Source organism: Carassius auratus, chromosome 3 (assembly GCF_003368295.1).
Source record: "Carassius auratus strain Wakin chromosome 3, ASM336829v1, whole genome shotgun sequence".
NCBI classification, from domain to species: Eukaryota; Metazoa; Chordata; class Actinopteri; order Cypriniformes; family Cyprinidae; genus Carassius; species Carassius auratus.
Genome location: NC_039245.1, coordinates 11,113,390 through 11,185,478, shown reverse-complemented (window position 1 = coordinate 11,185,478; position 72,089 = coordinate 11,113,390). Strand labels below are relative to the sequence as shown.

General features: G+C 36.9%; 3 protein-coding genes across 8 annotated transcripts; 2 read left to right on the top strand and 1 right to left on the bottom strand.

The window, feature by feature from the left end:
• Positions 1 to 15,103: 15,103 nt before the first annotated feature.
• Positions 15,104 to 57,548, top strand: pvalb6 (parvalbumin 6). Of its 3 annotated transcripts, none has more exons than XM_026209361.1 (5): positions 15,104 to 15,320; positions 55,151 to 55,219; positions 56,251 to 56,383; positions 56,514 to 56,623; positions 57,099 to 57,548. In XM_026209361.1, exons 1-5 carry the CDS (start codon positions 15,248 to 15,250, stop codon positions 57,122 to 57,124), a joined length of 411 nt encoding a protein of 136 aa, XP_026065146.1. In that variant the 5' UTR covers positions 15,104 to 15,247; the 3' UTR covers positions 57,125 to 57,548. The 3 variants fall into 3 exon arrangements, with proteins under 3 accessions (XP_026065146.1, XP_026065156.1, XP_026065163.1); XM_026209371.1 differs by having other exon boundaries at positions 15,105 to 15,320; positions 55,157 to 55,219; XM_026209378.1 differs by lacking the exon at positions 15,104 to 15,320 and adding an exon at positions 49,328 to 49,427.
• Positions 57,549 to 58,953: 1,405 nt separating this feature from the next.
• On the bottom strand, positions 58,954 to 66,486 carry LOC113047933 (brain-specific angiogenesis inhibitor 1-associated protein 2-like protein 2). Its single transcript, XM_026209344.1, has 14 exons — positions 66,072 to 66,486; positions 65,382 to 65,457; positions 64,040 to 64,126; positions 63,354 to 63,415; positions 63,169 to 63,240; positions 62,855 to 62,935; positions 62,235 to 62,366; positions 61,820 to 61,921; positions 61,386 to 61,446; positions 61,098 to 61,290; positions 60,211 to 60,276; positions 59,976 to 60,138; positions 59,604 to 59,644; positions 58,954 to 59,485 (listed from the first exon to the last, which is right to left on the bottom strand). The coding sequence occupies exons 1-14, from the start codon at positions 66,123 to 66,125 to the stop codon at positions 59,413 to 59,415; spliced, it is 1,263 nt and encodes a 420-aa protein (XP_026065129.1). The 5' UTR covers positions 66,126 to 66,486; the 3' UTR covers positions 58,954 to 59,412.
• Positions 66,487 to 66,655: 169 nt separating this feature from the next.
• LOC113047918 (chromobox protein homolog 6-like) lies at positions 66,656 to 71,796 on the top strand. Of its 4 annotated transcripts, none has more exons than XM_026209303.1 (5): positions 66,656 to 66,948; positions 68,064 to 68,107; positions 68,193 to 68,258; positions 69,078 to 69,144; positions 70,097 to 71,796. In XM_026209303.1, exons 1-5 carry the CDS (start codon positions 66,880 to 66,882, stop codon positions 71,321 to 71,323), a joined length of 1,473 nt encoding a protein of 490 aa, XP_026065088.1. In that variant the 5' UTR covers positions 66,656 to 66,879; the 3' UTR covers positions 71,324 to 71,796. The 4 variants fall into 4 exon arrangements, with proteins under 4 accessions (XP_026065088.1, XP_026065096.1, XP_026065105.1 ...); XM_026209311.1 differs by having other exon boundaries at positions 66,656 to 67,513; XM_026209320.1 differs by lacking the exon at positions 68,064 to 68,107 and having other exon boundaries at positions 66,657 to 66,948; positions 68,199 to 68,258.
• The last annotated feature ends 293 nt before the right edge of the window (positions 71,797 to 72,089 follow it).

The window sequence follows — 72,089 nt, the reverse complement described above, 5'->3', positions numbered from 1 at the left end:
CGAAACCGAAATATGTCTTTTTTTTAAATACATATATATATATATATATATATATATATATTTTTTTTTTTTTTTTTTTACAACACACTTATGTACTGTCTGTTGTGAGTGTAACACTGAACCAAATAAAGATCAAAGTCATTAATGATGAATGGAGAAGTGTTTTCCATTCATCATAGTGTTTTACATAGTCTATTCACATGATGGTTTGTGTGTGTCATTTGAAAACTAAATACCATTTTGAGAAGAAAGAACATTGTTTTGAATGTAAAGTTTCATTTTGCAAGAGAATTGAGGGGTTTTACCCATTGTGTGTGTGTTTCTCTACTATAGGAGAGGAAGAATTGTACAAACTTGTTGAATCATCTAAACCAACAACATGTATGTTAGACCCTATACCATCTAAGCTCCTAAAAGAGGTGCTTCCAGAAGTCATAGATCCTCTTCTGACTATTATTAATTCCTCATTGTCATTAGAATATGTCCCCAAAACCTTCAAACTGGCTATTATTAAGCCTCTCATCAAAAAAAAAAAAAACACAATTTGACCCCAAAGAACTAGTTAATTATAGACCAATATCGAATCTCCCTTTTCTGTCCAAGATACTAGAAAAGGTGGTATCCTCACAATTATATTCCTTCTTAGAGAAAAATGGTATATGTGAGGATTTCCGGTCAGGATTTAGACCGTATCATAGTACTGAGACTGCTCTCCTTAGAGTTACAAATGATCTGCTCTTATCATCTGATCGTGGGTATTTCTCTCTATTAGTTTTATTGGATCTTAGTGCTGTGTTTGACACAGTTGACCACAGCATTCTTTTGCATAGACTTGAACACTTTGTTGGCATCAATGGAAGTGCATTAGCATGGTTTAAATCATACTTATATGACCGCCATCAGTTCATAGCAGTGAATGAAGATGTATCATATCGATCACAAGTGCAGTATGGAGTACCTCAAGGCTCAGTACTAGGGCCGCTACTCTTCACGCTTTATATGTTACCCTTGGGAGATATCATCAGGAAACATGGTGTTAGCTTTCACTGTTATGCTGATGATACTCAGCTCTATATTTCTTTGCGGCCCGGTGAAACACACCAATTTGAAAAACTAATGGAATGCATAGTCGATATAAAAAACTGGATGACAAGTAATTTATTACTGTTAAATTCAGAAAAAAAACAGAGGTGTTAATTATAGGACCTAAAAACTCTACTTGTAAAAACCTAGAACACTGTCTAAGACTTGATGGTTCCTCTGTCAATTCTTCGTCATCAGTTAGGAACCTAGGTGTGCTATTTGATCAAAATCTTTCCTTACAAAGCCACGTTTCTAGCATTTTTAAAACTGCATTTTTCCATCTCAAAAATATATCTAAATTATGGCCTATGCTCTCAATGTCACATGCAGAAATGTTAATCCATGCATTTATAACCTCAAGGTTAGATTATTGTAATGGGTGGATGTTCTGCACGCTTAGTAAACAAATTACAGCTAGTCCAAAATGCAGCAGCAAGAGTTCTTACTAGAACCAGGAAGTATGACCATATTAGCCCGGTCGTGTCATCGCTGCACTGGCTCCCTATCAAACATCGTATAGATTTTAAAATATTGCTTATTACTTATAAAGCCCTGAATGGTTTAGCACCTCAGTATTTGAATGAGCTCCTTTTACATTATACTCCTCTACGTCCGCTACGTTCTCAAAACTCAGGCAATTTGATAATACCTAGAATATCAAAATCAACTGCGGGCGGCAGATCCTTTTCCTATTTGGCGACTAAACTCTGGAATAACCTACCTAACATTGTTCGGGAGGCAGACACACTCTTGCAGTTTAAATCTAGATTAAAGACCCATCTCTTTAACCTGGCTTACACATAACATACTAATATGCTTTTAATATCCAAATCCGTTAAATGATTTTTAGGCTGCATTAATTAGGTAAACCGGAACCGGAAACACTTCACATAACACCCTATGTACTTGCTACATCATTAGAAGAATTGCATCTACTCTAATATTTGTCTGTTTCTCTCTTGTTCCGAGGTCACTGTGGCCACCAGATACAGTCTGTGTCCAGATCAGAGGATCACTGCAGTCACCCGGATCCAGTACGTATCCAGACCAGATGGTGGATCAGCACCTAGAAAGGACCTCTACAGCCCTGAAAGACAGCGGAGACCAGGACACCTAGAGCCCCAGATACAGATCCCCTGTAAAGACCTTGTCTCAGAGGAGCACCAGGACAAGACCACAGGAAACAGATGATTCTTCTGCACAATCTGACTTTGCTGCAGCCTGGAATTGAACTACTGGTTTCGTTTGGTCAGAGGAGAACTGGCCCCCCAACTGAGCCTGGTTTCTCCCAAGGTTTTTTTCTCCATTCTGTCACCGATGGAGTTTCGGTTCCTTGCCGCTGTCGCCTCTGGCTTGCTTAGTTGGGGTCACTTCATCTACAGCGATATCATTGACTTGATTGCAAATGAATGCACATACACTATTTAACTGAACAGAGATGACATCACTGAATTCAATGATGAACTGCCTTTAACTATCATTTTGCATTATTGAGACACTGTTTTCCAAATGAATGTTGTTCAGTTGCTTTAACGCAATGTATTTTGTTTAAAGCGCTATATAAATAAAGGTGACTTTGACTTTGACTTTTTTGATTTGTGTATAGAGTTCTGAGAGTATGCGAGAGAGAGTCCTGGGTGCCTTGTCTCCAAAGATTTGATTGATGAGGGTCATAAAAGCCATCTGGTTGTACTTTACCTCAAACTAAAAAAAGAAGCCAATGTAGAGCAACGAAACAAACCAAAAGTTGGCGTTTGTCAAGATGTTAGAAAAAGTTAAAAAAAATAAAAAAGATGGTATGCATTTACGCTGATCTCAAATAAAATGCGTCAGACCCCGTCTTTAAAACACCAGCACAAGATACTTGTCCAAACTATGTCGTACTCTAGTTAGCACTAACTACAATTTTAAAAATCGAGACCATTACTGACAGAGAGTTGAACAAAATAAAAAAGATCCCACAGCAGAGTTTGTGAAGTCTCCAGTAAATCAACCTCACAGCACAGCCGACACACTCAGAATGCTTATGTCCGGTCCCACTCAAACCACTTATTCTTCTACTTTGAGGCAAAGCTTTAGGTGCATTTTCCGCCACCTACAGGGCAGGAGTGTGGAGCATTGACCTTAATGAAAACTAACTCAAACATAAGAGATAAAAGAAATACAAAAATTTTATAAATAATAATAATAATAATAAACTTAAATCCTGTTTATCAACTCTTTGAGATACTTAATCTGTGAAACATTTCTATAGTCACATCTTTATTTGACAATTTCTAAAATGAGATCTGATTTATTTCTATATTAAGTGTTTCTGTAAGTTGTAATCTTTCGTTGTCATTTCTTTTACATTTTATTAAAATAGGTTCAACTGTTTCAGGAATTCTATATGTGCAGGTATCCATAAAAAATAAATATTTGTTTTTGTTTATATTCTGAACAAACTCTGTAAAATGACTGACAAAATGTATTTTCTAGTTGAAGATTTGCCACTCTTTAAACTTGATAGTGCTGAAAATGAGTCTGAACTACTTTAGGTATATTAACGTGTTCAACCCACTGAAAAACCAAAAATATGACAATCATTTCTGTAGTATAAACTGACGGATGATTAGATGTTCTTTTTTGCTATTCTATAACTAACCCTTGGAACATATGTGTCGTGTTTCAGGATCGTTTGATCCATCTGTGTATATGAGTTACTTTAAAACTAGGTTAGCCTATATGATTTTTATCTTATATGAGATATGAATGTGGTAAGTCAAGATGGTATTTTCTTGCCAAAGAAACTTTTACAACTTTTACACGAAAGGCTAAATATATCATCTCAAGTAATGCATAGAAACGCGTCTGGTGTCTGGCATCTGATGTCTTTGTGTTTACTGTTACGACCATGTCAGCGAAGATTGTAAAACATCTAAAGGTTTTCGGGGTTTGCAACTCATATATTTATAACCAAAATATATATAGCCTATATATAATACTTATTTTATGTAAATATATATATATATATATATATATATATATATATATATATATATATATATATATATATATATATATATACAAAGAGCTGGGTAGTAATGGATTACATGTAATCTGGATTACGTAATCACATTCCAAAACTCAAGTACTTGTAATTGGAGTAAACTACTTTTTAAAATACTCGTAATCAGACTACAGTTACTTTTGTATGGATTACATGATTACATTTTATTTACACAATGGTAATAAGTTGTTCACAATTCATTGACTTTCCTAAATTTCCTTTTTTTTTTGTCTTCTTCAAAATTCATATGCACTTCAAGCGTTTTATTAGATTAAATATTTAACCTGGCAGTAATATTACTGTGAATTTCATGTTTTTCAATATTGGTTTTTGTAGTGTAGCTGTTTTAAAAAATTTACTTAATTATAAGTAATAAATTATTAGTTATATTCAGTGTTACTAGTAAACACTAACAGCAAGGCAGATTAATGTTAGTATTTTGTAAATTTTAACTGTCCACACATTGCATTTGAAAAAGAAGGAATTGTTGCTCTTGTTGGTGAATTAAATATATTTTGTGGAATATATTTTTTCTTTATAATGTCAAAATAGTACAAGATTAGGCTAATTCAATATATGTGCTATCAAATAAGGGTTAGCACAAATATAATCTAAATGTAGTCCAAAAGTAATCAGATTACGTTAACAAAAATGTGTAATCTAAGAGATTATATTGCTGACTACAAATTTTGTCATGTAATCTGTAATCAGTAACTGATTACAATTCACAAGTAATCTACCCAGCTCTGTATATATATATATATATATATATATATATATATTCCACAAGGCAAAATAAAAACAGAATTTATTAAAATGACCTCGTTCAAAAGTTTACACACCCATAAATCTTAATACTGCGTGTCATATCCTGAATGCTCCACAACTGTTTTTATGTTTTGTGTTAGTTGTTCAGAAGTCCCTTGTTTGTCTTGAACAGTTCAACTGCCTGCTGTTCTTCAGAAAAACCCTCCAGCTCCTGCACATTCTTGGGTTTTCCATCTTCTGAACCCTTTCCAGCTGTGACTGTTTGACTTTGAGATCCATGTTTTCAAACTAAGTACAACTGAGGGACTCGTACATAACAATTACAAAAAGTGAAATTATTTACTGATTCTCAAGAAGGAACATGATGCATTAAGCTGGTGGGTGAAAACTGAAACTGAATTGGATGATCAAGGTAAATTGTCATTATTTTGTCTTCTGGGAAACATGCATGTATTTATGTAGCACACACACTTATATAAAGGAAACAAGCTAGAGCAGAAGTAAAATGCAGAAAAGAAAATGGTTCATGAATATATAACCATTTTCTTTTCTGCATTTCACTTCTGCTCTAACTTTTAAATAAACCTGACACTGCATACTAAATATTGTTTGTTCTGTGATATCCTAAGACATGTGTCTCCATGACAGGTACATTCAATTTAGCAAAAGTAACAGTGCAGACATTTATAAAGTTTGAAAAGATTTCTATTAACTAAACTTTTAAAATAAATTTCATGAAATGCTGCTCATTTGAACTTTCTATTCAGCATGCATCACCATTACCTCAAAAATGATAGCAGCAAAAACTGTTCAACTGTTTTAATTATTATAAATGTTTCTTGAGCAGCAAATCTGCATATCAGAATTTTTTTTTTTTAAACATTAAAACATTGTAATGTTTCTAAATTTTTGACAGGTAGTTTATAACATTGTTACCTAGTGCTTATATTACTTAAATGTCATTAACTAGATGGATTTGTGGTCCAAGATGCTGGGATAGGCTTCCTTTAGACATACCTTTCCATTATCTTTGTTTGTCTAATTGACGTGAACTTTTTTACAGGGTCCTTTGCACTTAGCCTCAATCATTCATCAAAAGGACTGTGAAAACAGGAACTCTTTGAACCAAAAATGTCATGTTAGTGGATGATGGGAGTACTGACATTAACCTGCTGTATACACTGTGTTACACACTACGGTCGGATGGGCATTTTTTGACAAATTTTCATTTCAAGTAATGATGGTCTGGATGGCATGCAATCTTAAATCTTACCAGTTAGAGCTCAGGCACCACCCAAAATGCTGCAATAACCAATCAGAAAAAGAGAAACATATATGTATATTTTTTAAGTTACAGTGTTTATCGAGTACTCAGACTTGACATCGATGATCGTTCATTAAAACGATGATTGCAGTGACTCGACGCTGTAAAGTCTATGCACTCTTATTAAACACACATACACACAGTATCGAGGTATGATGTACACTGCATTGATGTATCTAAATGCAATAAACATTTTACTCATAAATCTTGTCACTAGTTTTGTTGCTTCTGAATATTATTTTTATTTTCAAAATTATTTCATGAACAAACCTAGTAAAGAAAACTTGCAGTACAATAAATTTGAGGATATTGATCTGTAAGAAATGGGGCCATAAGGAACATTTTCATCAGTGTTTCTTCGTAGAACCTTTAAAAAGGGTTCTTTGTAGTACCAAGAAAATGGTTTCACAAAAAAAAATTTCAGGGAACCAAAAATGTTTTTTTCTATGGCATCGCTGTGAAACTTTTCTTCCTTGCACTTTTTTACTTTTTAAGTGTGTAATTCACATTAGCAATAGTTTCCGACCAAAACTTCAAATGTATTTATCTATTGGAATTTATCTTTCTTTTTATCATCATATTAACCAGCAGCTGGAGAAAAAAGATCTAACATTAATTTATACAGTGAATTTATACAGGGCTGTCAACTTTGGAGTTCAGCTTGGAGTGAGAATTATTCATGTGAATAATAAACAAGCTTGTGATTTCTTTCTTTCTTTTTTCTAATCTAAAATGTACAGGGAACTTTGAAAACTGATTTGTATACAAGCTCTTATTTGACCAATTTTATTATAACTTTATATTTATGACATTATAATAACCATTATAATTAAAAAAATAGTTAAAGAGTAAAAATATAACAAATGTAATTTGTTAGGCAAAATTCTCTTCTCTAGTGTACTTTTCTCGCTATTTTATGGCCACTAAATGGATATTCTGAGGTATAACATGACAATGTTTTCAAGCTGTTGTCTTTTTGAAACACTCATTGAGGGATTACATGAGACTCTATACATTAAGTAAGTGAACCATCTAAGTGGGTATAACTGCAGACCGAAGATCTCCAAAATGGGGCGTGAACTCCAAAAGTGGGCAGGATCTCCAAAATAGGGCGGGGTCTCCTTTCACAAAGACTTTTACCATTTGGCTGTGGCTTCAGCCTTTTAAAACTTTATAAATTAAAAAAAAATTCTAGTTCATCTAAAATAAAACATGCTATATAAATAAATGTTCTCCATGAGAGCAGAGCCCAAAGCTTGTGGGCAGTGGTGTTTGGTCCCAAGTCTGAACCTCTGTTTCATGAAGTAAACGGGAATCACTCAGGAGCCGACCCAACGAAGGGGAAAGATTTTACTCTATCGTTTTATTCCAAGCAATGGGGCCATAAGAACATGAATGTATGGTTTGAGACTGTTATATAGTAGCCTATTATTGGCAAGCCGGGGGGCCACCCCAAAATTGAATATGCTACTATTTATTTCACCCTGGACATCCCTCTGGCTCCGCCATGGTAAGAGTCTTTAGTTTGATCAGATTTAAAAAAGACATTTACAAGTGTACTGCTTCTCTCCGAAAACAGTCAAGCTCCTGGAGGCATGTCATAGGTGGAGCTAAAGAGTCATGAGCACATGCAGCATCCACATAAACAAAAGGGGAACCACTATTTATTTACTTAAATCTTTAAAGTGCTGCCAAAGACTTCCGTAACCTGAATGAAACACGGTGATGGGCAGGAATTCTGCCCTTTATGATGCCATACAGGGCCAAACTTGGAAAAAAAACTTATACTTAAAAGAAACTTATACAAACCCTGAAGGAGTGTCTTTGGAACAGAAATACAATGCAATATGTCCAAGAAGGGTTTATTTTTATTTTTATTTTTATTTTATTTTTAAATTTTTTTTGAGACTTTGGTCATGTTTCCATGACCAGAATCCAACTCTTTAGCAGTGTAAATGAGTCTGAATACTTGAAATAGCTTTAGACCCCCCCTTTAAAGCTCTCCTGTAGTCGTATGCAGCCCTTGCAAGAAATTCCAGAGCCATATTTTTGAGCAATTAATGCTGAAAGGAGGTCTAACATGGTCTAATGTTGTATTGCAGTGTGTCCTTTTCCCGTTCTTCAGAAGCTTAAGCCACAGTCTGTGATTTTGCACTGAGAGCGTTAGCGTGTGTGATCCAGAGGGAATTATGCAGCCTTTGTCCTTCATGCTAGAGCTGCACAATTGACACTTCAACAGGCTGGAATGGACTACAATTCCCATGGGATGTCCAAAGGATACTGCATCTTCTTTGTGCTTTGATATTCATCCAAGAGAGCTTATTGAAGACCTTGAAATTTGAATGCAAATGATTTTATAATGCACAGAAAAAAATGATCACTAGACCTGAATCTGTTTTGTATAAAATCAAACAAAAACAGACAAACAGGTGCAAAACTCACTGCCCAAGATATTGTGTGGGTGTTGAGGTGTTATGTGTTTGGTTTGCTGTCTGTCTGTGTCTAGTCTACTTCCTCTTTAGACCTGATCCTCTAGTTGAATCATTTTACAGTGTGTAAAACTTGCATGCTTCAGGGATGAAAGTTTTATGGGCTGAAGATTAAAAAGAAGACAAGTAAAACTGTCTGTATTATTTTTTTTAATACTGATTCAAGTCATAAAAGATGACCCCAGGGGTTAAGCACTGACATTTAATGCTTAAGTTTGGGGCTTTGTTAATGAAATATTGACTTAATATTCTCACACATTAACAGAGCAATGCATTTGTGCCCTCCTTTGTAGGTACAAGGTATTCGTAATCTGAGCACAGCTAGACTCTATCCATTTAATTATTAATATTAAATCACTGGGAATATTTCTGTGCTTAAAATGTAACTAAAATGAGGCAAGATTGTTGCAGGATTTCTTTGCTTTGTTACCTGATAATTGTTCCTGAAAGTCAGTTTCCTTGCAGTTGATTTCAAGATGCAGTAAACATGTTGAAGGCTTTGAAATGCCCCTAGTGGTGGTTTATTGGAGATGCATGTGAAGTCTGGATAAGAGATGAGCTCATCATGATTTGCTCTTTTATTCCATGTCTAAACGGATTTAGGGATCAGCTTATTGCACATTAAATGAACAAATTCCCTTCTGGATCCCAAAGCAAACTGAGGAAACTGAAAGCGAGCTTTACTAGGTTATTCTGGTAAATCTGTCAGCTTTCTCCTGCATCATTCATGAAGAAAGGCCTGCAAACATCCCTCACACCGAATCTATACATTTGAAACTCTTTACACTAGATCAAGTTTTCAGATGAGTTGGTTACTTGTCATTTACTACCAGCTGAGTAATATATTCTTGCCTACTATTAGCTCAAGCGGTGTGTATAAATTGTGGGAATCGGTCCTTGTATTACCAAACAGCAAGTAAATTTTAACTCTGTTTTGTATAATTGTCTGAAGTGTTTTGTTTTAGTGCTTCCCTTGAAGGTTGACTGCAGAACAGCATGTTGCTTGATGTGATATTGAACGGCATTAGCATTTAGCTGATCTGAGAGTTGTATTGGCTGTCAGCCTAAAAGCTTTCTTTCATAAACATCAAAGAAACTCAGTAACCCAGAATAAATCGTTCCACTCAAGAATGACCAAAATGGCCAAAAACACTGAAGAAAAGCAAATGTTGCCTGTGATCGGTTGAAGGTTTTGGCGATCAGACTCACTGATTATGTAGCTCACTTCATGTACTTGTTAAATGTTTCAGGGAGCCTTGTACCAGATTTTACTGGAATTTATATTAGTGATGGCAAAGGGCAAACAGCATTGGTTGTTGTGTTGTTGTTTTAAATTAGAACCTATTGCGATGGACTAATGGACTAAGTTAATGATGCAGGCTTAAATTATATTAGTTGCATGAAACTGAAACTGACCATAAGTATTTTCTAAAAATTCTCTCTGGTGACATGCTGAACTTTCCAATCATTTATTCTGAATCAGGAGAGAAATATGCACAGATCAAGCACTGTTTACAAGCAATAACAGTCCAAATGCCCCAGAGAACAACAGCGGATGGACTTTTTCACATATGAAAACATTATTATTAATTATGATATATGGACTGGTATACCATAATCGGTTTAAAGTTAAAGTGCTGTAATGATGGGTTTGATTATTACAAAAATGCAGCTTTTCACTTCACAAAATGCTAATTGAAGCCATGTGGATTACTTGTGGATTAGTGTGATATTTATCATCTTTTTTCTCATTCAAGTCCAACAGTTCCTCGTATAATGTATCATATGAACCCCTTTCACACGTTGGTCCCGGAATATTGCCGGATCACCTTCTGTGTGAACGCAAAAGAGTCCCAGGATTTAATTCCAGGATCGATCCCGGATTGGGGACCTAATAAGATTGCTGGGTTCAGTCCCAGAATTAACTCTGTGTGAACAAAAGCTAGAACCAATGACGTAAAAGGTGTGTCTTAATGATGATGCATGTTATCATGCGACTATTTTAATGGGTGTTTTGAATGCGGATCAATGTTCGCATCAAAAATATGTGCTAACTGTAATGAAGCAGAGATCAGTTGCTCCTCACTATCCTTGCTGAAGTTGAGACAGTTCACCAGTTTAAGTGAAAGTGAACGTGCCTAGAGTTTTCAACTCATACACTACACATCACATCCTGATGTCACTTGTCATTACGGGACCTTTACGGATTGTGTGTGAACACACGCACATATTTTCACGTAAAGCACAAACAATTGCCGTGTCGCATTACCCATACCCATGAAAGGGGCTATGGTTTCAGAAGACAGGGGATATAGTGCACTAGTCATATGGACTATTTATTTTTTGGTACTACTAAGATGCTTTTTTTGTTGTTGTTGTTGTTTTGGAGCCTGACAGGATGTAGACATTGTATTCTTCATTGTTTGGAAAGGAGCTATTTACAACATTATTCAGAATTTCTTCTATTCTCTTATTTTTTACATGGAAAAAAAATAAAGTTTTATAGGTTTGTAATGACATAGTAAATAATGACAGAGAACAGAGAACAGAGATGTTATGTCAGTAACTGAACAATTGGACTCTCTCTAGAGAGACTAATCGCCTTCGAGTGTTAGCAAAACAAGCCAATGAATGTTGCCGTGCAAGATTTGCATCGTGCATCCCGCCCCAAAGTGCAGGTATATAAGTAGAGCACATGCAGTCGCACATTTAGTTTATCGCTGAGGAGCCAGGACAGTGTGCCTCGGCCATACAACGGTGGTACAGCAGCTGTGGCAATGGAACGTAATGTCTCTTTTCCCTCATTCAGGGAACGAGGGTTACAAACGTAAATGAGGAATCCCCTTTCAGTCAGTCACGTTCAACGTTACGTCAGTTACTGATGAATTGGGATCCATATGGAAAGCGCCACTATTGCTGACCCCCTCCAGTGCCCTGCGAAAACTGGCAAGTCCCCTCATACCAGCTGGGGTGGAAGATAGGACAGGGCTTAGGGAATTGGATAACACTGGGAAAGCGTACCCAAGTAGGGGGTCACTATGGAACCACATTAGGTGTCACCTGGCTGGCAGCTCTACAGATGTCTGCTATCGAGGTGCCCCATGCCAGGTGGAAGCCACAGCTCTTGTAGAGTGTGCTGTCACTCCAAGGGGGCACATTAAGCAATGGGCCTGATATGCAAAGGCTATAGCCTTCACTATCCAGTGGGTAAGTCTTTGTTTGGAGACAGCTTTTCCCTTCTGCTGTCCTCCAAAGCAGACAAAGAGCTTGTCAGAGGTCCTGAAGCTCTGTGTGTAGTCCATGTAAATGTGCAAGGCATGAACGGGACAGAGCAGAGCGACAGATGGGTCTGCCTCCTCCCGGGGCAGCGCTTGCAAGTTCACCACCTGATCCCTGAAAGGTGTGGTGGGAACTTAGGGCACATATCCAGGCCGGAGTCTCGGGACAACATGAGAGTTGGCCGGCTCGAATTCAAGGCATGTATCATCGAACGAAAATGCCTGCAGGTCCCCGACCCTCTTGACCGAGGGCAATGCAGTGAGGAGCACTGTCTTTAGCAACAGAAACTTAAGCAATACTAACTGCAGGCTCGAAGGGCTCCTGCTTCAAGGCCGTCAGGACCAAGGGGAGATCCCAAGAGGGTATCAGCGGAGGGTTCAGCCTCCTTGCCCACCTAAGGAACCTGATGACCAAGTCGTGCTTCCCAACGGACTTGCCATCTACTGCATCATGATGTGTGGCAAAGGTGGGAACATACACTTTGAGAGTGGAGGGAGACAGCCTTCGTTCCAGCTGATCTTGCAGAAAGGAGAGCACAACCGCAATCAGGTATCTACGGGGGTAAAAAACACCAATAGATGAACAAGTTCCACTTCAGCCCACAGGCGTGCCTCGTAGAGGGCATTCTTGCTGAAGTGATGGTGTTTACTAATGCTGGAGGTAAACCAACTAGAACCTCTGCGTCCCACCCATAGACCATACATGTAGATTCCACAGGTCTGGGCATGGGTGCCAGAGTGTGCCCCCTCTCTGAGAAAGAAAATCTGTCCTCAGAGGAATATTCCAAGGAGGGGCTGTCTGGGAACCAAGTCCGACTGGGTCAGTATGTCACTACTAAGAAGACCTGCTTCTCGTCTTCCCTGACTTTGCACAGCGTCTGTGTGAGAGGGCTCACTGAGGGAAATGCATACTTGCATAGGCCAAGTATGAGTCCAGCTGTGTGCCAGCTCATCCATGCCAAAGGTTGCCTCAGACAGGGAGTAGAACAGCTGGCAGTGGGACATTTTTGGAGAGGCAATCATGTCTACATGAGCTTCCCCAAAGTGTCTCCAGATCAGCTTGACTGTCTTGGGGTGGAGTTGTCTTTTTCCTAGAAGGACAGGCTGATGTGAGAGCTCATCAGCTGTACAACTGATCTTATCTGGGATGTGAACAACATGAAACGACCTCAGAGGCTTCTGACTGCAAAGGAGGAGATGTCGAATGAGTTGTGACATGTGACGGGAGTGTAGACCGCCCTGATGGTTGATGTACACAATGGTTGCAGTATTGTCCGTCCGGACCAGTATGTGCCTGTCGTGAAGCCTTGGTTTGAAGCGGTGCAGAGCAAGCCATACTGCCAGCAACTCTAGGCAATTGATATGCCACAGCAGACAAGGCCCTCTCCAGGTGCCTGATGCTGCATGCCCATTGCACATAGCACCCCATTTGATAGCAGAGGCATCTGTTGAAACAACAACCCAAATGGCTGAGGTGGCTGAGTGCCACTTCCCTGTGTTCGCACAACTGAGCTCAAGACTAGGCCAAAATGAGCCAGTCGTCGAGGTAGTTGAGAAGGCAAATTTTTACTTCCCTAAAGGGGACGAGGGGTACCTCCACAATCTTGGTGAAGACACGACAGGGACAGCCCGAAGGGGAGGACCATGTACTGAAATGCCCGCCCCTAGAAACGCGAAGTGGAGAAATGGTCTGTGTCGGGGAAGAATCGAGATATGAAAGTATGCGTCCTTCAGTTTGATCGCTGCTAACCAATCTAATGGACTAACGCACTGAAATATACGTTTCTGCGTTCACATCCTGAACCGGGTCCAGGACTGACCATAATCCACTGCCTTTCTTGGGTATAATGAAGTATGGGCTGTAGAACCCCAACTTTATATCGGCTGAATGGACTGGCTCTATCGCGTCCTTCGCTGGGTTTGAGTTCATATTGAAATCTTTGACTTTTGATTGCAGAATTCTGAACTTGAGGAATGAGAGCAGTTCGAGACATTTTTTAGATCTCTTCAAACTTACTTCAAGCTTACGGTGGCATTGTAATCAGGAGAAAATGCAGGATACTTGATAGTTGTCACGTATTAGTGTCTGTTTAGTTCCTGTCTGTCCCCAGTTAATTTCCTGTTCTCATCAGTTAATCTTCATTTATTAGTCTCCACCTGTGGTGTATTAATGATCTTGTTTGCTCCTTAGTTGCTTGCCCTTTATAAGCCTTTAGGTTCTGTCTTTTATTTGTTATTTTTTGTCTTGAATTAATGTTTATTTAAATGATCAACGTGGTTCATGTTTTTATATTATTCCTTTATCTCAACTCCTTTGTCGTGCCCATTACTAAAACCATAAACCACCTGACAATATTTCATCCAAAAATCTTAACTTGGTCTTTTGTATTAATGTAAAAAAAAAAAAAAAGTAATACAAGCTTTAAATAACATGAGGGTTAGTAAATAATAATTGTAAAGAATTTAAATAAATTTTTGGTGAACTATCGTGTTATGGGACTTTTCTATAAATTATTTAGTTTTTAGACTGAACCGTTCATATTTTGCATTAATATACTCATTCTTTTATTTGTTTGTTCATTTATTCAGTCATTTATTTGTTTATTGGTGCAATAATTAATTCACATATTATTTAATACAGTTATTTATTTATTCATTCATTTGTTCTTTCTGTTCCTTATTCATTTTGTCAATTGTTCATTATTCATTATTATAGGATGATTAAGATCTTGTTTGTTCATTATGTCACTTCATTCAGTTATTTGCTTGTTCATTCTTTTGCTCATTAGGTAAATTTTTATTTGGCTCTTTTATTAGTAATTTGTTCATTCTCTATGTCATTTGTTCATTCATTCATTCATTTGGGAATTTGTTTATTCTAGTCATTTATTAGGTCAATTATTTATTCATTAGGTAATCTGGTCATTTAACTGGCCATTATTATTATTCTGTCATTTATTCGTCGAGTTGGTCCTTCATTCATTCATTGATTCTTACTGCTTTTCTTACAGCATCATGCTGTCCCTCCTATCCGATTTAAGCCCCTCCTCTTTTCTCTGTCCGTCTTTCCCTCACTTTCTCTCTCTCTCTCTCTCTCCGTTTATCTTTCTCTCACACTCTCTCTCTCCCCTTCATCTCACCTCCAACTACTCAGTGTTCATCTCTGTCCTGCTCTGTCTCTCTTTTTTCCCCTATCTGTCTAAATCTCTCTCTCTCTTTGGTGTGCTCAAGCTCCAGTTCGGTTTGTTGTCTGTGTATGTTGCCGGTTTCGTTCCTCTGCAGATCTGAACCTCCAGCTGAACTCGGGACTCCAGCTCACTCTAAACCAGGTAAGAGTGCAGGCATGCTCTGCTACCACACAGAGAAGAGTTCTGTGATGATAAAACAAGGAACTGTGTTGATGGGATGGAGACAGAAAGGAGAACAAGTGCTACAGGATGAAAGGAAGTACAATGAAATATGGGAGAAAAACTGGTCAATTATCAAGTATGAGGAAGATTTAGACAGTTAGAGGATGCAGAAAGACAGGGCGAGATGGTCATCTCATATCAAAGCCAGAGTGGCTGCAACATCGTCCGTCTTCATGTAATATCCCATTCACAAACCACAGCTGAGCTCTGCCAGCACCTCCGCTCTGTGCATGTGTGTGTATGATAGAGAGAATGAGAGAGCTTGTACAGCTTTCCTATGAATGTAATAGATCACATCTAGTGAAAATGGGACTATAAAATTATAAAAAACTGAGTTTTATGAAGAAATAGAGATGAACTTAATGAATTGCTTATTAAAAAGTGATTTGAACTTCAACACGATGAAGGCAATGTGGCATAGATCACTCAATCTATCTATCTATCTATCTATCTATCTATCTATCTATCTATCTATCTATCTATCTATCTATCTGTAATTCTCTCTGTCTGTCTCTGATGTTGGAGTGTTGTTTCTGTTTAGTGTGTGTCTCTGAATTCGTATATATTGATCTCATTCATAAATGACAATGATTCTGCTATAATGTACTGAGATAAATTATATTGTGCCAAATAATACTTCCTTAGTAACAATGTTGCCTGCATCAGCTGATTTACCTTTATGTCACTTCTCTAATTGTATACCTCTTTGATCTCTCAACATATGCATTGACACAAGGACTTTTCATTGACTTCTGTTCTGCAGAGAAGGCAAAAAGTGTGCATGAAAGTGTGTGTGTAAGTGAGGGAGTGAGTGAAAGATGCATTACTCCTGCAGGCTGCTTGCTCTTGTTAATGAACCAAATCAGTCACACATGCTCAGTGTCTGTGCCACTAGATGCACCAAATGTAACAGTTCTGTCCCAAAGGGGCAGTCCAGCTATGAGTACACCATTTTTTGGTGACTTAATGCCACACGGACTGATAAAGAATCGTTCTGGAGCCCACGTAAGTCCACATGAACTCTCTTCTAAAACCTAAAATGACAAATAATGCACCCTACGTCTTTGTGCTGACTTGCTGCAGCCTTCACATGACTGCTGCTGCACATCAGTGGACATAATCAATGTTTAAACTGTTTTTGAAACTCTCCCCTTGTCTGTCATTGGTCCGCCAAACAGATCAAGTCAACTTAATTTATATATCACTTTCTACGATGCATTGTTTCAAAGCAGTTACAGACAATCTTGATGTTGATGTAAATAATATCTTAAAATCTTAATGCATTGTATTTGCATTTAGCAGATCAGAGATGGGTGATAATTCAGTTTACAGTTTACAATCATATAAACAACTACAATGTTGAAGCACCAGTGTTTGTACTTTTGGGGGAAATTAATATATATATATATATATATATATATATATATATATATATATATATATATATAGATAGATAGATAGATAGATAGATAGATAGATAGATAGATAGATATCATAGATAGATAGATAGATAGATAGATAGATAGATAGATAGATAGATAGATAGATAGATAGATAGATATTTGTGAACATTAATGAGATGTAAAATATACTTACACATTTGCCATTATAAGAGATTTAAAGAGAGAGAGAGAGAGAGAGAGAGAGAGAGAAAAAAAAAATACACTTTTTCTGCTTTTTTATAGAATTTATGTGATATTTGTCTGGTCTGTTGTTTCTCTGAAATTATTATTAATATTATTTAGTCTTGGGCAATTCACTGTGTTCTTTGGGTGTTTGTGTTTGCTCATACAATCTTGGATGAACAGATAGACTTTATATGTGTGTGTGTGTGTGTGTGCATGTGTTTCTGGATGTGAGAGCAGTCGAGATTGGAAAGCTGACACTAATTGAGTATTGGCAGACAGACAATGCATTGTTGGTGTGTGTATGTTTGAATTTCTCTCGTACGTGGGCAGCTTTTAGATGAAACTCAACAGTCACCTATTTCTCACAAACTGTCTCTCTCTCTCTTCTCTCTCTCTCACTCTCTCTCTCTCTCACACACACACACACACACACGCACAAACACATTTCTCATCAAGGCTTTCTGAAGAATAAATAAATGAGCTGTACTATTGTGACAGTGTTGAAATTAAATATGAATTGATTCAAGACTTTGTGAGGTCTGCATTACTTCAGCCCTGCATTAGAGGCCTCACGTAAAGTGATCAAAGCAATTACGGTCAATGTCTTTTCCGAAGCATGTACACATACTAATTAAAGCTGAAGTGATTTGGAGGATATGGTGAAGGTATGCATCATTTACATGTAATTCCAAACCCGCATTAAGATCTTTTCTCTGTAGAACAAAAAATGTGATTTTTGGAGAAAATTTTTGGGAAAATTTGTGACTGTACGCACACATCTGTTGTTTGAATACACAAACATACTGAAGCACATTTGCGGCCACTTGTATTGAACAGCTGCACATTGAGAAGAACGTCACAGCTTTCTGCTTCCAGTCACATTCACAAAGCAGGAGGCTGATTCTGAGTCATAACTCAATATTTGAGCTGTCAGAAGCCCTAGATATCCCACAAATTCAGGTTTAAATTCCCCTTTAATCATTCGTGTCTGAGGTTTACGCCTGATCACATGCTCATTCAAGGTCAAACGGTCTGATAACTACAGCAGACCGCTGCAGTACATACTAATGGATTTTATTCCAGTCTAGTTTTACTTTTGGACTTTTTCATCAGACTCAATTCATTTATGAGGTTCCAATAAGGATTGATCATGATTAGGGTTTATTAATATAATATAATTCATATTATTGAGATTTATACAATTTATATAAAATCTGTCTGAAAAGGTTATTTTAAATGTCGTAAGCAAATGTAAAAAACTATAGGTAGAAGAAATGAATACTTTTACTCAGTAAGGATGCACTAAATAGATTCAGAGTCACGTTTAAACAAATAGAGCTAAAATTCTATTTCAATTTAATTCTAAGCTAATCAAAATTTCAGACACACACACAAGGATGCATACACGCATGACACATCCTTAGTTACAATATATATTTTGGATTCTAGTTTTTCTTAACATTTTTTCATTTAGATTTTTTTTAGCGGCAGTGATTTTATTAGTATTGCTGTCCTTCTGATCTGTCCTTCTGTTTATGGTGGATCAGTCAACATTATGAAGAAACAAGCCTCACTCTCTTGTTTGAGTGCTTGTCAGCAACATTGTGTGGGTGTCAAGAGTGTTTGAAATGAACATACATGTGTGTTGAATGCCAAGCCTTTCATACTGTATGTGTGTGTGTGTGTTTGTGTGTTTATCTGATTTGGATTTTTTCCATAATGCTAAAACACCTGCTAATTATCCACTCAGAATTGAGCCGCATACTAATGGCCAGACACACAAACAGGCAGAGCCATTAGCTGGCACGCTAATATCAGTGTGGGATGGATAAACAAGAGAGGTTTTTTAATTAATAACACATTATTTGGAATGGCACTGTGTAATTATTCTATGTACGAGTACAGCACAAATTTATAGATCTGTGCAAAAAGCAGATGTCTGAATGTGGGAATGTATGCTGTATCTTTAGCCTTCCTCTTTTTGGCTTATTCTCTTAGGCTTTAACTCATTTAATAATTTGCTTATGCATCATTTTCTTATGTATCTTACAGCCTCAGAAGACTCACTTTTATTTTATTTTTAAAGTGCTTTTGTTTACTGAAATCTCTTCTGATTGCAGAATTTGGTATTTTGGCAAAGCTGAGCCAAAATGTGTGAATGATCTGTAGCATGTAGCATTTTAAGGTGAGTATTTTTATTTTTTTTAGCTTTGGCTTGTTTTTGGGTGAGGGAAAAGTCTAACTTTAGACTGATGTTGAGGTTACTGTGTGGCACCAGGAGTCACACCTTCAATTAACCAATCCCTGACCTCCAAAATGAGGTCAACACAGTGGAGGTCCACTGGGACACCTGTCGAAAACACACTCAATCAGTCTTATCCTGTTACTCGCACTGTTCTTTCTTTAACTTTCTGGGTGTTCTTAAATACACTGTGATATCATGCCTTACATTTGCAGATGTTCCTTTAAAAGCAGCTGAGCTCTGGAGAAATTCTACTTGAATATGCACAGCAGTTCATACTTTTTATATTTTTTTTTTTTAAAGAATTATGCACATTAAGGTTTTCAACCATATTACAAGAGTAATTTTCTTGTTTTCATGCAGCACATGCAAACTCATTCTCTTTCTGTCTCGATTGCAGAGGTTAGTCATTCATTCAGTCAGCAGAAAAGGAGAAGGAGAGCACATTCCTTTGCTTTTTACTGAAAAGCAGTTTTCAGTTACAGTGTCTCTGCTTTGTCATCTCTGAAATCTGCCTGATCCCAAAGGATGCTTGCACCTAAAGGGCAATATAATAGAAGTCACAACAGCCGTATGAAGCCACAACTTCAATCTGGTGGCCAGTAGGGTTTCATGTCTTCACCCTGAGGGGAGTAGAACAATTCCCCCAAGATTTTTTTGTCTGATAGAACTCTAGAGGAGTCAGTACTTACTGTGTTTCAGTCTCCCGCTGATGTGATTTATCCTCCGAGACAAAATTAGACTTATTGTCCTGTACTCTGACATCTGACATCCAATCTCAAAAAACCAATGGCAATGATTCACATGTACCAAGGGACAAAATTAATTCAGTTACTTCTGTGGAAGACTTGGTGTGTTTGGTCCATACAATGATTCTTTTTCAAAAGACTTCCCCCCCCAGTTGTGGAATACATCTTTAACATGAAAGCTTATGTACAGAATGGCATAAAAAAAGAAGGTAAAATTAAAAAAAAAAAAAATTCTTTCAATTGTGGCTTTTATTCTTCAAATTATTAATTTTTATATCACAATTCTGCCTTTTTTTCAGAATTATCTGATGAACTCATGAGAATTGTGAGATATAAACTCACAAAAAGTCAAACTTAGGTTATATTCATGGGCTTTTATGCCTTTATCGGGATAGGACAGTAGAGAACTGACAGGAAAGAATTGGTCAGAGAGAGGGGAGCGGCAGTGGGACGTCCAGATGGGAATCAAACTCGGGTCACCATGAGCGCAGATGCACTATATTATTTTTTAATCTCATTACTCAATCTTCAGTTGTTGAGTAATTACTTTCGCTGACCTCTAATCTGTATATTAGTAGCACATGCATTTACAAGCTCAGGATGTTCCATCAAATACGGTTCAAGCAAATAACAACAACAATGTTCTCAGTGTTCTCTAGAAACCAAGAACCAACCAGAATCCTCATCATTTGTGCCAGACCACTCAAACTCACCAATTCTGAGGGTGCACCGTCATTCTGAAGGTCATTTCGCTCCCTGCAAAAGCAGACAAGACACAAGCATGTATTGTACTGCTCGAAGCCAGTGGATTCTGGGATAGCCGGAAGATAGAAATGGTCATTGGTGTGGAAAGAAGTGGCTTAATTAGGTCGAACAGTGCTTTAATACCAACAGGGCTCTGGGCAATTACAGTAAGAGGCCATTATTACAGTATCACTCCGTGTGTGTGTGTGTGTGTGTGTGTGTGTGTGGCTGCATATATAGCTCATTACTTTCATTTATGTCCTGTACGACCATGAGATTTCATTCTGCAGCACTCAGCGCACTGTCTTTGCCTCCGGCTGGTCACTGGAGTGTAAAGTAACTGTGTGTATGAGTGTGTGTGTTTGTGTAGATTTATGTCGCAATATCTGAACCGCTGTAAGAAGCAGAGTGCTCCACTGCCCTTGATACTGATATAGGACCTCTCTCTCTCTCTCTCTCTCTCTCTCTGACTTAGCTGTAAAAATGTTAGAGAAATGAATTTTTCATGGGTAAACACATGCACACTGTGCAAAATGCATGTGTTCATCTTGAGAAAACAGTTGTGCTGGTGTCTATATACTAAATACACCCGACTGACACTTTGCAGAAAGCTCCTGGAGCACCTGACATTAATAAAACACTATGATTTATTAAATATTATTAAGTATCATAAACGGGATGCGTAAAAGTCTTCTGGAGATGTTTGATAGATTTTGTTTGAGAAACAGATTAAATTGAAATTATTATTCACTGAAAAGATTTGCTGTAGCTATACTTGATGTGTTCCTGAGTAAGTCGTGTGCAATTTTTGAATGAATCATTGTTCTGAGTCAAATCTTCTCAATGTACTGGTTGATTAATAAAAAACTGTCTGTCTGTTCTCAAGCTGATTCACAAAATCTGCCTGAATGATTAATTCAACAATTTGACTAAATTGATTCTCAGTTTCAATACACTGACTCAATTCACAACTCCTTAGTTAATAACTAGAGTTTTAATTAAATTATTAATTTACGAGTTGGACTGAATCTGTTTTCAATTCTCAATCACAGAAATTGTCTGATTTGTGAATTAGTTGATCTTTTTGAGTCATTGTTTTGTTTTCATTTTACAAAACCTGTCTGAATTAATTGTTTACAAATCAGACTGAATCTGTTCTCAATTTCAACACACTGAATTAATAATCCATTTACAGCGGTGTTGGATTTTTGAATCAATTATTCATTTGAGAACCTTTTAGAAAACCCATTGGAATGATTCAGTGACAAATTAGACTGATTCTCAGTTTTTACTCACTCCATTCACAGTGGGTAGCGGCTCACTGGCAGCAAGATTATCAGTGAATAACAAAATAAATGTTGCTCTGTTCATCACACAAAGCTCACAAAAAGTATTTGGAATATAATGCACAAGTTGTATGAGTGAATTTTATGATCCATTTGAATGCTTTTTAAAATTAGAAAGCTTCAGCCCACATTTATTGTATTGTCATGAAAAAGCGCGACCAGCACTTTAGAATTTCTCCTTTTGTGTTCAGGTTTGTAATGACATAAGTGTGTGTAAATGATCGCAGCATTTACATTTTTTGGACAAACCATTTAATTCCAAAAGTTTTCACTCGAAATCAGCACAAAATGGCAAAATATCTACAGATCCCATGTGGGGCTACTAATTACACTTCCTTTTAACTAATTTTAGCATTGTGGTCATTACAGCTGAATTGTTGCATTTTTGTGTTGATGTGCGTGCCTTACACTGAAGATTTTCTGACTGCAGAGGAACTCTTAAAATAATTATATTTTCAAAGATTCTTAAACAGCAAACAACAATCCTCTCTGGCACGCATGCAAACACACACACACACACACACACACACACACACACACACACGTTGGTATAGGTGCTTTTTTTCTTTAAACACTATTTAGTATGTTTTCTTTTTTACATAGGACACAGGAAGTGTCCTAATAAACCACACTTCACATTGTAATACATATGTCCATGTCATTATACAAATTTATATCCTCATAAACCACCCAAACCGGCGCATACTCTTACACACACACATTGCACCAGACCCAACGAGAATACTAATTTCATGTTGGTCCTCTTTTTTCACGCTATAAGCTGTGGACATGACAAGAATGGATATACAGTAGTGAGGAAAAGAGAGAGCAAGCAAGCTGCCTGCTGGGTTGCGGAGAAATGAGGAGGTAGATGAATAATAGAGGACAGGATAAAAGGAATAAATCCACAAGACTGGAGGTGATGAGTGTGTGTTTTAAAGAAATGAAAAGGTTAAGATTGCACAAAGAAAGATTAATTAGCAAAGCACTGAAAATATGTGAATCATACCAAAATATGTTTTTGTTTTGTTTTAAGTTTTATTCGTAAGAAGTTTACTTTCAACCCTGATTCTGACAGTCATTGGTGCATGGTTTGCAGCAATTTTGTTACACAGTCAAGAGCAACACTATTATGCTTATAATAATGAGAGTTATGTGTGTACATATATTGATCTCAAGTGCCAACAGACACATAAATCCCCCTCTTAATGAGCAGAAAGCTTTGGTAAAGTCTTCTCTTTCCAAGAGATGTTCGTTTTTCCCAATTATTTACTGTTATCGCTGTAATTAAATGGAGCTAGTGTACTTGCTAGCACAGATCAGCAAGTAATCTCAACAGTGGCTCCTGTTTTCAATAAAATACTAAATACTAAGCATAAAAGTCAATGGATACAAATAGATGAATAAATAAGTCATGTAACAATGTAAATGAATCTGATGTTTCAAAAAGCACCATTCCTCAGCAATCCAAAACTCTGAAGGATCCACTAATGACTTTGGCAGCAAACCAAAGAAACTGTTTTGCAAGGAACTGATATTTGTTGCATAATGTCCAGCAAACAACCAGAACCTGTTTTCCGAGAGTTACTTTAATGAATTCACCATTAAACATCTGCACGGTTTACATGCTGTAAATTCAAGATTTTTTTCTCCACCATTTTATCATACAAAATCTTTGGACTGATATTACGGCTGCATTGAAGCGATTAGCTCACATTCAGGCAGCCACAGCAGCTGGAGCAAACACATTAGCAACAAATTTATGTTTGCATGCTCCTCTTGACTTAGTTTAGTTTGTAATTAAAGTTCATTTCTCTGTTCAGTGCTTTCTTTATTTTATTTTATAATGTGATTATTAGTAGCATATGCTGCAACTCTTCAAAAATGTACAACGGTAACCAGTTTCTACATTATTCCAAGAGTTTTGGTTACAAAAAATATTATATTATGTATTCATCTTATATATGAATTATTGTATTTTTTTATTATGTATTAAATAATTTTAATAAAATGTTTTAATTTTTATATTATTTAAACAAAAATAAACAATTTACTATAATTGCATTAATTAATCGTTTTAATAATATTATTAGTCAAATAATAATATTTTTAAATATGTTATTATTAAACATGTATTTAATAAATTGATATACAGTAGTATTCCTTTCGAGCTTAACTGTCTTTCATTTCTGATTAGTAACAGTGACTGTATAGTTATATTGCTGTAAGTTTATTGCTCAAGAGATTCAGTTAAGCGTCAAATTGTCTGACTCTCTATCTCTTTCTTTATTGTGGAAAGACATCTAAGACAAATGTTGACAAAACATAAAATTATTTTGATTGCAGACTTTGGTTCTGTGGCAGATCTGAGCAAAGAATGAGACTTTACTGCAATCTCTTCTGAAATTCAAGAGAATACTTTTTTTCAGTAAAGTCTTAAGCTTTCTTGCTTCAGCTTCTCAGTACGAAACTTAAGCTAAATTCCCAATTTGATCTCCATTTAATCTCAAGATAAATTATCTTTTTTTTTTTTATCTCGATTTAACATCACTGATGTCTTTGAGAAACAACCCCTGCTCTTGCTCTTTTCTTACCGCTTTTCTTCACTTCTCCTCTACTGTTCTCAAGGCTGCCTATATTTATTACTTCCCCTTCCTCTGTTTTTCTTTAGTTAATGGAAGAGTGTGACCGTGATTGTCATTGTGTGTTGGAGTGACTGTGAACACAGTGTTTGTGTTTTAGTAGGTGTATATCATTTGACTTCTTTTTAGCAGAAAGTATGTGTATGCTAACGTGGGTGTGTGACGTCAGAACTTGAATGAAGATTTTAGCAGAAGGAGAAAGGTTTATTTAAGAAGAATATGCTTTATGTCTGTTCTTACCTACATCTCTCTCTCTATCTTTCAATGTCTGTATCTGAATTCACTCTGGAACTTCACTCTTAGTGCTATAAAATCACTGACACGCCAGTTGGTTTAAAAATAATAGCATAAATGGCTCAGAAAATATGAACTTGGCAGTGTTTTTTTCCAGAATATGTTTTGTTATCTAATGCAATGATATTCAAAACAGCAATGTATGGTACCAGATCAATTATAGGCCAATATTGAATTTGCTTTTAGCTGTATCATCTAGATATTTGTATACATGTATGTATATGCATGTTTATGCACATAAAGTGAATTAATAATAATTGATTTCATTGTACGGTTAAATATTTTCTTCAGCATATCTCAAATGTAATATTAATTTCTCACATTATGATGTTTTGATGCTTAAATTTGCTTTTTAGGTTTTAGTTTGGAATAGAATAGGGATGCACTATGAGTTATCCGCCGGTATTGGATAGTTGGATTTAATGTTATTGGCCAGAATTGGACATTTAATAGTGCATAATCACTTTCTGTATTATTATATTTATGTATTTCATATGTACACACTAATAACACTAATGATTTACACATACGTAAACATAAACACTAATAATTAAATAACACTGTGCAACGTTATGTTCATCAAACCTTAAATTGAATATTCATCTTTCATACTTTACATTTTAAAGGTGTGATGTTTAAACTTAAAAAAAAAAAATAGTGTATTTAGAGTAAATTCGTGTTTTATTTTTTTAGGTATTTCACAGAGGCTTAAATTGTTGACACACCTAAATTCACCAGTAATATCAGCAAAGGTCAAATTGTTGATCTTCTGACTCAAACACATACACACACATAAGATGGGGGTCAGGTATTACAAACGCGTTTTTAAAAGCGCAGACTTCAATGCACCAGGTTCTAGTTTTGAACTTCTTGCAGCAGAAGACAAGTGGAACTCAAAGGTCAGTTTCACAGATGAGTGTGCATGGGTGATTTATGTGAGTGGAAGTTTGATTTGTCCGTCAGTTTGTAGAAATTAACAGGAGATGCATTTAGAGTTGTGTTTTGGGCTGCATGAAAAGTGCATTTTATGCTAAACTGCTTATATGACTTTGTTATTTGAGCTTTAAAGTCATCCCAATCGGCCATTTGAGGTGGAACTATGGTTCTTAATGTGAGCCATGAATAGACATACAACATACAATAGCATGAATGGACAGATGAAAGGAGAAATAGAGTGTGTGTGGATGGCAGAGCCAGTTGGAGGAGCATTTTGCCCTGAGGCAGTGATGCATTGTGGGAGTCCTGCAGCATGCAGTGAGACTCACGCAAGACTGAGCTTGTGAAAGAGGAAACTGGCAAAGCTACCAATGCTGTTGATGCATTAGGCACATGAATCTTTACAAGTATCTTTTAATTACCTGAAGCTATTTCCTCTTTGTCTCCTGTTTCTTGAAGTCCATTTCCTGTTACTCTCAAGAGGTCAAGTTTCAGTTTGTTGGCCTGGTCCAGTTAGCCCCTACTGGTAGATGTCATAACTACACCATCTTAAATGCGAAAACAGCCATTCCGAAGTTGTTTTGTTGTTGAGTATTTTCATTTGACAAACAACACATGAAGGTTTCTAAAAGTGTGAAATAGACTCATTATCATTATCCATAATTCGGTGTTTGTCAAAACCATAGTTCCAATGAAAATCCTGAACAGCATCCCAAACGTATGTGGTTGAAACCACTGCTCTCGACCTGTGGTTAGAAGCATTGTTTCTTATTAGTATAAAGTGAACATAGATCATGCTTTAAGGCAGAGTAAGCAAACTAATAAAAAGCAAACTGTTTTTATGATTGCAAGCTGAAGGCAATTGACAATTAACGATGGCAGTGTATTGTGCAACTTATTCTTGTATTATTATTTAAATATTTACTATAAAATCCATATTTTTATATATAAAAATGGATTTTGAAACCTAAACCTATCTATCGATCTGTCTGTTTGTTTTAGTTAGAAACCTTTAAGAGTATTTAGTAAGAGTTTAATGCGTGCGTAAATGTTAACAATGCATTTTCATAAAAAAAAACAAAAAAAAAAAAAACAATGCACTTTCATAAAGGTCCTTGAGTCTTAATACACATTTTTGAAGATTTTTTCTATGAATGTTGTGCAGTGACCTTTTCTTTTTCTGTACCCAATTTATTTAGAGCTTATGCATTAAAGAAACATGGAAATATAAGCTTTTCAGCTTTTCCATTAAATCTCTCTCTCTCACACACACACACACAGAGATCCTAACAGCCACTCAGCAGTTGACCAGCAGTTAAATGTGTTTTGGGTTTGCTTGTCCTGGTTTAGCAGAAGGCATTCCAGACCTCTTGAGTTCGGTAAGAGATCCACAATCTGTGTGACAAGGATAGAACACTGTCTGTGCACGGACTCACCTAAATCAAGCCGTGCTTTCTGTTTCTGAGTGAATTAATCGAGGCAGTTCAGAACATTGTGGCAAGGATCAATGAACTTGTCTCTAATGTTAATGCAACATCAGTCAACACTTGGTACAGGAGCCCTAAAAGGTAATTAGACACAAAAAACAGGCAGTCCACCCAAAAAAATGAGAATGTCGTTATCATTTACTTACCCTCAAGACAAAAGAAAATATTTGAGAAAAATGGCCCAGTGTTGGACCCCAACGTTTATCAAAATATCTATTGTGTTCCACAGAAGAAAAAGTCATACAAGTTTGGAACAACATGAGGGTAAGTAAATGATGAGGGAGCAAGTTTTCACATTCAATTTTGCATAGTAGATTATTTATTTTATTATCTGGAGCTATTGAAATCTTTCAGTGAGATGTTGTGCTTGAGCAACCCTTTAAAATAAGGACATTTGTGCATTTTAAACGCCCTTTGAAATCAGAATGAGATTTTTGCGGCTTTTAGTCCATGTCTATTCATTTCGAAGCCATGTATTTGCTAGTACACTTAAAAGCTGACAAAAATCACTTTTAGCTGATATGCAGTTAGAAGTTATAAAGTCTTCTGGGAAAACGGGCCGAAAATGTTGATGACTCATCCTACAAATTCCCTCCCTAACTTCCTGGATTAATAGGGAAGACAACCATTTTATGGATTTTTAAGGGGCTTTTAACTCTGTATAACTCTTCATAATAAAAATAAAGTTTTTTTATTGGCATCCATGGTTCCATGAATAACCTTTATCATCTATGGAAACTTTCTATTCAACAAAAGGTTCTTCAGATTATTAAACTGCTCTTCTCACTAATAAAACACTTCTTTTTTTAAGAGTCTAGGTTAATGCTGTTTTAAACCCTGGTTAAAGGTCCATTTTAAGCAACATTTCACATTTATAATTTCAAAATGGGGATATCCAGTCTCTATGTTTGAGGGAAACCATTGAAATTGTCATTGTATGTTTCTAGACATTAGGGAAGAACAGTCTACTTGGTAAATTCCCTTAGGTTAACAGTTTAAAGTGTGAAAAGACCAAAAGTGTGGATTAGTACTTTTTGTGCCCATATATTACAGGGAAGACAGAAGGGGGAATATAAAGGGATACTTTCTGACTTTCTCCTGTATTGATCCAATAAAGCCAATGATAGAGACCGAGTGAGACAGAGGACACGCACTGAAGAGTTTAAAAATCAAAAGGCTCCTTCCCCCGGGTCTAGTGCGGTTTGAATAATTATTCATCATTAACACTGAAGGGTGTTAACCAGTCTTAACCGCAGGACTACAGACACACGCACAGTTCTCCGTGAGCATCCGTGCCCTGTAGCCAATGTAATTGACGGTAATGAATATCTGACATTTCCAGCTCGTGGGATCTCTCACCTTGAGCAGAAATGGTCTCCCAACCGCAATGCGGTTTCTCTCAAGAGCACGAGTTTAACGACCCGACGCACAGCTGAGGTTTAAAAGTGAGTTTTGTTTAAACAGCAGGTGGAAGGGAGCTGTCAAGGCTGCTCACACGGACTCTGAGATGAAATCTAGATTAGATTAGATTAAGTCTAAATCTTTCCTTACAGAGGATTCATAGTTTGGAGAATCGGCAGACTGCATGAAAAACACAGTGGGAGGAGAATAGATAATATATGTGGTTTATATGATTGTATCCTAAATTCTAAAGTCAAGTGATAGTTTTGTGACGGACATGTAAATGTTCATGTATGTTCAAATATGCATCATGTCATGTTTGATGTCTCTAATTAGTCATGAATGTGAAAGAAAGTTATTTCCTAAGATATTTCCATTATATCAATATATTAATGATCTTATTTTTATTAGTAATAATAGCAAAAAAATGTAAATAAATTTAATCAGCCCAATTGGATGTTTTCCTGTTGGCCCAGGACACCTGATGTAGAACCAGTAATTTAGTGGAGACCAGGGCCTCCCAAAACAAATGTGTTTTGCTGTTTGTTTAATTTACTTAATTAAAATTAGCTACTGCCAAACATTCTGTCATTTTATAATTTCATTATGTTCAGTCCATTTAATTTTGCAGAATGGAAGTTAACTTCATCCATTTTTGCGGGGACTTCATTAACCATGTTTGTTGCTGAAACTGAGCAGTGAGTTTCTAGCTCCCAGAATACATTGTGTGGGACTGGATTACTGGATTGTTGTTTATTTAGGAAGATCAGAAAATGACTTTTTTTTTCTTTCTTTTTTTTAACATATAGAAAAAATACTGACATTTTTCATGCTGATGTCTGCTTTTGCTAGCTAATAGTCACTACGCCACAGCTCTGTGCTCACACTGTGGGAGGGAAAGGAAAGTATTTGGGATTCATTGCACACTACAGGCCAAGATAGATTGTACTGATGAACCTGATTAACTCTGTCCACTTCAATTCTTTGTCGTCTTCTTTGCTAGTGAGAGGAGCAAAAGGTGACTAAACCCAACAGCTTTATGAATTGAAACCTCCTAATGTCCGCTGTTTCCTCTGGACGATCATTCTGTCATCTTTCTCCGACTGCTTTGTTGACCTTTTCTGATGGATATAAGTGGATGTGTCTGATGTGAAAAGAAATGAGTTCTGGGTGACTTCTCTTTCTGTCATGAGTTTTGTTTCCAGTCTCTGAATGCGGATTTCTAAATCAATCTGTTTTTTTTGGCTTTATTTCATCAGTTCTCCTCTGAGAAGCAAATGATTAACTAAAACATTAAAGGTTTTCAACATTTCATTATAACTGTGTGTAGTAGAGTTTGCGTGCGTGTTTTATTCTCTTGGGAACCAGTAATTAATTTTTATTCACTGTAAGAGCACATTTGTTTTTAGTGAATATCTAAAGCACTCACACCGCAGTTTATTATCTGAACTGGTGCATCTTTAAAGGGGTATCTCTGAGCTCTTCAGAAAGTTTTGTGGTTTGCAAGTGAAAACTTTCCATTTTTAAAAAATGCTGACATCATGATACATATTTGTGTGCTTGTGTATGTTATGTGATATATACTTGCAGGATGGTTATATGATAACCAACCTGTAGGTCAGTGGTAGAGCATTGCGTTAGCAGTGCAAAACGTTGTGGGTTTAGTTCCCAGGCAACAAATATACCGGTAAAAAAATTTATTATAGCCTGAATGCACTCTAAGTTGCTTTCGATAAAAGCGTCTGCTAAATGCATAAATGCAATGTGTGTGTCATGTTTGTGTGTGACATAACATAAAAGATTCTGAATTAAATGCTGTTGATTTGAAAAATATGAAGCAGCACATCTGTTATCAACACTGATAATAAGAGATGTTTCTTGAGCAGCAAATTAGTATAATAAAATGACATGTTACACTGAAGACTGGAGTAATGACTCTGAAAATTCAACTTTGCATCACATGATTAAAATGCATGAAAATACAAAACAGTTATTTTATTTTGTTATAATATTTCACAGTAGTATTGTTTGTACTGTATTTTCAAAGAATGCAATCAAAAAGCAGCCTTGGTGTGCATTGTAACAGACGGTGTGACAACTGAGTAGGGGATCCAAATGCAAGCTTTATTCTGGAGCGTGGTCAAAACAGTCAGGATTAAACACCAGCAAATGACAAAACCCAGCAAGACAGAGAGTAATCTGTAAACAGGCAACGGTCAGGGCAGGCAGCCAACAATCACAAAAATGCAAGAATACAGTCCAAAATCAAAAAGACATCACTGTAAACCCGAACGTTGAAATTAATTAAATAGATTAAGTAGTGTATACTCATAGTTTTAGAAAAGGTTCTACTATCTTAATTATTTCAAGTTGGTGTAATATGGTCTTCCTTTTTGAGTAATTTTAACTAATATTTTTTGATTAAATGGAACTTTTTTGTGAATGAGCAAAACATAAATTAAAAACAACTTAATAGAATTAAACAGTTACATGCTAAGAATGATGAAGTCCTGTTATTTCTATTGTTTTAAATAGAGATTATTTAAAAATAAACTTAATCTATATAGCATATTTATATTCATAATTTCATATAGGCTTGACCGCCATCTTCCTGGACTGATGACCTAATTCAGACAAAAGGCATCAAAAACTGGGAATATATCAGATGCTCTGGCTGAATTTTTTTAAATCCATGATTAACAGGTAAATAGATTGTTGCACACAGTTCATAGGTTGAGCCAGTGAAACATTGAACAGGTTCAATGATTCAAACAAGCTTTGTGAATTTTGCAATTAGTCCAGTTTGTGTTTGCCATTTGTCTGATTGCATTAAATATGTGAACAGGTTATTTGTGGACATATGTCCTGATTAGACTGTTTAAAATCAACTTTGTTCAGTAAGCTCTTCAGTATATACAATTCTGTTTTTATCTAAATACACTGTAAAACCGAAAAGTGAAATTAATTCAATGAAATGAGTTACTGTCACTCAAATAATAATGAGAGTTCATTGGACTTAATTAAAATAAGTTTTGTAAACTCAAAATGTTCAGACTGCACGATTTTCAAAGTAGTCGGGTCACTGTTCTTTTCACACTGCATGACTATATTAGCCAGCATTCAGTCACTGCTTTGTTCACACTGCACGATGGATCGGCGACAGAAGGTTTCACAATGCATGACTTTACAATAGGAAGAATCGCCAACAACTCTGTCTGGCACGCAAACTACGTTTCACAACCAAACACGCGCGAGATGTGACAAGAAAACAACGCGATATCACGCATGCAAGACTGGAGTTCTCTAGTGAGACTTGGATTATTATTAAAAATGGTAGCCCGCAAGAAGCTTGCAGTAAGAAATGCCTGTGCGCTCATTTGCAGCGAAAACAAGAAAAAGAAAATAATATTATGGAGGAGGAAATGGTTGGGGAGACGCGAGGAACAAGGATTGTGTGTTCTTATATCATTCTTGCTGATATTGTGCTCTATAATTCCTCCCCAAACTCCCCGCTGCTCTGTATCTTGCTCTCTCATTGGCTATCGGTCTTCACCGATGTAGTTTTCAGTCAGAACACTTTTCACACAGCATGATTTTGAATCGCCAACAGGTCCAGATATTTAGCATGCCAAATATCTCACGGGCATTGGTGACTTGTCGGCGATTCTCTCAGATCGGATCTTTGCTCATTCACACTTCGTGATTGTCACGCGCGTGAACGAGCACCGATTTGCCTGTGATTTCGGGCATTTGATGGCGATTTCTCAAAACCTGTCTGCGAGCCAAAAACTGGGCTAAAATCGTGCAGTCTAAACGCGGCTTAAGGTGAACTTAATATGATTGAGTTTTCTAGTTCCCAGCGTGCCTTGCATCAGACAACAAGGAAAATAAATGTAGAAATTAAGTGTTATTTTGTGTATTTTTACATAAGTTGTTATTTAAAGGGGGGGTGAAATGCTATTTCATGCATACTGAGTTTTTTACACTGTTAAAGAGTTGGATTCCCATGCTAAACATGGACAAAGTTTCAAAAATTAAGTTGTACGTTGCAGGAGTATTTTTGTTCGAAAAATACTCCTTCCTGTTTGTCACAAGTTTCGTAAAGTTTTTTTCGAGTATGGCTCTGTGTGACGTTAGATGGAGCGGAATTTCCTTATATGGGTTCTAAGGGCACTTCTGCCAGAAGAGCGCGCGCTCCCGTATAGCAGAGCACTGACAGCACAACAGACTTCACTGATCACAGCGAGAGCGTCGCGAAATGTCACAAAAGGAGTGTGTTTTTGGTTGCCAGGGCAAGACAACCCTGCACAGATTACCAAAAAAAAACAGCATTAAGGGACCAGTGGATGGAGTTTATTTTTACAGAGGATCAACGGAGTTGTGCAAGTGTTTTTGTTTGTTCCCTGCATTTCGAAGATGCATGTTTAACAAACAAGGCCCAGTTTGATGCCGGATTTGCGTATCGTTTATTTCTTAAGGATGATGCAGTCCCAACGAAAAAGGGTCACGATCGTGTGTTGGAACCGCATGCGGTGAGTAAAACTGCTTCAAATATCTTTGTGTTGTTAACTTAGCTATCGGTGCATAAGCACATCAAGTAAACAACATGCAATGTTGTCATCAAACTGCACTTTCCACATGTACAGCTTAAGAAAATAAAAAATAAAAAGACGACATAAAGTGGAACTTAGTAATTTTCCAAAACCGCTAAGCAAATATATCCAGTTTCAGTACATACCACATAGAGACGTCGTTGCTGCTGCTGCTCTTGTTAAATTTCAGCCTCTGGATCTGATTCTGGATCATAAATAAATGGCTGAATCTGACTGTAAGCCATGGTTTGTTTTGGATGATTGTTTTTTTCCTCACGGTAATGTCACAGCTTCCAAACGCTCTCAACGCTAAAGCCTATGCGCGCTCCTGATTCTTTAGCTCCGCCCACACGTCACGCCTCCAGCGGCTCGGGTTTTTCCGGGAAAAATCGGTACAGACTATCTTTCTCTTTTGAATATAATAAAACTAAAGACTTTTTGGAGTTATGAAGGATGCAGTACTACTCTATAGGTACTCAAGATTAACAGGATATTGAGTGAAAACGAGCATTTCACCCCCCCCCCCCCTTTAAAAGTTGTGTTATGTTAGGATTTACATAGTTTTCTGTTATGTTGGTTTTGTAGTGTTACCATTGTGGTGAAGAGTAGAGCCTGTTGTTAGGTTGAGGATGGACAGATAAACTTTAATACTATATATTGCATGTTGTTTGCCTATGTACATGCAAGTACATGCAAGAGTCTTTTTGACAAGTAAATTACATGCCAGTGTACTAACACAGTGTACTAGCTTGGCTAACGTGTACTTAAAACAATGACAACACAAACCAATAAAAATTGAGTTTTGTCAACATAAAATGGTGTGGTTGTGTACTTATTTTTTTTAAGTTATGAAGGGTGTAGGGGTAAAAAACTTCTGCATCACATTATTGAGACAATTAAAGGAAATGCCTTCGTCGCACATTTTGTACGCTGTTTGACCCCCAGTAATTTTTTAAGCTGAATATAATCTATATTTGTGTATGTAATGTTATGTATTTGCAATTTATATTGTGTCTATGTATTTGAAACATTTGAATGGACTGAAAAAGTTAGCTGTAATGTATTTTTGTTGTAAAATGTTGTTTTGACCATAGTAATGTACTAAATCTAAATCCAAATCTATGTATGCTTAGTAAAGAAAAATACTACATACAATTATCAGTGAAGTCGAACTATGTGACACCAAACAGCTTTTCTGTGCAAAGGATCATGGATCATCATCCCTTCAATATGGCGGACATAATTGTTTTCACTCTATCGTACCCATTAAATTACCCTATTTAACGCACCGGAAATATGCATATGAGTGCAGCTTAAATATGCTGCTTTCCAATGTGCCTCGTTATACTACACCCTTTAAGTTTATGTACTTTTTTGGTGAAAAAAAGAAAGTTCTAACTTTTGAGTGTGTAGTAGAAGAGTAGGCAAACTTTGGGACATACCATAACATCATACAGTTGCGTCTTTAACGGATGCTCTGTCACATATTTACAAACACCCTGTCACTGTAAATTGGCCTGTCAATCATCTTGTCACACTTAACATCATTCACATTTCATTTCACTTCCTACCATATTGGAGAGAAGGAAGCAGAAGCAAATAGATTTGCATGCCGCAGGTCTTCATGCAGAGAACTCATATTTTCTGCATAATGATTCATTTAAAAGTGAACAAATGGATGTTTATAAAAATTTACATTGCTGTTGCTGATGAAATATAACACAGTTAACATTAAATAAACATAATAAAATTTGCCATTAGCATGTGCACGGATCCACACTTCAAAAATCAACCTGGAATAATAGACCATCCGGGGACTTTTGGCATACTCTTTTCAACATACTATGCTTTAAGACACAATTATTCTAATTTCACATACTATTTAGGATGGATAGTCTGAACATTGGGATGCAGGGGTAGTCCTGGTGAGGGGATTCTGGGAAATGGAGTCTGGGGTGAGAAGGTGAAGGAACAGCGGGGACCAGATTTATGTTGAGCATAAGAGACTTCTGTCAAAAACATTGTACAAATATTTTAACGACCCCAAACATTTGAAAATGAGTATGTAAATACATAATATAAATATTTCAAGCAAGTTTTTAAAGCAAAGATTATTTTCTTTTAACAAAAAAAAAAGTGTATTTTTTGATGTATTTGGTTTTAATTAAAAAAAGGAGTTTGAAATAGGAGAAAAAGCCTGTTAAATGCAGACATGCCTCATTTGCATAATTTTTATTTATTTATTACTTCCTTTCATTTTGTCATGTGTTTCGTATGCTCTAAACATTGAAAGACATTTCGTTGAAACCCAAAAGGTTAAACTGATTGTATTGCTGCAAATATATTGTGTTTCCATCTCTCCATTCAGAGTGTTAATAGACTCTCACTGCTGTTGTCTCGAACGGATTGCTGTGCCCTTTGTATTTGCTCACATGCGGCTTTGTTTTATTTTATTTATTGATGGATCACTGAGCATGCTGTAATGAAAAACTCTCCTTCTGGGCTCAGCAGAAGATGTGTCGTTCCCAATTTCTCATTCATGGTCTTCGTTCTGTGCGTGCAAGGCTTTAGACTGAGAGAACAGTATTGTTAGCTAAAACATGGTCCCTCTTCAGCACTAGAGCCTGGAAAGAAGTTTTACGTGGGTCTCCTTACTTGTGACTTACAATGTTTGACTCATTCCCACATCGTCTTAATTGTCATGCTTTTTTTATTTAAGCAATATCACACAAAGAAAAAGTACTGTTTTACTGATGTGCCTACTCTACCTTTAAGATGTTTTCGGTGGTTGCTAAGCCATTGCTACCGGGTTAATAAGGTAATCTTGGGGGGTTGTAGGCCATTGTTATAGGGTTACTAAAAGAGGGATTGGATTTGTTCAACATTTTATGGCCCTACGTCCAGAGGTGGACAGTAATAAAGTACATTTACTTGAGTGCTGTACTTAAGTACACTTTTTAGAATCTGTACTTAACTTGAGTATTATTTTTTTCTGGAAATGTATGACTTTAATTTCACTACATTTGAAATACAAATATCGTACTTTTCACTTCACTTCATTTCTTTCAAGGTCCTCAAAGTAGAAAGTGGTTTCTATGTAGCAGACAGCCAGTATAGGTTACGTAAAGTGATTTCCGCATTTTATGAACACTGAAAAGTTGCAAATATATATATTTTTTCAACAATTTAATAAGAATGAATTAATATTGTGGTATACATTAGACAAATATTGTCTAATTTAGCAAAATCGAGTAATGGCTGATTGGTAAGTCTAATTTGAGTTGTCACTCAAAAGTCTTTCCAGAATTCTAAACTTGTTTGAGTTGAATTGGTTGACTATTATTTGATGAAACAGCAATACTTATCAGTTTTGATAATGTTGCATACATGTGCAATGTTTTAAATTTGGGATTTGTGTTACATTCCCATTTGTCTGCCACTGTAATTGAGTTTTGTGGGTGTGCCGTCTAATTTACATACTGTTCCAAAAACCTTGATTCTCCCAAAGTAGATGCATCAAAAATTCATAAGGCATCGTGAAGTATATGTACTCCGGCTTTAAAAAAAAAACAGCAGCCGATCAATTTGAAAAGAAAGCCAGAAAGAAATGCCTCTGAGAGAAAGAGAGAGAAGAGTCTGGCATCGCTGCTGACCTTTTTAATGTTTCACTCTAAAAAGTCACACTTGTTTGTAAAGGTCTTTAGACTTGACCTTGCTTGACTTGTTTATAAAATCTGTGTTTTTACCTCCAGCGACATTTTCACTGCTATTTGTTGTTGAAGTTTGTGCTTCCTTCTCTCCCGTGTGTTCATTATTGATGAAAGTGGAGTAGAATTTTTCTTTTGTGAATTTCCTTTTGTTTCTTTTCCTCTCTCGATCTGTGAAACAGTATGAATAAAAAGCATGTGCGGCTGTGCTTCTGTCACTGAATACTTTATTCCCATTACAAAGCTGCCAGAGGCATCCGGTTATGAACCATTCCCTCCATGTCATGTTTTTGCTTGTGTGTGAAAGAGAATGCAGAACGTTCCAGTAGTTTGTTGTATTTTAGCTTCGGTTTTCTTCAGTGAGCCTGAATACAGCATAATCACATGATCACTTCATCTACTGGTCTGAAAAAAAATTTTATTCATTAAATTGATCAAAAGTGACAGTAAAAACATAATCTATTTGAAATAAATGATGTTCTATCAAACTTTTTAAATGGAAAAAAACATATAGAGTAGAACTGCATCCTTCATAAATCCAAAAAGTCTTTAGTTTTATTATATTCATAAGAGAAAGATAGTCTGTACCGATTTTTCCCGGAAAAACACGACCGGCTGGAGGCGTGACGTGTGGGCGGAGCTAAAGAATCACGAGCGCCAGTAGGCTTTTGTGTTGAGACCATGTGGAAGCTGTGACATTACCGTGAGGGAAAACCCATCATCCAAAACAAACCATGGCTTACAGTCAGATTCAGCCGTTTATTTATGATCCAGAATCAGATCCAGAGGCTGAAACTGAACGAAAGCAGCAGCAGCAACGACTTGCTCCGAGCGGGGCTCGAACCCTGGTCTCCGGCATGGGAGGGGACATACTAACGAGGAGGCAGAGATATTTGAAGCAGTTTTACTCACCGCCTGCGGTTCCAACACACGATCGTGACCCTTTTTCCTTGGGATTGCATCATCCTTAAGAAATAAACGATACGCAAATCCGTCGTCAAACTGGGCCTTGTGAACAAGCGTCTTCGAAATGCAGGGAACAAACACAAACACTTGCACAACTCCGTTGATGCTCTGTAAAAATAAACTCCATCCACTGGTCCCTTAATGCTGTTTTTTTTTGGTAATCTGTGCAGGGTTGTCTTGCCCTGGCAACCAAAAACACACTTCTTTTGTGACTTTTCGCGACGCTCTCGCTCTGATCAGTGAATCGCTCTGATCAGTGAAATGTCTGTGCTGCTCATAGACAGTAAAAGAAATGGACACAGCGACCCCATTGGAACTCTATTGAGACAAATGAAGCCCAGTTTTAGCGTTTTTTAGCACTTCCGTTTCTGTCTGGCAGACTCAAACGAAGCTTGACGACGTCAGCAACCTGTCTGACAGATGTAAATCTTCTAAGTGGCTGTGCGTGCAAACTGCCATCGTTAATCTTGTAGAGACGGCGAGCTTGAGCGGGGAGTTCTTTGTCGTGAGTGAGCAGGAGTAAGTATTCTGATTAATTATTTTGTATAGTATTTTAAAATGTAACGCCAGTACGCCATATTAAGTTAATTGCCTGCGAGCTTCTCCACCTGTCTGTACGGTAATGAGACAGAGAGCCGAGTGGTTATGACGCAATCGTTAGCCCATTTTTTTACAAAAACTGTTTATACGGGGCCATAATGTAACATAGAAGGTAATGGAGCCCTTTATACATTGTCGTGTATCTTTAGAAATAAATAATGGACAAACGGAGTCTTTAAACGCCTCAGATGTAAAGTTATTCGCTGTCAAAGTGACGCCAAAATGAATGGGAGTCAATGGGAATGCTAACGCAAGTGAAGTTCTGCTAAAAGATGGCATCCCCCACCCGACTTCAACTTCCGGTCGAGTTCCTTGCCCCTTGGTGCTGCTCAGCCTCGCTATACGGGAGCACGCGCTCTTCCGGCAGAAGTGCCTTAGGACCCATATAAGGAAATTCCGCTCCATCTAACGTCACACAGAGCCATACTCGAAAAAAACTTTCCGAAACTTGTGACAAACCGGAAGGAGTATTTTGGGAACAAAAATACTCCTTCAAACGTACAACTTAATTTTTTAAACTTTGTCCATGTTTAGCATGGGAATCCAACTCTTTAACAGTGTAAAAAACTCAGTATGCATGAAATAGCATTTCACCCCCCCTTTAAGCATTACAACTGTTTTAAACATATTGATTATTATATAAAAAAAATATTGAGCAGCAAATCAGCATATTAGAATGATTTCTGAATGATCATGTGACACTGAAGCCTGGAGTAATGGTGCTGAAAATTCAGTTTTGCTTTTATATTCTAATAGAAAACCATTATTTTAGATTGTAAATAAGAATAACATTTCATATAACATATAATTTTTTTAAAAACTTGAAAAAAAATCTTACAAGCCCCACTTTTGAATGTTGTGTAAACCATTTTACATTTCTCTTTTTTTTTTTTTTTTAGCATTTTTTGTCTTGCGGTGTACATTATGCAGTTCTTTTAATGACCAGTCAGATAGTCTTGATTTAATAGTCAGATCAAGTCTGGTTTTTGCCAGTCCTGGTCGGTCTTTCTAAAATGTTTGTAGTCAAAATGAATTTACATTTCATGGTTCTTGATACCACAGCGAATCCAATATGCTATTAAATGCCTCATTTATTTAATTATCGAATGATATAAATATAACCAAATTAAATTCAAATTATGGCATGTACACTTCGATTATTTTTCATACTCCAAGTGTTTGCAAGTAATCAGTGGTGGACGAAGTACACAAATCAAGTACTTGAGTAAAAGTACAGATACATATGGTAAAATATTACTCCAGTAAAAGTAAAAGTACTCCTTTTTCAATTTTACTCAAGTGAAAGTACAAAAGTACTCGAGTTTTTATGTACTTAAGTAAAAAAGTACTGCAAGATAGATGTTTGCAATTTTATATAGGCTACTTAATTTAATTTTATATTAGCACATATTCTTTTTATAATCCTACTGCTCAAAATACCTTGGATTTTTTCAAAATAACCACTATATGGAGTCAAGATATATTTTTGTTGTTGATATGGACTACGCTGATGAGAGTAATGTTCACTGTGAAGCTTACACTGTGATGTACCTGAGAGAAAACAGAGATGACCATCTGATCTTCACCAGGAAGAAAAAAGTATTTTAAAGTTTGTTGTTTTACAGAAGATCAAAGTTACAGTACAGACCAAAAGTTTGGACACACCTTCTCATACAAAGAGTTTTCTTTATTTTCATGACTATGAAAATTGTAGAGTCTCACTCAAGGCATCAAGTGCTATTTGAGCAAGAAGGAGAGTGATGACCTGGCCTCCACAGTCACCGGACCTGAACCCAATCCAGATGGTTTAGGGGTGAGCTGGACCGCAGACTGAAGGCAAAAGAACCAACAAGTGCTAAGCATCTCTCGGGGAACTCCTTCAAGACTGTTGGAAGACCATTTCAGGTGACTACCTCTTGAAGCTCATCGAGAGAATGCCAAGAGTGTGCAAAGCAGTAATCAAAGCAAAAGGTGGCTTTTTTGAAGAACCTGCAATATTACATATTTTCAGTTGTTTCACACTTTTTTGAAATGTATATAATTCCACATGTGTTAATTCATAGTTTTGATGCCTTCAGTGTGAATCTACAATTTTCATAGTCATGAAAATAAAGAAAACTCTTTAAATGAGAAGGTGTGTCCAAACTTTTGGTCTGTACTGTATATATGACATGATAATAAGGCCTGAAGTTAGGAAGAACATTTTACGGAGAAAAAAAAAAAAAAAATGTAAATCAAGATAATGATTTTTTCCTTCTCAAATCTTGTCTGTGGTTTAAAAACACCCCTGGCCAAACGGGTTGCATCTCTTCCCACTGATAATTACTGTAGTTAGTATGTTCTGAACATCACATCCTTTCTTTTCTAACCAGATGTAAACTATATTATATATATATATATATATAGGTGGCTGAATAAAAATATTTGGACATTATTTATAAAAATTACATCAATTTAGCACCAACAAGCTTGTTAGCTAGACAGTTAGCATCAGCTAACAATATTTACTTATTTTCAATATTTACTTATTTTCAGTACGATGAACATTCATGTCTGTCTACTCGACTAGTTAATCCAAACAATATACATATGTATAACGTTACTGTCGATAAACAATATAAAAACAGACGTAACATAGGACATTTTAATAAAACTGTTAACATTACGGCAGCGGGGAATTTGAACGTGCACGAGTTATTGTACTTAATCTGTGTTATTTTATGGGTTTTTTGTTGTTGTTGTTTTTTACCTAGAATTGATGTGTCTGCATCGTCTGCACTCGAGCATTTGAGTGGGCTTAAATAGATCACTCTTTACAACGGATTTGGTTTCCAAACAACTGACAGTTTTGACCTAAATATGATTTTCAGTTACAATAATTAATCCAAAATTTCGACATTAATAACTTACTTTTAGCAACATCAGACGCACGCGCGCTCACAAGATCTCCCGGTTCTTACTTCTGGTGACTCGCACTAAACGGTTCATTTGAATCAGTGAGTGGTCGACTCCAGAACAGCTGCAATCGGATCATTCTAATTCGTAAACGAATCGTTTGGTGTGATTCGCGATCCGATTTAAAAGTTTATTTTGAAAAGATTCAGTTCGTTCATGATGAATCAGACACCGCTTCTGCGTGTCGGAGCACGTGATATTATAGGGAGTAACGATATGTTTTATGAAATGTAGTGAAGTAAAAAGTACGATTTTATGCTTCGGAATGTAGTGAAGTAAAAGTAAAAGTTGTTCAAAATAAAACTACTCCAGTAAAGTACAGATACTTGAAAAATGTACTTAAGTACAGTAACGAAGTAAAGCTACTCCGTTACTGTCCACCACTGCAAGTAATTATTGAAGTAAACTGTAATAAAGAAATTAAATGAAGTTCAGTCAGTGGTTTTCTCATTTTCTTGTGAGTTTTGTTGACTGAATGATATTAATACCATTACAGCTACAGGCTCCATAAAACTAAAGTATTTTAAAACAAAGCTTTTCCTTTGTGTTTGTCATTTTTAAGACCTTGGGTTATTCAAATAGACATTTAACCTTACTGTAGAAAGACCAGTATTGTTACACTTTTTATAGGTGCTTGGAATCAATGCATGTATTTTTGACATCTCCAGTCTTAGCTAATCAGTAGGCCAGTTTGTGCTCAGATGAGCAGGTCTGGTCTTGTCTGACCTGATCTGGTTTGGGCTGGTCTGTTGGCGTCTCAGTGTGCAGCTCATCAGAGGCTGTCAGAGTGAGATCAGGGCTCTGCAAAGCAGCAGCTCAGCTGTTTGAAAAGCATCTCACTCCTCTACACGCTCTGTTCCTCTCCAGCGACCGACTCTCTTTCTCACTTTCTCATGCACTCAGTGCCTTTGAAGTCTCTCCAACCCTCCCTCCTCTTGTTCAAGACATGCACTTCTCCTCCCCTGTGTCTTCAGTGCGGCTTATGGGTGTGTTTCAATCTGCTGCCAAGTTCAGTAGTCAGCAAACTGCCCAGGGAGTCATCATTTCCCATTTCATAGTCTCACCCAATGTAAAGAATGTATTGTGCAGTGAAATAATCATTTTCAAGAGATTATCCCAGTGCACTGTAAAAAAAATTATATATATCAAAAATAAAATTCAAAAGTGGTGAATATATTTAATTGTGTCCAAATACGATATATATATATATATATATATATATATATATATATATATATATATATATATATATATATATATATATATATACACACACCGTATTTGGACACGATTAAACATATTCACCACCTTTGGATTTTATTTTGATTTATTTTATTTTTTTATTTATGCTCCTATTTGATTAAATATAATATAATATAATATAATATAATATAATATAATATAATATAATATAATATAATATAATATAATATAATATAATATAATATAATATAATATAATGTTTATTTCAATTACCAAAAATAATTTTAATAATATTTGTTTTGGTTTTATATCAACACAGGTAAAGAATGAATTCCTTAGTGCAACTTAATTGTTATAACACCTAAAGATGGCATTTATTTATTTATTTTTAACCAAGAGAATTGCTATTGTTGCTGGCACCAGTTGAGCCTTAATTGAGATCTGTGATGTTTTTGTGCCAGGTATATTTACTCTAATTGTAAATCAGATCTCTTGTAGATAATATTTAATTATTATTATTCAAAATAAAGTATTTAGATATTTCGCTTTTTGAAATGTAATGTACAAAGAGATATTTAATAAGAAACCTGCATGCCTGAAAATGAAAATTTCAAGTTTATTTCGGAGAACATTTAGGTCCGAACAACATTGGACCCGTTTGAGTGTTCTAGAAAAAAGAAATTATACAGGTTTGGAATGACAAAGTAGATACTGACAAATGGAGATGAACGGATCTGCTTTAGTTTATGAGTGGCTGCTAGATTGGGAGCTGTAGTTTCAAAGTATAACTTCTCCAACACATGCTCTTATGATACGTGACAATTCACTAAATACTCTGCAGAAGTTGCCCTGCAAATGTACTGTATGATTATAAGTGCCTAACCCTGCCGTTTGGAGGTCAAATGTTTTTGCGATCAGGGCATTAAGGGCAGCTCTCCACATGGCAGCTGTTGCAGTGCTGTCATTGCCGATTCCTCTCTCTCCAGCGCTCTTTCATCTCCATCTCCCGCATGAGTGTTGACAGTTACGTCTAGTGATGCTGCAGGATAAGAGATGATTCTCCAGGGCCCAGGGGTTTCGCTGAGCCACGAGGAGAGAGATAAAATTAGCCCTAAGGAAGGGGAATTGGAGACTTTGAGGTGTGAGAAAAGGGGAAGCCTTAAAGAAGAACAGTGCCTTCAGGGAAACAAACAGCGTGAGACATGATAGACACAAAGAATAAAAAATCTTCGGGCTTGTAGCACCAGGGCCGTGCAGAGACCTTTGGAGGGGCAGGTGCTCAAAGTATAAAAGGGGCACATGGAACGAGGCTTTAAATAGCGCGGTTCAAAATAGCAATACAGCAATATATTGTGAAGCATTCCTTGCCGATTTGCGTATCGATATGGATGATTATGTATTGATATGGCAGCAAATGCTGTGATGCAGTTTTTAAAAAGGAAAAGATTAGAAGAGACAATTTTAAGTTTAAAAGTAAAAAAAATAACAATTATTTCCACCAAATAATAGCTCTGGGATTAGAAACTGAAATGTCTTAAATTGTCCCAACCTGAAGGCTTTTTCTTCTCTGTTCTACAGAATAATTAAGAACAGCTGTTATAGTAAAAACTACAGAAAACACTCTACATTTTCCTCTTTCTCACCAGCCTCTGTCTCCTGGCTTGCTTACCTGCTCTTTCTGTCACTTGTGCGTCTACATTTGCCTCTTTTTCTTCCTCTATCTCCATCTCCTCATCTGATCTATTACTTTCCACTCTCTGTCCATATAGGAACAAGGCACAATCTACTATTTCATTATCAATCTATTATTTTAACCATCACTACTATTCTTGCACCTAATCAATAAGTCCACCTTAAATATTGATACAAAACAATAAACAACTGAGTCATGCTATGAAAGCACTGTATAACTTATATAGGCATATGTTTTATTTAATTTTCCTTTTTATTCAAAACAATTCCAAACATGCTTAATATATCAGGAAATATCTCGATTCTCAAACGTATAAGTAAACGCGTTTTGCACCTTTATAGATTGTTATTTGATCAATAAATGGAAAGGTAGTGTAATCTATTTACTACACATACAACCCCGACTTTTTACTTAAGTGCCATATCATGCCATAAAATATTTTTAATATGACTGAATTTGCATTTAATGTAAATTTTAAAAACAATATTGTAAGTTACTTATTTTAACACTTAAATTTTTCAGAGAGTAAAGAACATTTACATTATCAAATAACATTTTCATTCAGTTTAGCCAGAGTTCAGGCACTCTCAAAAACGTCTCAGGTTACGAATGTAACCATGGTTCCCTGAGAGGGAACGAGACACTGCGTCCTCTGGAGGGACACTATGGGGAACACCTCGTCGTGACCCATGTCTGAAGCATACTTTGAAAAAACGCCAACTCGTTGGCCGGCGACAGCGTCTGACGTCACTACCGGCGCGACTATAAATAAGCGACCGGAGAGCACGTCATTTATCTTCTTTGTGAAGCTTGCGTCCGAAGCATGGCAAGGGATCTAGAGGACGCAGTGTCTCGTTCCCTCTCAGGGAACCATGGTTACATTCATAACCTGAGACGTTCCCCCTCAAGGGAACTTCGAACTGCGTCCTCTGAAGGGACACTATGGGGAACAGTATACCCACGCCGCCATGCTGAGGGGAGCGCAGGCCAGACCATGGCGAACACTAAGTACCAACTCTACCATTTCTAAGGGAGTTGCCACTAGGACGTTTAGACAGCTGTCTGTGACACTATCCCTTACGGCCAAAGGCCTAAGCTACATACCCAATTTAATTGATCAGGGCCTCGACCCGGGGTAGAGCTTAAAGGCTTGGAATAGGAAGGATTCCTTTAAAGGGATACGGCTAAGAAACCAGTATTATACAAGGTCTTGCCTGTCACACAAGGGCTACTGTTTGCTCTTGCAAAAATTTTCCGAAGGAGCTGTCTCAACAGAACCCTGGTAGCAAAACCCTGCTAGATAGGTATTCAAGGATACCTGAATGGAGTGGCGCCCAAGATGAACGGGGCTTTACACCAACTCAAGAAAGGGCACGAAGCATCGCGCGAAGCCCTTACCATAAAGGATTTTTAGAAAGAACGCAGAGCCTTAGCGTGCGAACTTACCACAGAGTGGATTTCAGAAAGTGCGCAAAGAATACACGTGCACACTTACCATAGTATGGATTTTAAAATACTGTTCTAGGGAGGGGTTCTCGTGGCACTCTGAAGGGGAAAAAACAGAGAACACCGTCAAATGAGAGGAACTCTGAATTCAGAGTAGCGTACTAACACGTGACCCTTTTCTGGGAAAAGGTCACCTGATCAGCTGAAAGGCCCTCGCCTTTATCCAGGTCCCTCAGCAGGTCAGCCTGATAGGCCTGAAGCACCGCCATAGTGTGCAATGAAGCCACAGCCTGACCTGCTGCTGCGTATGCTTTGCCATTTAAGCGGGATGTATCCTGGAGGGGCTTAGATGGCAAAGAGGGAGATTTAAGAGAGGATGTTTCCCCCACAGAGAGATAGCTAGCCAGCGTCTCTTCTACAGGGGGCATCTTCTCATAGCCATTTTCGCGCATGCCCTCGATGTTAGCATAACTCGTATGCTGAAACCGATGGATGCGAGAAGAAAATGGCCTCTTCCATTCTTTCTTGATTTCCGCATGTAAATCAGGCAAGAATGGAAGGCTCACCTGGGCTGGAGGGCTATGGTCAGATAAATAACGCTCATCAAGGTGACCTCGCGGCGTTATTTTGCTGGTCCGTTTCCATGGCAAGTTTAACTTTGCTGTGGCACGATCCATAACCTCTAACAGCTCCTCATACGCAGGGCAGGAGGATTGAGAAGGCTCAGCCTCAGCTTCTTCACCAACCTCAGACATCTCCTGCTCTTCCTGGGTAGAACCCAGCAGAGCACTAACTTCAGTATCAGAAAGGGTTAATGATAACACGTCTTCCTCCTGAAGTTCATTCTCGTCCGCCGCCGAAGAGCGAGAAAGGGAAAGTCCCTCTCTAAACTCTTCAACGAGGTCCACCTGTGATCCCCACGAGCTCATTCTCCTCCGTGCCTCAACAGCGGCGGGTCCTGAGCCGCGGGAGACAGATGGCTGTCCCTCTTTCCTCGGAAAGAGAGACAAACGAGAGCGGAGCTTTTTCATGGAAAAACGCTCACAGTGCACGCAGATCGCCCCCTCAAGGACATCGCGCGCGTGCTCTACGCCCAAACAAAAAACGCAAAGACTGTGTGTGTCATCCGGTGTCAAATAACGCTGACATGGATGCACGCACTGTCTAAACGCCTTGCTAGTGGAAGCCATGATAACAAAAGTAAAGATCGCTCTTACCATGGTCGTTTCTCAGACGCACACTTCAAACAAAACAGTCAAATGAAGACGAAGAAGATAAATGACGTGCTCTCCGGTCGCTTATTTATAGTCGCACCGGTAGTGACGTCAGACGCTGTCGCCGGCCAACGAGTTGGCGTTTTTTCAAAGTATGCTTCAGACATGGGTCACGACGAGGTGTTCCCCATAGTGTCCCTTCAGAGGACGCAGTTCGAAGTTCCCTTGAGGGGGAACTCCCATTACAATCACTGAAGCACTTTATATTACATTATGCACATCAGGTTTTTTTTTTAGTTTTCTCTCTCTCTCTCTCTCTGAAGAAAGAATTCGCTAAATAATTCAGTCAGCGAGCAAGTGAGCAAAAACACTGCGTTTCATGATGACTCTTTTGCACGTCTCCGATTGGCCATTGCATTCGCGCAACAGAACCGTTGATTGGTTATCATGAAGCGTTGTACGAAAGTCTCTGGCTCAGCGCCAGCCAGCTAACACACAACACAGATTTGAATTTAGCAGCTGATGCTGAACGATCTAATCACAACATTGTGATTATATCAAATATATAAAAAATATTAATCTGCTGTTTTTTTTTTTTTTTTTTGGTCGTTTGGAAGCTGCATTTAAAATCAACTTGGCTCAGAAATCTTTGAATGGGCATGACGCCTCTGCCCTCGATGCCTGTGAAACGTTTCTCCCTCAAACAGCACGCTAATGTTACTCTGCACTACAGGCTACACGTGTTCTCACATCGTCACGTCGTTCTTGTAAAATAATAATAAGTAAATAAATATCAAAATCACTTCGCTGAGAATGAAACACCACTTACCAGCTCCCGCGGTGTTGAAAATAATATCCTCTGACAATTAAAAAATGCGCGTGCAGCGTGACGAATCGTCCCTGTCGGATGAGGAGGTCGTCGTCGTCAGGTCAAAGGTCATGTTGGTCATCTTATTGACGGCTAAATTATTATTCAAAATTTTACTAATATTTAGATTGGGCATGAGCAGGCATTCACAAAAGGAAACGTTATGGCAAAAAAAAAATTAGAGGAAATTTTGCTTTGACAAAAGGGCACTTTGGGCACCAAAGGGCAAAGGGGCAGGTGCTCAGGCACCCAACAACAACAACAAGCAAGTTTTGTAGAGAGAAGAGAGATTAACAATATAAACAGCATGGTTTAATTAGGTGTAAAGGCACAGTAATCCAGGCCTGGAGAAGGACAGTATTTTATTGTTTAATACAGATGTGTCAAAGCCCTGTAAGGACAAAAATAAGGAACTGGGATATTTTTCAAGTCGCCTAAGTAACCTCAAGTAAGCATTATAAATGGTGACTCCTTGTCTAAGGTCCATATTCACATACAGCATTAAGTCTGTCAGCAAAATCTTTGTGTGATACCCCACACTGAATTATGGTCACAAGAATATATTATTTGTCTATGATGTATATAATTTATTATTTAAGTGTGTATTTAAATGTAAATGTATTATATATGTTTTGTATTACTTTAAAGGGGTGTATATAAGTTTTTCGGTCTGTTTCTCATGAGAGATTTGGTTTTGTACTCAAACTGCACATAGTATGATTCATTGGATTCAGTGATTCATTAAATATAATTATAAAAGCAAAATAATGATTAATATTGATAATAATAAACAAAATAATCAGTGATAATACTAGCTATTATATTTAAAATTAGAGTATACAATAAAAATAGTTATTTTATAGTATAATTAAAAATACAATTCCAGTATAAAATTCATTTTTTATTTTATTTTACAAAATCATCTTTTTCAAACCTATAATCAGCAAGCTTTTGTTCTGGCGAGTTTAGCGCTGTCCAGTGATGCGAGGAATGAAACATCATTTTTACATTTCTGAAACCGCTTTCTGGAAATCTTATACAATATTACAGTTAGTTGATCTAAAACAGTGATTGCACATTAACAGCCGTCAACAATGTCAGTACGCAGATGAGCGATCTGAAAATATTTATATAAGTTAGCGCATTTTTATTTTAGCGCTTTCTGAAGGGAATTAAGCTGCATTTTAAAAAAAAAAGTTCAGAATGACAGTTGGGAGTTTGAGAGTTGCCATGACGACTGCAGCGCATCTTCAGACAACACAGTGAACTTATTGACTAAAAAAACAACGCTTCTGTCTCGTTTGCTCCCTAAGGTTAGTAAAAAATGATCACACTTCAGAGGGAAATCTTTCTTAATTTATTTATTTATCGTACTTTAATTTGAAAGCGTCTGACTATTCATATATTTGTTTCTGAATACTGAATACTGTTCTTTAAACTGCCTAATGGCCGTTCTCACAGACAGTCTCTGTCGGGGTTATAAGAGTGAGGAAATCATTTTCTGTAGGAGAAAGGGACAGGTTTAAAATTCTGCTCAGTAAAGTAATCTTATCTTCTGGGTTTAATGGAAATGGAGTCAGAGTCAGTCTCTTCTTGCAAAAGAGAATGAGAAACATTAACGTTACTGCTTCGCGGTATTCGCTTATGTGTGTGTCCATAGACTGTATAAAAACATGGACGTGGTGTCCGTGACGTCACCCTTAAGGCGGTCGCACACCGAACGAGAAGCGCCGCGTCGACAACTCGAGGTATCGCACACTGGACGCGCACATTCTATATGCGTGAGCTCAATTTCGCAGCAAGATGGGAGAGTTTTAACTTCATCTATTATTATTATTTTAAATATATGATTTTAATTGATAAAAGCTGAGTTTTGAACGTTAATTAATGAAAAGAATCTGTGTTATTATAATAAGTCTGTTATTGTTTTGTTGTATCTGTTGTCTAGGCAACTGTGCTGCTGAAAACGTAACCAAACACTTTTTGTACTGTTTTATTTGAATGAAACAAGTGTACTGTATTTTAATTTCAGTTTCAGTTTATAACATCTGGGGTTTTTTAATATAAAACTATGCAGATGGCGCAGAAATTTGAACAGCGTTCTGAGTCGTAGCTGGGCGCCGCGGACAGATGCTGAATGGCGCCGCCGGTGTGTGTACACCCATAGAGAATAATGTGTTCGAATTTTAAAGACGTGGCGCGACGCGGCGCTGCGCTTCTAGTCCGGTGTGCGACCCCCTTTAGAGTCATGAAGAGAGTATTTGAAGCTCAAAAACTGCATAGCAAGCCGTCGCCATCTTGGCAGCGCATCACCTCTCTACTCTCCCGGAAAATCGAACTTGGGCAAAAAGGCGGGAGCTGGTTGCTGAAGCCACGCCCACATAGCACGACAGCTGTGACAGCAGCGGCAATCCACCTGTCACTCAAGCGACCACGCCCTTAATTAAGCCGAACTTTAAAGGGATAGTTCATCCAAAAATCTAAATTATGTCATTAATAATACACCCTCATGTTGTTCCAAACCAGTGAGACCTGTTTATCTTCGGAACACAGTTTAAGATATTTTAGATTTAGTCCGAGAGCTCTCAGCCCCTCCATTGAAGCTGTGTGTATGGTATACTGTCCATGTCCAGAAAGGTAAGAAAAACATCATCAAAGTAGTCCATGTGACATCAGAGGGTCACAGTTAGAATTTTTTGAAGCATTGAAAATACATTTTGGTCCCTCTGAGTTCAAACAAACCAATATCCCGGAGTAATTCATTTACTCAAGCAGTACACTGACTGAACTGCTGTGAAGAGATAACTGAAGATGAACACAGAGCCGAGCCAGATAACAAACAAAAGACTGACTCATTCTCGAGTCAAGAACCGGTTGCATCGATTTTTGGATCACCAGTAGATCTTTCGGACAGTTCGATTCAATAAACCAGTTGAAGAAAATGGTTTACCGTTTCTTTTGCACTCGACGTAATGGCGTCATTTGCGATGATTGTCCTTGATTCAAGCCTTCGGTTTACCCGCGCTCATAAGACTAGCACAGAATCAGTTCAGAATCAATCACCAAAAGAATCAGTTCAGTTCAGATGCTCTGTGTGTCGGTCTGCTTCACGCTGAATCACACATGCGCAGTATCATCAGCTCCTCGGTTCTCGAACCAGACGCATCTGACAGAAACGGTTCTTGAATCGAGAATAAGTCAATGTTTTGTTCGTTATCTGGCTCGGCTCAGTGTTCATCTTCAGTTCTCTCTTCACAGCAGTTCAGTCAGTGTACTGTTTGAGTAAATGAATTACTCCGGAATATTGGTTTGTTTGAACTCAGAGGGAGTGTCAGCCACATAAAAAAGGTAACCGCTTAAGTCATTTGTGGATTAATGCGTATTAGAGATACGAACCGTTTAAAATGATTCAGTTCAATTTGGTGAACTGGTTCAAAAAGATCCGGTTACATTGAATGATTCGTTCGCGAACCGGATATCACAAACTGCTTTGTTTTGAACTCTCTCTCACAACAGACACGGAAGAGAAGACAATGCTGAATAAAGCCGTAGTTTTTGCTATTTTTAGACCAAAATGTATTTTCAATGCTTCAAAAAATTCTGACCCTCTGATGTCACATGGACTACTTTGATGATGTTTTTATTATCTTTCTGGACATGGACAGTATACCATACACACAGTTTCAATGGAGGGACTAAATCTAAAATATCTTAAACTGTTTTCCGAAGATAAACGGAGGTCTCACAGGTTTGGAACAACATGAGGGTGAGTCATTAATGACATAATTTAGATTTTTGGTTGAACTATCCCTTTAAGGCTTAAAGTCCGAGTGAACCGGAAGTTGCAAACGACTTTTCTCCAGTGTTGTGACATATTTCCTAGAGAAACGGAATACTAAATGAGGAAAAATAGTGGGCGTGGCTTTATTTTCCGACTAGCATCTGATTGGATCTAGAAAAGTAGTTAATGACAGATATCTCACAAACCCCATTTCGTGTTCTGTCCAATTTGTGAAGCACATCAAGCACATCCTTGACCTCTCTGTTATCTCTCCTTCGTCCAAATGTAAAAATTCGACCCATCTTGACCGTAACGAGGGAATTTCAGGGAATGGGAAAAGTGTTTACTGAGTGCAACAACCAAAAATACACCTCCTCGCCATCTCTCCTTCCACACTCTGTCTATGCTCGCAAACACGCAGGCAGCCTCCTACTGTCAGTTGGAGAGGCATGGTTATGGATGCGAAGCAGACACCCAAACCATCAAACCTACGTCATCAGGGAAGGTCCTCCAATGCAGAGGGGAGGGGCATTTTCAGATTTTTATTAAATAATTTTTTGTGTGTGTGTGTGTGTGGATTGACTTGCATGGATGAACTGTTCACCACAAAACGATAAATTTAGGCAAACAAAGTAAATATGGTCTATTTCTATTTCAGTTGGACTTTAATATAATTTAAACAGATGAGTTATAAAAAAAATTCACCCCCCTCACAGTTCTCATGAAGGGCATTAACATTGGGAGTCTATGGAATTGACTCCCTTTTGCAGCCAGCCTCCAGCGGCCAGTCCATGAATTACAGTTTTAGTTACTTCCTCGTTGGCTTCACGACAGAGAGCGGGAGGTTGCCGCTCTACAATAAGTTACTGTGTCTTGTAGATCTTGTAATTTTTGGTCCGTTTTTCTAATTCCAATTCAACTTCCTGTGGAAAAAGAACCAATTCTGAATGTGCTTGTGTCTTTCGGTTCTTCTTTTAGTATTCTCAGAACAGTGCATCTTATTATTAGATTTCATTTCAGTAGACATGCTGTCTTGTGTCAGTGAAGGAGAGTTGAGGGCAAGTGAAGTCTATTTTCTAAATATCTAGTAGGATAACTGAAAGGTTAGAAAAAAGAAACCCTGAGAAAATGATCAATAAAGTATCAGCATTGTAGGGGACAAGTTATTTTATATCCCTGGTTGCATCAGAGAGACTGTCCCGGTAATATGTGGAGGGTAAGTAGCTTTGTATAAAAGTGTCATCTAAATGACACATGTAATCTTCCTGTTCATCTGGATCTCAGGTTCTGAACTGGTCCGAGCAGAGCTAGAGTAGGTTCACACCACACAAAGCCCACCAGTGTTGTGTAATCAGAGCACAATGTGGAGGCGCTAGACCTCTTTACTGTTTTTTAAAACAGTAGTATTGTGAAATAACTGTTTATTTTTAAATGTTTTTTTTTTATGTAATTTCTTCCTGTGATGCAAAGCTGAATGCAAGGCAGTCTTCAGTGTCACATGATCCTCCAGAAATCATTCTGATATGCTGATTTGATGCTCAAGAAACATTTCTTATTATTACAATGCTGAAAACAGTTGTGCTGCTTGTTTGCCTTCCCCAGTTCAGCTGGCGTCCACATTAAACCTTCACATTCGCATTTACCAAACGTCATTGAGGAAAGTCAGCAGCTGCACTACTTTCCAGTCAGCAGAGCTGTGGCTTGTTTTTGCCTGACCTCCACCTGATCCAGATCAATGAAACGAGGAGCCAGCTGAAAGGAAAAAATACAATCTGTACTTTCTCTGTGCACCTGCACATACCCATACTGCAGGGTATGGGGAAAAGGACAATGATGAGTTTTTAACTGTGGGCAGATCAGTTCAGGTAAACCAGTAGAAAGCCAAGAAGACTGCTAAAAACCATTTAGGAAAAGTTTTTTTAAGAAGAATGATTACACTAATCTGACCTTGACTTATGTGGAAATTCTCATCTGTTTTAAAGGGATAGTTCTGTTATCATTTACTCAGCCTCATGTCTCTCCAAACCACTTATGGCTTTCTTTTTTTCTGTAGATCACAAAATAAGGTTATCATTGTTAATTAAAAGTATAAGTAAACCCCATCTAAAATTAAAACGTTAGTAAAACTATTAAAAAACATTTTTTTTTTAGTTGAAATAAAACTAAATTTAAACACACTAAATATATAAATCAAATTAAATATGTACAATTTAATAAATATATAAACTTAAGATTATTTTATTCTTAATGCAATGGCATTGTTTAGTTTAGGTATTAAAATAACTAATACTAAATAAATAAAACATCATAAATATTATATAATCTTTTTTTTTTTTTTAATGACAAAACCCAAACCAAATTATTACAACTTCAACTGTAATTAAAGTGAAGAAAAATATCAAATGTAATTCAATAAAACTGTAATAGTATATCAGTGTTAATAAAAAAGCACTAGCAGGAGGTCCACAATGTTTTTTTCTTCTTTTCCATACTGTACAAAGAAAGTATACGGTGAGCAAGGGTAGTCAATCTTCAACCATGACAGAAACACCTTTAAAAAGAATCTTAACAAATTTGATATTTATATTTATAATTGAATATTAATATTTAATATTTGTACCAAATATGACTTTATGAGATGACAGAATGTTCATTTTTGAATGAAGTGTCCCTTTAAGACATTTTAAAAACTGAGAAGTAAAGTCTATTAGTTTACTATCAAACTCTAAACATGTGAGTCATTTGCTGAGGATGTGTTCAGTGTATATGTGCTGATTAAAAACATATTTCCGGCTTAAGTTATTTTTTATCCTGATCTCTGACTTTGGGCTCTCTGAGAGTTTCTGGATGACAGTTTAAAATCAGAGTGCGCCTGATAGTTGTAATATCTCTGGCAGTCGGATGCTAACTTCATCCTTTGGAATCACTGAAGGATTGTGGACACTGGAGACTTCTGTTTGGCAGGATGTGAAGGCAGATATAGAAGCCTTCAGTATGTTTTCCCCTCTGATCTAGAGTTAGACCGGAGTAAAAGAATCACATACACACATCACATACACGTCAGGTGTTTGGCGTTCCCTTACCTCTCAACACTAGTTCATAATATATGACTTCTTGAAGGCCTTTTATCAGTTCCTTCTCTTTGTGATTGTGTGCTGGTCAGCTGCATAGTTTCACATTCCATTTGCTTTTTGACAATACAGTATATCAATGCTGATTTTCTTTCTCTTTCTCTGTTTGTGTCTCTTTTTGCCTCTGTAGAAATGGCGATGAACAGCATCCTCAACCCTGATGACATTAAGAAAGCCCTGGATGTATTTAAAGGTGATTGTGACCTGCCATCCTGAATACTCTTACTCTAAAATATGGTTTGAAAAACTGAAAAACAAATAGTATGCAGAAAGAATCATCTTTAGAACTGATGTAAATATAAGTGTCAATTTTTGTAAAACCACCTTATTTATAGAGTGTTTACACAGAGAGCATTTTTTCACATATATTCATATATTAATTCATATATATATATATATATATATATATATATATATATATATATATATATATATATATATATATATATGTGTGTGTGTGTGTGTGTGTGTGTGTGTGTGTGTGTACATAAACATGAATTAAAAAGAAATGTGTATATATATGCTAAAAACTACTAAACATTTAGGGAAGGGCTAAAGTGCACCACTTTAGCTGGATTTATAATGTAAATGACAAGCCAGAGCATCATTGCAAATTGGAAAGCAGCACAATAATTGTTTTATCTTTTTAATCTTGTTTTTACAATTGTTGGAAGCCAAAATAGTATTTAATATCCTGGTTCTTTTTATTATAATTTATGGTTATGGAGACTGTGGCTATTAAACTAAAAAATTACAAAGAAGCACCACAAAAGTAGTTCACATGACTCATGCAATTTGACTGAAATCTTCCCGTCATACTTGGCTAATGCAACATATTTGATTTGAGAGCCAACGCAGAGGGCAGGTTTTAAGACATCCAAACCATAAGTCTGTTCATTCAGTCTGTTTACTATTATATGACTTCAAAACACATAGTGCACAAATAGTATGGGAAATAGTATAGTATTAATATAGTATAATAATAGGTTATGATACATTTATGGTGCTTGTTTTTGTTCTGTTTGAAGCTTGACAGTCCCAAACTCTATTTACTTTCATTATATCAAGAGAAAATTCACCTTTTTTGTTCAACAAAAGAAAGGCATACAGGTTTGGAATTATATGAGTGTGAGGAAATGATGACACAATTCCCTTTTCCATGTAAACATTTCCTAGTTTCTGGACAAAACGTCATTCATTCTCTCTCTTTTTGTGGCTTTGTAGCTGTTGACTCATTCGACCACAAGAGGTTTTTTGAGATGGTCGGACTGAAGGTGAAGTCAGCTGATGATGTGAAGAAGGCTTTCCACATCCTGGATGCAGATAACAGCGGCTTTATAGAGGAAGAGGAACTTAAGTAAGATTACACCATTTCTACAGTACAAAAAAATCAAGCTTGTTACCAGTAAAATTAGTCATTGAAACTCTCAAAGTTAAAGGCGGGAACACAATACATTTGAAAGACTCACTTTGTTTCCTCTGTGCAGGTGTGTTTTGAAGCATTTTGCTCCAGATGGGAGAGACCTGACTGATAAAGAGACCAAAGCATTCCTGCAGGCTGCGGACAAAGATGGAGATGGAAAGATTGGAGCAGAAGGTATAATGAAAGTAATATACCATAACACCATGGGTGTCATGCATCTGTTTTATTTATTAATTTTATTTATTTATTGTCATTTATTTTATTTATTTTTTTGTTGAGGGGGCACCAGTGGGAGCCCTGACTTTGATAAGTGATAAGATATGAAAACACTTTCTTTTTAAAATATAAAAAGTACTACTATGAATCTTTCAGAATGACTCATTGAAAATAACTTTTTCATTATTCATCATTTGAATCAGACACCATGACTCTTATTCTGATATATCACAAAACTGTATATGGATGCACACAAAGTTTTCAAAACTGATTACTTTTTTAAGTTACTGTAGCATTTATTTATTTTTCATTTATAAATTTTTTTTTATTGCACTTTACACAATTTTAGTTGCAGTCTGGAGCCCTTATGAATATGATGCTTCTACTAACCCATATTATGCACTTTTTTCGTCTCTTTCTCTTTCTGTTTCAGAGTTTGCTGCTTTGGTTCGCGAATAAGTGGCTCAAATTCTTGGCCTGTTCATACCTCATGACCCCTTGACCTTGACCTCAGCGTAACGCCCCTGAAGCACAGACACACACACTCACTTACACACACCCTCACACGCTTGCACGCCCCATCCTGAACACCTCCCGACACACAAACTGACCTTCATGCTATTTATTTTTATTTTTATACAAAAGTGAGTGTTTCTGCAAGTGTGTGGATCAAGAGACCTTTACCTCATGCCGGCAATATGTAGATATATTAGAAAAGAAAACAATGTATTCTCCATCGTCCACTATTTTTTTGTCTGTCTTTATCTTCACCCCCCACCCCAAACTCTCCATCTCTCCGGTAACAAGCCGTTGTAAAACACACCAAAAGAAGAAATAGGTCAAGTTGTGAAAGAAAACTAAATAAAGAGACAATGCCTCAAGAGTTCCAGTGTGTAATCAATCTGTTTGTGTTCTCTCTCTTTTTTTAGAATTAGGTGGAAGTACAGTATGTCCTGACAGGGTTGCAAAATTTTGAATTACATAATTTTCTCTTTTAATTCATTGGTATTCATGAGTGTATTTAAATGGAATTGGCCACACCCCACTGTAATTTGAATTGGAATTTGAATGGTAGGATTAAGAGGAATTTAATATATTGTAATTCTGTGAAATCTATCTATCTATCTATCTATCTATCTATCTATCTATCTACCTATCTATCTATCTATCATGACAGTTATATTAATTTCTTTATATTTCAGTTCATTTTTAATTTTACTTCCTCATTCAAATTTCAATCTCAATTCTAATTCAGGAATGTAATAAGAATTTAAAAGTCATTCTCAATTTAAATTCTGAATGCTGCACAATCCTGACATCTGACACACAACATAGTGGTTAGTGGCATTGTTACTTTTAGTTAGTTACTCCTTAACAAAGAATCTATCAAAAAATGACCACTTCAGAAACACAGAATCAACTTTACATTTTATTTGCTAAACAGATAAAGATGTAAAGAATTTGTTCAAGATATTTACAGGAGAGACTTTATCTTTTCTTGTAATCACTGGTTTAGAGACGCAAATTACTTCTGTGATATAGTCACATCACATGTTTCTGTTTTGATTATTCAGCATCAATTAAACAAGAAAAAAATAACCTTACTGATGAAATACGAAACATCCCTACAAATTGGTTTGTACTAATGTGCTCGACACCTCAGGAGAAGGTCACACCAATTACTGTCAAGGTTAAAATGAACATTCACTTTATAGGCACTTAAGCAGACAGAACAGCCAATTTAAGGGCAGCTTATAATTGGACATGTCAGATAAATTAACTAAACCGAGAGACAAAGTTCAAGCATAGAGTGGGAGAGAGACCGACAGTCGTTTATCCCCGATGCTAGGGGTCCCAGAGGTCAGACCACACAGAACTGTAGTTAAACCAGCCCCAATGGCAGAACATTTGACAGATTACATTTATAAAATGTATTTGTAGTGTGCTTTAAGAAGTGTTTTGCTTACAAAATGCAAATCACATACAATTATTTAAAAATGTTCAGATGAAAAAAAAGACACTTATCTCAGCACTTAAAAGCACTTGAGCTGACCTGCATTTACTTTTCCTGGTTGATCAATACTCCAGCATACAAAACCTGATGCTCTTTATAGTGGACTGGAGGACACAGGACAAGAAAAGCCAGGATGTGTTGTCATGTTTTAAAATACAGAGAAAATTAACAAATATTTGGACATGTGCTAGCCACATTTAAGAATGTCATTCCATTATATGACAAAATATCAAACCAAAGTGGACATTTGACACCTTTCAAGACAAACATTTCACCAATTATGTTTTATTTATTATGTGTTATATTTCACCAGGTTTCATAAGTTGTCAGTTCAACATGTTCATAGTTAATAAGATGAACTATACCGGTGTATAATAGAACTGACTTCACACATCTACTAAATCCACAGTGTTTGTTTGAATATGCCACATCATGAAATTCATACATTTTAAGTGTGACTTATGTGCCCAGATATTTATGAGGTCATTATATATAAAAGAGTGTTATTTATTGTTTGGTGCCGCAGACCCTCCAACAGCCTGAAGGTTAAGGTAAATTATCTTAACTACCTGCTTTAATGGACTTTTAAAGACTAGTGTTGATCATTCTTGAGTTGCATTGTCTTAAATGTGATGCTTTGTACTGATTACACTGGAAAATTAATGTTTTTCAAAATAGCTGAACAATGTACAGTAAAATGTGCAGCACTTATTAGCTGGTGAAGAAATCTTATTCATATGCGTGGAGCTGATCTGTCATTGGTTTTGGTGGGTTTCAGCTTTACAGTGGCAAATGGATTTGTGCCTCTGTAAAAAGAGAAAGAAAATGATCATGTTAAACACAAATATCTGCCTTAGTGCCTGAGAAAAACAAAAAAGCAACACATTTTGGGGGTTAATGGATAAGAAACATGTTTCTACCAACCTTGGAAAAAGCTGTGGTCGAGAATCATAGTTATCTTGAATCTATAAAAAAAAAATATAAAAAAAATATATATATTTAGCACATTCTGCAGATTCTGGCTTTGTATGAGTTTGCTTCTTGCGTTGAGCATAAAAAATATATTTTCTAAAAATGTTGGTAGCCAAACAGCTGACTTCCAGAGCATTGAGAAAAAGAAGAAAAAAAACCTTTAGACGTAAGTGGCTACTGTCAAATGTTTGGTTAGCCACATTCTTCTTCTTTGGTATACAGCAGAAGAAAGAAACTCATAGAGTGAGAGTGAGTAAATGATGACAGTATCTTTGGGTGAACTGTTCCTGTAAAGCTGCTTCTGTTGATTTGAACAGGTCTTACTCTGTTTTCTGAAGGGGTGGGAGTGACCGGCCGGGAACTGCTGGATCTGGATGACGTAGCTGGCGGTGGTGGCGGAGGTACAGGCGGAGCTGTTTGTTGGCTTCTGTTCACGGGTTGGTCGAGGAGGTTACTCATACTGCTGCTGCGTCTGAAAGAGCTGCTACTGAACAGAGAAAGAGGTCAAAGGTCATGAGACTGATGCGCAGGTTTTGGGAAATGTGCAGTATAAGCTTACCTTGAATCAGGTGGTCCAGGTGGTTCATCCATGGGCCCCACATAAGCAGCTGGGAACCAGCCTTGCCTGAACAATGCAGATTGAATGAGCAGGAAACAAAATCAGGTGGTCCATCTGAGTGTTGTATGTGTATTTTAATGCATTACTAAAGATAACTCTTCATTTTATGAATGGACACTGGAGTTTGAATCTAGGACTTCATGGTTAAAAGCCTAGTCTAAGGCTATACTTCTGAACTAATCCTTCTAAACAAATTTTTTCTGATTTGGCCTTCCATTCACAATGAGACAGCATGTTTTTGTCCTGTAAAAACTGAGCTTTAGATGATGATTTCCCATGTGGATTAAAAAAAAAAGCCCATAAGTGTTGCATTTGTGGGCTATAACAAATAACATTAAAAATAACGCATGTTTAGTCATGAAATGCTTATTGTACTGATAGATATCTAGGATACATATTACCACCAGTATGTGCCTGCTAAGTGTTATTCACTTTCATAGCAATGCTAAAAATCAGTGTTACTTTGTTCAGTCTTCATATTATACATACGATAAGATAACACAATCGCCGTCCTGCGACAAAACATAAGGGCAATTGTGATCCCTTGGTGAAATAATTTGCTTATAAAATAATAATGCCAGAAGAACAGCATGAGAACTTTATTATATCTGGTCTCTCAGTATCATCTCAGTGAGCTTTTATTATTATGTTTTACACACGCACAGAGGATTTCATCTTTTTCTGACATTTCAGTGTTGATGAGAAACTTTTGGAAAAGCTTGAAAAATGCTAATGTATTGTGGGCAGAACATTTTGATAAAGCTGTATTCATATGTATCCGGATAAAAGTAGACATAGTTTGGTTTATGGTGTGAAACATCTCTCACCGTCCAGAGCTATCAGAGCGGCCGAACAGCCAGCCGTTCCTCGGCTCTTTAATGAGAAGGGTGATGGTTTCCTCTCTGGAGAACGGCAGGAGGGTGGAGTTTGCAGAGGGAGGGTGAGGCACCAGTGCTCGCATCACTCTGCCTCCAGCCAATCCTGAGACGGAGTTGGAATGACTGGGCTGAGGGGAGGGGCCTGAGATGAAAGGGTGGAAGTTTGTCATATTAAACACAAAAAATAATGCATAATGTTTTTGTTTTTTTTCTAATCTCAATATTAGGTCTCCACACCTCTAGAGGGAACCGTGCCCAGCGGTTGCTCTGCCCAGCGGTTAACATCAAGCTGAGAAAACTACATGGAAACATAAGTTTCAACATACATGTCTATGAACAGAATCATCATTTAGAGAAGAGAACTGCAAACCAGGGCCTCTGGGCCAAATTTGGCCGTGATGAACTTTGATTTGGCCCGACATACTACCATATCACAAGAAGAAGGGAAAAAAATTACAAAACATGCCATTGATGCTTATCTTCATTTATAATTATATATATATATATTTATATATAAGGATATTACTATATAGTTGGAAATAATGCAAAATTGACTTTTCAATTTGTATTCAAAAGTTTTGGTACCTCTGATTTAGGGCCTCTAAGTGTCATTGAATATATCATCATATGATTATTTTTTAAATATTAAATTTAAAATAATTAAATCTCACAGTGTTGTCCTCCAGTCGTGATGGAGTGCGTGGACGGGATTCTCTTGTGTGATTCACCAGATCTTTCCACCCCTCTGCTCTGTTTTGCAGGCCGCCCCCTGTCTGTGGGAGGAATAACAGTCCTTTAAACACAAGTTAATCAAACTGAGCACTTCCAAACAATTTTTAATAGGCAGAAAAAAAATCATATTCTAGAAAATCATTTTATATAGCATATTTTTTTCCCCTAATTCCAATAATTAGTCAGAAAAATTGAAATAACACTTTCAGCTTTTACAATAACACTTTCACTACATTTTGACACAAATTCTCCATAATAATAGATACATATCACTTTGGTTACACCCCGAAGCTCTCTGACACTCATTAAGCAACTAGTTAATTATATAAATTAATAAAAAGTAATGCCATTAACCTTGTTCATGAGATATGCAACAGACTGGGTGAATCCGCTGTGTTTCTCCGCCAGGAATCGATATCTTCTTTCTTCCTCCTTTAACGCCTCTCTCTGACACTCTCTGAGAAAGTGCACATATTCGCTGCCATCCTACACACAAACAGCATTATTACAGTAAACATCATTATCATTATTTTTTCATATTTTGTACCATCATAAATGATAATAATGCCCTACAGCATCAATTTGGCTTCAACTCTCTTAAAAACAGTTGTTTTGTTGAAGACACTTCTGTAAGTAGTAAGTAAACAAGCGCCAAGCCCTTAAGCCCACACAACCGTTCAAAAGTAGTTTTTACTGTATTGTAGATTAAATAAGAGTCGCCTCTGTGAACGTAGGAGACTTCAATCAAAAATATTAAAACATCTGACAGTCCCCAAACTTTAGTACGCAGAGTAATGACTGATTTCAGATTTTCTCGTCTCTAAACATCAAACAGAATTGTGGTGGTTCATTTCCAATTGCAATCTGCCTTCTGAATCTTAACATGACAAATGAGACTGTCTACAGTCTTCCGGCCACCACGAACATTTCCACATCTAATGTGCCATTAGGCAAGGGTCTTACACTCCTCTCACCTGTGGGACCCCCCGCCTCATCTGTCTCTCCAGTGCCGTTGCCTGGTTTCTCACTTCCATCTCATAGCGCCTCCTGCTGCTCTGGAGGAGAAAGTGACCCGACAACATCAACCATTATAGTTTCAATATTCATATTCATTTCAGTCAGAATATGTCCCTTGTTATGAGTTGGCTAAAGGATAAAGAATCTATTATTAGGTAATATGCTCTTAAATATAGCTGTATTTTTAAGAACAAAGGGTGTTTGTGCATGTTTCCTGTTCTTACAATATTATTTTTTTGTTTGCATCTGAAGTGTATACCAAACTACTCACCAATATGTATTCTTTATCCAGTCTGACATTGTTGTCCATCTCTCGAAGGACCTCGGAGTGGAACCAGTGGAACTGAATCGATCACACAGAATCATTAAACGTGATCAAACATGCATTATGTCAACAATTTTATAGGAGCAGAAGATCTCGAAAGATGGGTCAATAGAGGAGGATGGGTAACGCACCACTCCCTCCAGCTCATTGGTGAGTCTCCTCTGACTGTCTGAGATCTGGATCAAAACATCGCCTGCAACACAAAAACACACACACAGCCTTATGACAGCCATTGTATCTTCTGGCTGAGTGTCCATGTGTTAAAGTGCACATTTTTTCCTTGATAGGTTGCACTCCCAAGATGACGCTGTGTCATCATTTATGATTTTACATCACAGAGGAGGTGCAGTTATCTGATATTAACTACAAAACTCACCCTCACACATACTCTCTCATACCATTTCACTGTGCTCATAAAATATGATTCATAGCAACATAAACACCATTGAAATTTAATGAAATTTTTTTCGATTAAGCCACAGCAGGGTGATAGATGTCAGCTATAAACACACACACACACACACACACACACACAATCGTGTGTTTTAGAGATCCGGTAAGGAATGACGTGAATTTACAAGAGCAAAGTACAATATGAGTGTGTGAAGGACACTGGCTCCCTCCCAATTTATCACCCTCAATAAACACACAAAACTCTCTTTCTTTCCCGCTCTGTCCCTGCGATGGAAAGTACATATTCATCAGCAAAAAGTAAATGAACTGTGTATCGTAAATCTCTGAGTTTGACAGAAACATGTCCTGCTGTAATTTAAAAGTGTGAAAGGAAATGAAATGATAAGAGGAAATGAAAGCTCACCCAGCAAAGGCGACGACATAGTCTGCATGGCCTGCTCACCCATCTTAGACAGAGCACTGAAATAAGCCTCACTGGTGACGGCAAGAGCTAGAGACACACAAAGACACATCTTTAAAACGTGATTCATTTACCTGAAATAAAATATTCAACATTTTAATTCAATTAGATACATTAAAATTAGAGTTCACTACATTTACACATATGGCCAACAATTTTATCAAAGGTGACTTCGATTTCATTCATATATTTTATGTTGTCATTACAATTATATAAATAGTTGTATTAAATTCATCATTTTCATTGGGATAGACACCAAGAAGACAACTAGTCTCATTTCCATCATTATCCACTAAGTATACACCAAATTTACAGTTAAACAAAATATGAAATATTAACATTAAGACATGTAAAGATTTACATTACACAGGTATACTAATATATTGATTAGCTTACATTGTAATAACATTAATAATATCTGAACAACCTTAAAACAAGATTCATTTACCTGAGATAAAATATGAAATATTTTGAAATTCGTTTCAATTTGCCACTTTTTTGATGGTGTACAAGACATACAAAAACCAGTGATGGATGGCTTCAGTGACAACAAACATGATACAAAGCTGCATAATACATTTGAATATGAAAGTGTATTTTTCAGAAAATGTTTCAACATTTGCAACTTTAAATGAGATTTGAGAGCGACAGTGAAGAAGGTTTCTCCTTTTGTGTTCAGCAGAAGAAAAAAAGTAATACAGGGCTGGAATAACACGAGGAATTAAATGATGACAAAATCTTGTTTTTGAGTTAACCTTTTAAGATTTTTTTAGACAGACAATATATCATTTATTTTGTGCATTTTGTTTAATCTGGAGATTTGTTGTCTTGTTTTAATTATATTATTTTATTTCCTGTTTTGGTAATTTTTGTCCGCTTTTTTCGTTTGAGCTTAATTTAAATGTTTAGTTAGTCAATAAAGATTTTATTTTTATTTTTCATATAAAGTCAAATATTCATTGTCCAGTCAGCAAACCACTATATTTAATTGGTTCTTTAATCTGTTGAAAGATGGCTATCAAACAAATGTGATGTTTTTTTTTTTTTGATAGTCATTTTTCAAAAGTTTAAAGTCTTTCACGGGACATCCCTGAGTGAAACTCAAGAATCATAAAACAGACAGTCATTAAACAATGATGTTGAATCAGCCAATGACGCTGCAGCAATGCTGACTTATCAATGACAACCGGCAGGCCAAAGTTCAACCACTCTGTTTTCCTTCTTTCTCCTTCCGTCTTTTACAGTTTATCATCTACTGCATTCATTCTTTCTTGTGTTGACTTGCCTTGGAAAGCCTGAACGTAGCTGTTTCCCAGTGCCACCAGTCTCTGCAGGCTGGGGTTGAACTGCTCCATTATGCTCTGAGAAGATTGACAAACAGTGAGAGAATGAGAGTCCAACTCCGATAACAGATCAGATGTCAACACATGCTGTTACAACTGCACAACAATCTGTCACCTTGGTTGCTGATTGCTGTTTGTCACAACAAAATGTAATCTAAAATCACTTCTGAAATATAGCCATTTCCCTATATATATATATATATATATATATATATATATATATATATATATATATATATATATATATATATATGTGATCTATCTAAAAAAAACATACAATGTACAATAACTTTATCATATTTTAAATTATATGTATTTATATATTATTTTAGACATAATCTATGTAAAACAGACAATAATTTATAATATTTTAAATTATATACGTATTTATAGATTCATTCTTTTTCAGATATTATTAATAATTTCAATTGATTCATTATTTATGATTAATGTATTATTATTATTAATTATATATTTTTAAAAAAACATATAGGCAAATTTTTCTGCACATTATAAATCTTTATACTAATATAAATCCAGATCCTTGTATTTATATGAATCTTGTTCTGATGAGTTGATACACATGTGATTGTGTATAATTCACACTCAGGAGTGAGAGGCTTCACGCTTACCGTATAAATGGCCAGAGTGGAGCGGTGCAGTTGATCACTGTTTTGTCCTGACATCCTGATCTGAAACAAATAAACAACATCCACTGACTAAACAAAAAAACAACCAGACTGACAGATGACCCCCTGCTGTCTCCCCTTCGTCTCCTGTGTCCTCTCCTGTCTCGTTCCGCTTGTGAGTGTGTGTGTGTGTGTGTGTGTGAGAGAGAGAGAGACAGAGAGAGAGAGAGAGATTGTCACCCGTATGGCCTGTGATTTATTGAACAGCGCCGAGTAATAAAAATGTGACTGAGACACCTGCCATAAACACTCTCCACCTGTGATAGGAGACAGGACTGGTGTTGAAAAGCCCCTATTTGTGCTTTTTTTTTTTTCTCAGTGCAGTGATCACAAACCTTTATTACCTTTACATGTTTGCTCATTCCCATCATTATCCACAATAAGCATCATCGCACAGCATATTTTAATTTTAATAAAATATAAAATGTATAATATATAATGATTTTGAAATGTATAAAATATAATAAAAACATGATACTAATATTTATAGGCTAGAGATAGATAGATAGATAGATAGATAGATAGATAGATAGATAGATAGATAGATAGATAGATAGATAGATAGATAGATAGATAGATAGATAGATAGATAGAGGCAGTGCATTGTTCTGCATGGACCCCTGGGTTCGAGGCGCGCGCGCACGCATGCACGCACGCACACGCGTGTGTTTGTGATTAGTTCACTCCTCCACGGCGCAGTCTCCCCTCCATTGCTTCCGCAGAAGAGCCCGTCTCTGCTGTCCCACTAAAGATGGAGCTGTCTGCGGCAGGGGACCGAGTGTTTGCCGCTGAAGCCATCCTGAAGCGCCGCGTCCGTAAGGTCAGTCCGTACATTATTAAAACTCGTTTTATTTCCTTTCATTGCGGCCTACAGACGCACTAACTTTAGCCCTGCAGACCGAGCGCAGTGCGCTGAACTGCAGGAAAGCACCATGCTTTCCTATACGATCATAAAATTAGTCAGCAATGCATTAATTTTTAGGGCGCTAAAATCCTCATTTTTGAGCTCCGTGTGTTGTCAAAGTTCGTTTAGATTCGAGTAGCGCCAGATGGAGCTCTTGCTGTTAGCACGTTAGCTTTTTAATGTCTGCCCGAAGTGCACATTATTTTTGACAAAGGCCGGTTAGTCTGACACGCCGCGACACGATTCTACCCAACTAGAACACGAAGACTGTTGCTTAGACAATAAAGACGTTTACAGTGCGTTAAAATAAACAAAACTGTGCGCATTTCGTGCGTTTGCAGGATGAACGTTTAGTAAATGTATAACAGAATGTTGACATTCTATATCGGTGGCGTCGCGTCGCGTAGCAACCACTCGTTTATACGTTCAACTCGCTGTTTGTTTTTGTTTTTAGGACGACCAACGATTTTTTTGAGGGACGGTACGTAAAAAAATGTTGGTTGTCAAATCAAAACCGGCATATCCAGACACTTAATACATGGAACAACTTTTTGTGTATTATGTTACACAACGCATGCGCACGCATTTGATTTGAGTTCATTACTGAATTAACATATTTAAATATTACATTTAATCGGGTCAGGATTGTTCAAAGGAGTAGTTTACCCTAATTTGGGGGGTTTGTCAACATTTTACTCTCTCACCCTCTTTCCAAGATTGCATGGACTTACTTTCTTGTGTGAAACACAGGTTTTGAATTTATTTATTTATTCCATACAATGGACATGAATGGAAACTGGGACTGTCAAGTGCCAAAAAAGGACAAAATAATTGGCACCTTAAAAGTGGTCCATATCACTGTATAGCATTAGCAAGTACTCAATTAGCTTTGTCAAACTGACACTAAATTGGTTTAATAGCAGCAGTATAGAGAGTTAATAATGACAGATTGGTCCTTTTGGATCAGCTATTCTGCAATGAAAGATATCTTCCAGAAATGTTGGGAACTGAATCTGATCTGTCTTTTTTAGGGACGGATGGAGTACCTAGTGAAATGGAAAGGATGGGCAATAAAGTAAGTGAACAGAAACATGATTTTCTATGTTACGTTTTGTGTATCTAGTAAGTCATGGATGTTAAATGATCTGTATATTTTGTAGGTACAGCACATGGGAACCGGAGGAGAACATCCTAGATGAACGACTCGTTGCAGCATTTGAACAAAAGTGCGTTATTAAGTGTTTTATTGTTGCAAAATCAAAATTTTTCCGGATTAACATATTTAAAGGAAATGGACTTCTAAAAAATATGAATTCAGTGTTGTTTAACATTAAATGTTCAGAGAGGTGCCTTTATGGGAACACATGATATGTAAAAATTGATAGCCTGGATGCACTGTAAGTCACTTTGAATAAAAGCGTCTGCTAAATGCATAAATTAAATTAAATTTTAATCTTAATTTTATTTATGTATTTTAAAACCATAAAGAAAGAAGAGGTCCAACCAGATATATTAGTCAATGGTAAAAAATTACAAATTGTACCAGATTTGAAATATCTTGGAGTTGTTTTAGACTCTTTAGATGTTTTACAATTGTTATTTAATGTACAGAATGATTAATAATCTTGCACCCTCGCCCCTTAAACAATTGTTTTTCTTTAGAAACTGATAATATAAGACAAAAAAGAGCTTGTGCAGCGCAGTTTAAATTTACAGATTTTTTGTCTTTCAGCTTTTTCTGTAAAACCTGTTAATAACTGGAATAATTTCCCAATTAATATTTGACAGTGTCCTACTTTTGAACGGTTTGTTACATTTATATGGTTAATGATTAATCAGGTTTGTGATCAATGAATATTTTTTAATATTCTTATATAAAGAAAATTACATGAATACTTAAGTCGGAGTTACATGAAGTCTGAAGTAAAACTTTTTAGTCATACTTTTGCTCATAGGAAGTTTGTGGTTCATAAAGCTGAAACTGGCACAACCAGTGCAAACAATGACATAATAAAAAACCTTTTTGAACAACTGTTTTTACCCAGAGAGCGGGAGCAGGAGATGTATGGACCTAAAAAGAGAGGCCCGAAACCTAAATTATTGCTTCTAAAGGTATGTCAGCAATACCAACTGACTGGAAATAAATGGATTTTGTCTTCTGCAAGGTCATCAAGATATGTTGAAATATTCAAAATGGTCCCAAAAAAATTATTTCATCATTCATATTATTCCCATTCTGTCATTCCCAACCCAATATTTATATATATATATATATATATATATATATATATATATATATATATATATATATATATATATATATATATATATATATATTCAAAATAATTAAAAAAAGAATTTAGGAATAAATATGTAAAATAAACATACTTATTTTTAGATGACAACTTCTTGATACTGTAATCCTTTACAGTATTTTTCACAAATACAGAAACATAAAAACAAAGCATATAAATAAAAAGGAAGCAAACACTGTAACCAACAGGGCACTCCGTCATTTGTGTGCATTGGGAATCATATTTTTTCAAATAAAGCCAAGGTAATACTGATTTAACATCCAGCACACAATGAAAATGACATGAATGTGACACATGATGGTTATAACTTTACCTTGTTTGCAGCAGGCAAAAGCAAGGTTCTTTCTATTGCTGTCACATATTGAGTCCCACGAGTCATTTATTTCTACCGCTTCCCACACATACCTCAGTATCAAAAATTCAAAATTTGTTCGCAACACTCCGTTCTTTAGGGTCCTGTGTGAATACAGACCTCTAGTCAATGCAACCAAAACTTTGACGTTCATAAAGATATTGCAAAGAAATTCATAGTTATTGAGCAGTTTAATGCATATTTAATTCACTTTTATTTACATATAAACACTGATCAAAGCTGAGCACATCAAACTAACCTCATTGGTTCTTGCGCATCAAGTGTGCATGTTTTTGTTTGGAACAACATGAAAGTAATAGATGACTGAATTTGCATATTTTTGATAAACTAAACCTGTAATAAGGAAATCATTTTTAATTTTTTCCCAAATATTTAGTCAAGAGCACAGGTTGCAGAGACTTCCTCACGAGTCCCAGAGTTCAAGCACACTCATCCCAAGCAGCACTCCAAGTTTCCTCCGCCCTCGGCTGCACCGTCCTACACCCCAACCGCCCCTTCCAATGCTAAACTGCAGTCGGGCACTGCTCAGCCCAAACTGAAGAAAGACATTCACCGCTGCCATCGCATGGCTCGTCGCCCCTTGCCCCGCCCAGACCAAACAGTCAGTCCCTCTGGTCCTTTTTCGTCCCGTCCAACAGTAAGTCCTTTCTCAGAAACGGTCCGCATTCTCAATCGTAAAGTCAAACCCAGGGAAGTAAAGAAAGGACGGGTCATTCTGAACCTCAAAGTGGTTGACAAGGCTGGGCACGGTGGAGTTCCTAATAGTAGAAGGACACATGTGCCCTCCGCCCAGCAGTCCCATTTTGGCCGACAGAAGATTCCATCCCGGAACAGGGTGATTGGGAAAAACAGGCGGTTTGGAGAGTTTTCCTACCGAGGAATCCCGACCCCCAACAGAAATTCTGGGTTTCCTGTTTTTGGAAAGCTCTTTGATTCTCACTCTCTGAACAATGCAGAGAACCAGACTCAAAGTGGAGAGAGTCGCGATAACACGGCAAAGAATCTCTCTTCCTCCAAAAATCAGACTCTTGATGAACTTCCTCCTTCAAACTCAAGCTCTGAAGTTTCCGATGGTGAGCCGAACTCCCCGCCACAAACCCAATCCCAGCGTTCCTCATTGCAGCCCAAGTCCTCCACAATCAAGGCGCCAGATCCCACACTTCACAAACACAGCGCTCAAACTGTGCCATCCGAAAACAGCTTGGTTCCTACTTCTCTTCCCTCCTCTCCTATGTTTTCCTCATCGTCCTCTGCGTCGTCCTCCTCAGAAGACAACGAACGCATCCTGGACCTTTCTGTACCTCATGAAATGGACAAGAGATTGCGGCGTCGCCATCCCTTCTCTGGCCGTCATCCGCTCAAAGTCCCTGAGGTGCCTGTGTCAGAAGAACCATCTGAGGAAGAGGAAGATTTGGACTGGCGTCCTGACATGACATCCAAATGTGCCAATGTGGTCGTAACGGACATCACAGCTAACCTCCTCACCGTAACGATAAAGGAGTTCTGTCATCCACCTTCTGTTAACCCTCCTCCCTGCTACCCCAAAAATATATTAGCTCAACATGACACAAAACAGCCAAAGCAACACCCCAACAAAACATGAGTGCAGACCCGGCCTAGATACGGCCTCCTCCTTTAGCCTTCAGAAGGGATATTAGAAGGTTTGTTAGCCGTTTGTTTAAAGTTTCTAGCTGCCTGGTGCTCATGTGAGTCTTTGTTAAGAGATGTGGCCAAGCTGTCCACTCTACAACACTGTGCCATGACTTTTGTGCCATGACTTTTATAATCGTAAAAAAGAATGTCTCAGAATAAGGCTCACTGTTTTTAATCTGAACACATGGACCTCTTTAAGAATGGATTTACACACCAGTGGCTTCTTGAAAGATGTGCCAAACAACTTCCTGTATGGTATTTATTCCTTATATTTCATATCGTTTGAATAAATACACTGTCGTTCAAAAGTTTGGTAAGAATTTTTTTTGTAAGACAAGTACAAACAGTATTGATAAATTAAGATTGGTTTTCTATTTTAGCATTTAAAAATTTTTTTGATTTCTATGATGGCAAAGTTGACTTTTCAGCAGCCATTTCTGCAGCCATCGGTGTCACATGATCCTTCAGAAATCATGTTAAAAACAGTTGTGTTGTGAAATATTTTTGTGGAAACATCAATACATTTTTTACAGGATTCTTTGATGAATATAAAGTTAAAAATAGCAGCACTTTTTTTCAGCAATTTTTTTTCAACTTATTTGAAATATTTGTTATTTTTGAATTTTTTACAATTTCTTTAACCAAAAGTAATAATGTCTTTTAAAAAAAATCATACTGATTCCAACCTTTTGAACAGCAGTATATAATATAAACCA

What these genes read in the sequence shown, in the direction of transcription:
- pvalb6 (XM_026209361.1), top strand. Translation starts at nt 15,248, where the DNA reads ATGTTGCCGGTTTCGTTCCTCTGCAGATCTGAACCTCCAGCTGAACTC. An exon ending in AGCCCTGGATGTATTTAAAG is followed by an intron (nt 55,220 to 56,250) that starts GTGATTGTGACC and finishes GTGGCTTTGTAG; the next exon opens with CTGTTGACTCATTCGACCAC. An exon ending in ATAGAGGAAGAGGAACTTAA is followed by an intron (nt 56,384 to 56,513) that starts GTAAGATTACAC and finishes TCCTCTGTGCAG; the next exon opens with GTGTGTTTTGAAGCATTTTG.
- LOC113047933 (XM_026209344.1), bottom strand. Translation starts at nt 66,125, where the DNA reads ATGTCAGGACAAAACAGTGATCAACTGCACCGCTCCACTCTGGCCATT. An exon ending in CCAATGAGCTGGAGGGAGTG is followed by an intron (nt 63,241 to 63,353) that starts GTGCGTTACCCA and finishes TGATCGATTCAG; the next exon opens with TTCCACTGGTTCCACTCCGA. An exon ending in TGAGGCGGGGGGTCCCACAG is followed by an intron (nt 62,367 to 62,854) that starts GTGAGAGGAGTG and finishes GTTTGTGTGTAG; the next exon opens with GATGGCAGCGAATATGTGCA.
- LOC113047918 (XM_026209303.1), top strand. Translation starts at nt 66,880, where the DNA reads ATGGAGCTGTCTGCGGCAGGGGACCGAGTGTTTGCCGCTGAAGCCATC. An exon ending in TGGAAAGGATGGGCAATAAA is followed by an intron (nt 68,108 to 68,192) that starts GTAAGTGAACAG and finishes TATATTTTGTAG; the next exon opens with GTACAGCACATGGGAACCGG. An exon ending in GTTGCAGCATTTGAACAAAA is followed by an intron (nt 68,259 to 69,077) that starts GTGCGTTATTAA and finishes GTTTTTACCCAG; the next exon opens with AGAGCGGGAGCAGGAGATGT.